The sequence below is a fragment of the Amia ocellicauda genome, chromosome 4, assembly GCF_036373705.1.
Source record: "Amia ocellicauda isolate fAmiCal2 chromosome 4, fAmiCal2.hap1, whole genome shotgun sequence".
Classification (NCBI taxonomy): Eukaryota; Metazoa; Chordata; class Actinopteri; order Amiiformes; family Amiidae; genus Amia; species Amia ocellicauda.
Window position 1 is genome coordinate 17,696,084 of NC_089853.1, and position 52,892 is coordinate 17,748,975.

The 52,892-nt window shown below is 38.6% G+C and overlaps 2 protein-coding genes across 2 annotated transcripts in view; both read left to right on the plus strand.

Moving 5' to 3' along the window:
• Positions 1-24,343: 24,343 nt before the first annotated feature.
• LOC136747874 (C-signal) lies at positions 24,344-30,931 on the plus strand. The gene is made up of 6 exons (XM_066701153.1): positions 24,344-24,568; positions 24,939-24,990; positions 25,701-25,888; positions 26,400-26,558; positions 27,974-28,084; positions 30,643-30,931. Exons 1-6 carry the CDS (start codon positions 24,425-24,427, stop codon positions 30,754-30,756), a joined length of 768 nt encoding a protein of 255 aa, XP_066557250.1. The 5' UTR covers positions 24,344-24,424; the 3' UTR covers positions 30,757-30,931.
• A 13,613-nt stretch (positions 30,932-44,544) lies between these two features.
• Positions 44,545-52,892, plus strand: part of syt19 (synaptotagmin XIX) — a 10,435-nt gene continuing 2,087 nt past the window's right edge. The window contains exons 1-7 of the mRNA XM_066701154.1: positions 44,545-44,779; positions 46,521-46,651; positions 47,590-47,783; positions 48,076-48,170; positions 49,263-49,676; positions 51,948-52,067; positions 52,531-52,642. Coding sequence (XP_066557251.1) covers positions 46,536-46,651; positions 47,590-47,783; positions 48,076-48,170; positions 49,263-49,676; positions 51,948-52,067; positions 52,531-52,642 — 1,051 coding nt within the window. The 5' untranslated portion in view covers positions 44,545-44,779; positions 46,521-46,535. The remainder of the gene's footprint in view (positions 44,780-46,520; positions 46,652-47,589; positions 47,784-48,075; positions 48,171-49,262; positions 49,677-51,947; positions 52,068-52,530; positions 52,643-52,892) is intronic.

Genomic DNA, 52,892 nt, shown 5'->3' on the forward strand with positions numbered 1-52,892 from the left:
GGTGGCATTAAATTGAATTACACAGCCCTCTGGGTTTCTGGGAAATTGGCCTCTGGAACAGCTGAGGACAATGAATTTTCATTTAGAGATTGAACCTATTTTTGGAAGCATAATATAGTAATAAAAAGGTCAATCTAATGCAATTTTATATTACAGGTGGGATTAATACTTTTATGTCTCTTGGTGAGTTTGGGCAATTTGTTTCTAAGCCTTCTGGACACAGTGATCTGAGCTCCAGGAGAATGAACTGAGTCAAACAGGCCTGCACTTTCTGTCCTTGTGTTCATTTAAGAGCTCAGAAGATGCTGATTTCTGCTAAGTTCAGGCTTGTTCACGGGTGTCTTTCACTGGCCAAAACAGGAACCAAAGGATCATTCATCTTGTGCAGGAATTAGCAACATCCGGCTTGTTAAACTCCACCCATAAAACACTGTAGGTTATACAGGCCTGTTGTTGCCAAGGCACACAAAATGTTAGTTAAGACATTTGAGCGTTTTAAATAACTTTTTGTAATTTTATGCATGATGGATTTCTTAGCATTAAACCATTTTATTTAGATCTAATGCAATATTTTACAATTAACCAGGTGATTGCTGGAAATGCCCTAAAATATAGTTATTTTGCTCCAGATTATTCTACGGTGTTACTATCAACTTATCAACGTAATTGCTACAGTTCAAAGCAATGAATTCTGGGAGCATATTTCATGGTCAAATACCCACAGAAAGTATTTACTGATTAAATAAAATGAATACAAAAGAATTCCCTTTCTTTCCTAGATGAACTTATTAAAGATAAGATAAGTTAAACCATCTCACAAGCAGCACTGTTAATCATGAATAACAAGCACACCATATGTTCAGTCCCATGAGCCTGAAGGGTGTTGTATGGCTTTCACTCCAGCTAGGCTAATTACTTGCTGAATTGGACTAATTCAATATAGTTTCCAGGTGTTGAACAGGTTTCATTTCAATTTAAACACAGGGTGCAAAACAGCACCTGTATCTGCCATCATGGAAAGTAAATGCTCCACCCCAGGCCTATGACTGAGCACAAATATAAAATAAAGTGGAAAAAATATATAATTTCAATCCAACGGGTATAATTGAAATTCACAGCAGTACCGAGTTCTTCTTACTAATTTGCACTGTCTCACCTCTGAAGAAGCCTTCAACTGCTTCAATGAATGCCATGACCAGAGGATGGAAAGTGCTAATCATTTGATTCTAACTGAAGCCCGTTATCTTCTCCTCAAATGGATGGTGCTCCACTGTGCTTCAGTTTGATGAACAGCCTTTCAGAGTAATTAGCTCTGAACATTCTCCTCTGCCAGCTGCCCACTGGGTGTCTGTCCTGGATCTTTTAATTGGCTGGTTGGTTGGTGGGCCGTTAAATCAGCTAGAGTGCCCAAATTGGCACTGCAGAGAAATGGTAGCGGGGTATGAGCTCTCTCATATAGCTCAACACTGTTTTTTCTCAACGATGATGTTATCACTTCTTTGTCATTTTGGGGTTACAGACCTTGGAACAACACAGCCCAGATGTTTTCTTTCCTACTGAAGCCTAGAGCTATAAAGTCCATTATTGACATGAGGAAATGGAAACCACTTTAACATGTATTTTTGATGTATCTTTTGTTGCACTAAGATAGGGAATAAAGGTCTCTATTCTGCCCATGACATAAGCGTTGATTTCTGTTCCTTACTGAATCTCTTTATGCTTCCCACACTTTGACATATTTTGAAACATAAATATAATATTTTCTCATCGCGTTTTATGTTTGAATTGTTGTCAGTGTTTATGTGAGTGCTCCTGAACAATGTCTTTTTAAACACAGGACTCTGTATGGCCTATTGTACTAAGAAATAATCAGTCAGGAGCTGCTAATACAGAAAGGGGTCTAAAAATAAGTGACAAGCATGTGATATTCAAATAATCCAGAGATCTAGCTTCCTTAATAGGACTAAATGTTCTCTAATACATGAATATGTGTTTGAAAACCTTTAAACAAAAAAAAAGTAAAATTGTTACACAAATCCTCCATTAATTATTTTGGTGATGCTGTATTTGTATTAGAATGGTTCTATTTACATTTTCTCAATTTCTGGCAACTAGTTATACATAGTTTTCACTCCAGAGAAATGTTCTGAAATAAGTTTTAAATGCTTAAAGTTGTAGATCCATCCAGAGAAAAGATAGAATTGATCTCATAAAATGTATGTACAGAATGTAAGTTATTTCAATATACGTTTATTTTGTTTTACGTGGAGCACATTTGATATTCATCCTGTTAATTTGTCAACATCCCTTCGCTCTCTTCAGAAACAATTAAAATTAACCATGTAATAAAATCACGCTGACATATATGCCACATTTACACTGTTTAATGCTGCATTAATTCATGAATCAGACTGGGGTTTAATGGAGGACCTAATTAATGTTGATGTTGAGTAATGCTGCATTGGGTCAATTCTGAGGGGTACGACGGGCTAAACATCCTCGTGTTGTATTTCCTGTTCTGATTCAAATTGTTTAACAAGTGCGGCACACTGACAGGGTATAATATCCCCAGTCCACGTGCATGAAAGTCTTCAGGAAACAACCTTGAAAAGTTGACTTCTCCCTTTACAGTAACTCTTGTACCTCCATTCCAGTAATACTCTTGCATCGATTTTACATTACCATGTCAGAAAAAGCCTCAACAGTTCTGCTATTCAAATTCCTTCTCTATTACCGGGACATTAGCTGTAACAAAATCCCAAGATTGTCAATGAACTAAAAAAAAGACCTTCTGGTAGTTTAATTAATGATCTGCATCAGATAATTGCCACCCACAAAAATTGAAAAGGACATTCAAAATTCAAGATGTCTCATATTATGGGACCCTTCAATGTTTTCTTCCCTGATAGCTGTTGGCGACTGTATGATAATGCAAATACATTGGCAAATACATTGTAAAAGTACAGATAAATCAAAGTATAATAGTCAGACTTGCTATTACGTAACATCCTATTCAAAAAGCACCTCACAGTAATGCTTCCTTTTAACAGTGCTTCACAGATAAGAGTACAGACCTCATAGTACAGCACACAGCAGTCATTTCAAAGCACATTTCATATCAGATAACTTAAACCAGGGGAAGTCCGTAAAAGGGGAAAGGGCAATATACTGACTTTTCTTCAAATGTTTTTTTTCCTCAACAAGCTACCTTCTATCCAAATGTTTCTGTACAGAATTAAGGGATAGTGAAACATAAACAGGACAGATATCAAATAATAAAATCCCCAATACATAAATAAGAGTAAAGAAATGTGTATCTCTTTTCCAATTCGATAAGTTCTCTGGATGGATTTACAGATTCCAGCAGTTTTTGTGGAGTGATAAATATTCATACCTAGTTGCCAGAAATAGATAAGAACTTAAAAGAGATCTATTCCAATACAAATATAAAAAATTTGTATTTGTTCCATTTAAAAAAAATTATTCTACAGATTTATGAACAGATGTATGTTAAATGTAATGTTTCTGGAAATGGTTTAGTAATACTAGTGGAAATAGTGGGCAATTGAAATTATATATACCAGACTTTCCAGTATACAGACCTTTTATTATACTGCCAACTTGCTTTTATTACCAAGGCCAATGCATGATTCTTGAGGTACTGCAATGCATCATTAGCAAAGCAAATGCCATACAGCGTGAGCTCAAGATGGGTCTTAACATATGGCAAGTCATTATGGATATCTCCAATACATTTATCATGGAAATTAATATTGTCACTTAATCTACTTTGGAGAAGGCATTAGGGGTTTAGCAGGGCAATATTGCAATAGGGTGAAGTGGGTTGCAGTCTGTTCTCTTACAGAATCATTTGAAATAGTTTAGCACAGCAAAATGAGGGTTTATTATCTAAACAGTTATCTGTGTGTATGTGTGTGTGTGAGTGAGTGAGTGAGAGAGAGAGAGAGAGAGGAGGAGGGAGTGGTCCTGTTTTGCTTCAGTGATGCAGTAATGCATCTTCCTTTATCTGTTGTAAAGCCAGAGTTCAATAAATCGATTACCTGATGGAAGAACATGGGAGAAAACGTGGGGCTCTGAATTTAAAATTGAGCTTCATTGCATTGTGTGGGCTTATGTTACTGATTAAATTAGATGAGAACATGGCACAATAGAGTGTAATAGGAGACAGGGGGGGATATTGGCAGAAAGGTAAATTATTTAACATATCTTAGGTATACACATTAAACTTGCACTTATTCCAACAAAAAACTTTTTGTTATGCTTACTGAATATATACACACCTCTTAATATGAAGGACAACTCTGTCTGTGTGTGTGTGTGTGTGTGTGTGTGTGTGTGTGTGTGTGTGTGTGTGTGTGTGTGTGTGTGTGTGTGTGTGTGTGTGTGTGTGTGTGTGTGTGTGTGTGTGTGTGTGTGTGTGTGTGTGTGTTCTAGTCCCAGGTTTCTCGAGCCTGGTTATTGGGACTGACTGTTTTTCCTTGTGCTTATCAAAACCCATTTTCTAAAACAATCCTTATCTGTTTTCAGCACTCAGTTTTTAATTAATGATAAAGAATAAATACCCTGATTTTGGTGCGTTACCATGAAATTGAGCAAAAACAATCCTGTTCAATCTATCATCAGCTTGTTCTTATGAAAAACTCCTAATAGGTTGCAAATGGTTGATGTTGTAATTATCCTGAATCAATCCAATAAGACATCTTCTTTTCTGCATGGGTCCATTTCTTTATTCCCAACAGTATTGAAATCTAGGACTAGGTACAGGGTTAATTCTAATTGTCTCATTACATTGTTTTTAAAAAGAGTACTCAAGTATTTCATATTTAAGTATTTCAGTGAAAAGGGTTTGATTAGTCTAAGTGGTTTATCTGGGACAACATCAAGGAGACCAAGACTGAGAAACGGTTTTGGACAGGGATGGGCAGTGGAAAATTGTCTTCAATTAAATAAAATTAAAATCCTGAGGTGCCATGAAAACCAGAGAGCCCTGGGATTTCTCCATCCCTGACTTACACTTGAGATTGTAACATGTGTGCCAGTGCCAGCCTCATATCAGTGAAGGTTTGAGTAGAAGAAAGAGGTCACTTCCAAGCAAAATTGTGAACAAATCCCAGCTAATGTCTCACCAATGCATCCTTTTTGTGATGTTCCACTATATCTGTGGTTTAATAAGCAAACACTGTGACACTGATGACAGTTGATATTTAACACACCATTATTAAATATAGCTGAAAATCATGGAACCCATATACAATGTAGAAATTGAATTAGGGTCCTGAAATCGAGTTCAGCCTGAGCCTCCTGCCCTGTAAAGTACTGAGGAGGAGTGATTGAACCTGCTTAGATGTACATTCCCTGCCCACAGGTGTAAGACTTTTTGGTTATGAAAATAATATGTCACACTCATTAAATGTTTACTGATAAAGACAGACTGCAAAATAGTGGGTTTGTAGCCTGACTGATACACCATTCTGGCAGGTTGCACAGGACAAATATCCAGGCATTAGTGATACAAGCCAAATGAAAAACATGATTCAGACTGTTGTTACACATCCCAGCTTGTGAAGGTCAGTTTAACATGTTGCTCTTTGAAAACTGGCAGCTCGGAGGTGCTGTTCTCAGTTAATAATTCATGAGCAGTTCTATTCTAAAACTTAAAAAAGAAGTCACAGCATCTTCCTTATTCTTCTGGGAGATTTGCCCACTGTTTAAAAGTACATCTGATCAGTCTGTAGATTTCAGACACTGACATTCAAACTCTTTGAACAGTCATAACATTAGCCCCCAGAGATCATCTGAAACTCACCCAGCAGGGAAAGCAAGAGAAACGGAGAGTAAAATGAGTATTTTCTGCAGTGTTGCCTGACTGTACATTAGTGATTCTTTTGTTTTAATTCCTTTTGAAACGGTGCAAAATCCAGGCAATTGTCTATAGTACATTGATTTAAGTCTTCAAAATCATGAAAGGCATCGACCACATCAAACCAGAGGAGCTTTTCCAGATCAGCAGGGACACACGCACCCGGGGACACAAATGGAAATTGGGCTTCAAGGCATTCAAAACGGAAAACAGGAGACACTTCTTCACACAGAGAGTCGTCACAATCTGGAACAAACTCCCCAGTGATGTGGTAGAAGCTGCAAATTTGGGAACATTTAAAAACAGACTGGATCCTTGGATCACTCAGTTATTAATGGACACCAAATGAGCACAATGGGTCGAATGGCCTCCTCTCGTTTGTAAACTTTCCTATGTTCTTATATCAATAAGTAAGGTTGTACACACTTGAGATATTGCTAGAGATATTTTAAAATAGCATGATGTTGCACCCGAATGATTTGTGTAATTTCAAAGGCATCTTACCATACATTTTCCTTTGGAAATGGAAAGTAATTGAAAGGTGGTGACAGAATGGTCTCTAAATGGGGAAAAGAAGAAAAACATCACTCTCTACTATGTAGTTGTATTGAATTGACAAATAAACAGAAAGCTGATCAAACATGCAGCCAGACAACAAGCCTCATACATAAATGTTGTATGTCATGAATAAATGTTACCAAGTTTATTAAAAAATAAGAATTTTACCTTCATCCTTTACTATTCCACTAAGCTGAATATCACTTATTCTCCATTCTCCATAATACACAGAACATCCCTGGTTTATAAGTTAATAGTTTGTGTGAAATGTGTCTCTTATTGTATAAGATACCTTTCACATTACCTATTAACTTATTATAAATCACACCTGTAAGGATTAGACACAAACATTTTAACAATGAAAAAAACTAATTTATTTTTGTTTAATTTAACGATCAATCCCCTTTCTCTCAGTCTAAATATGTTTTGGTCCAGAATGTGCAAGGACTTACCTAAAATAGCTGATCTGTTTTGTGTTTTCATCCTGCTGAAATGTAATTAAATTATTAAAAACAAATGTACATCCTGTGCCCCACTTGTATTAAGTGTCCTGAAATGTCGCTGGTAACTGAATAATCTTTAAATCCTGAAAACTCTATGAATGGGATGACATTTATAATTATTGTATTCTTCCAATAGTTTGGAAATGCTGCACTGTGATTTGCTTGTTTTCTCATATGTGATTTATAATCAAAATTAGTGGCCCTCACTAAATGTCAAATTTAAAAATATTTGTATTGTTTGGGGATGCTTGTGTTCTTTATGATCTTTGCACACCAAGGAAATCCTGACGAATGGTCAAAAGGGTTAAACCCTCCCAGCATGTTTTTGAGGTTAAGCAATGATCTTGTCAGAAAGTCAAGTGAAAATGGCAAAATGTGGCTTCAAGTTCTTCCTATGTTCCTTTTTTTCCCAGAAGTCTTTCACATTTGACATTTAACTGTCAGGGAAATATCTTAGACCTTTGTGCTTGCTGACAAACCTCAACCCAGTCTTATAAGTCACTTGTAAACTAATGGATTTATTACCTTTTGAGATGACCCAGTCTCTTGACAAAAGATCAACATCTTGGCAGGCAGGGACACAGAGAGATAACAGTGTTTCCCATTTGTATTTCAATAAAACAAGCAGAACACATGAATTCGAACGATTTCTGAATTCAAATATTTTCCCTCCATCTGCTGTCTGGTTGAACAAAGCAATTGGTCAAAGACACAATTACTTCTTCCTGTGAGATTTCCACTTAATAAAAGTTACAATCTACTTTAGCACACCATGTGTTACACCATCGTTATAATTTGTGAGTTTGTTTTTTTAAGAGAAGCAAATGCTTATTAACTTTGGTACTGCTGTAGATATTACTGAAGATTAGAAATTAATCAGAAATTAATGCTTAATGAAAGCAATCAATTGACTATAAAGGCAAGACTTTTATTTTAAATACATGCTGGGAAATTTGTTTCCTCCCCAAAATTGAACAAGCAGATATTCTGTGCTAAATAGTAAACATTCACTCATACTTTATTAGATTATTTTTTTTGTCACCACAGCATAAGCTTTTACTACACCTTGTGACTTTACCTCTTTCATGTGTCTTTTGAGACTAGATGTGTTTCAGCATTTCCTAGCTATTGTACCATTTCCATTTTCAGTTTCATTACAGATTTAACTGGGGTACCTATTTCTACATTCTTATTTTCTCATTTGATCACAGTATGCTTTTTATATCCTCCCAGTTTGGAGTTCACATGCCTAAACTATCATGATAGTTACTCCCTCGTTCCAACTGGGTTCTTTGTTTCCTATGGTATAACTGTTATACACACACCCCAGGACTGGAGCAAGCCACCATCAACTCCAGCTTTAGTAAGTACCAGTAAGCCAGCATGTAAAGGTAGGGAGTTAGTGTTACTTTAAAACAGCATGCACTCAATCCACAATGGCAAAACAGAGCCAATTGTGCTTAGCTGTCACGACAAAGATTGCATTGTCTCTCTTATTCGTAGGACTAAACAATATGTAGTGTGCATATACTGTGCCGTAATCACACTGAAATAAACAAAACCATATTCTGCACTGTACAGGTACTATGTATGTGTGTGGGGGGGACTATTTGCCAACCCCTTTTTTAATCAGACTTAATGCTAATCAGATTGCTTGTGGCTCTGGTATCTCAGCTTTGTTTTACAATGTCTTGCTACTTGATGTTATTCCTTTACTGCTGCCGTATGTAGAGCACTGATCAATCCTTCATATGCATGCCTTCTGATGCTCCTAGTAATAATCTGGCACACTAGTTAGGCATAGGAATGAGGAGCGTGGTGCAGGTTTCTGTGAGAGAAACAACAAAGCAATAACCCATTTTATTTCCATTAATGCAAGACGGGACAGATTAATGAGCTCCCACGTATAACCCTCAGCACTTTGATTGATATTAATTTGAAATGCCTGCAGCCTAGGTAGTAACACAAGAGAAAGTGTGTGCATCGCAGGTGGATCATGACAAGACATTAAATTTCCCTTCCACACAAGGCAGTATTAATCTGCACAGCTCCTGTTTGCCTTCTTCAGCTGCACCTAGTTAATTCAGGAGTTGATTCCTCACCTAACTGTGTGGCGGGCAGAGTGAAAAAAGTGCTCTTCCTTAATTGTCCTTGTGTAGTAATTGCAGCCTTCAAAGCTCACGCTGCTTTGCAATTAATTTGGGAGCTGTGCTATTTCTGATAATTGAATGTGATTAATACCTGCAGGGTGCTGACATACCCAAGCAGGAGAAGAAGAGAGAGAGAGGGGACAAGAAAGGATTTGAGGAAGAGGAATCAATAAAGACAAAACAGTTAATAGGGGCATTTAATATAAATATCGCCTATAGGCTGCGGCCTCCTGTACTGTCTAAAGTTTAGTGCTGATCTGTGTTACCATCTTACAGGTATCAACAACCAGCTGGAGGTTAGTAGAGGCATTTCTATAATGCAGTTATAGGGACCACATTTGGCTACTGCTTTCACAAGGCTATAGTCACACTGGTCTTTATCGAGCTTATAAATATGAGGAGCTTTCTGGGTCTGAGACTAGGAAATTGCCTTCTCCATTCACCACAGACCTGAAATGTGCAATAAACTGCATTGGGGGCAGCTATTTGTCAAACCCAAATCAATATATACAGTGTGTGAAGGTCCATGGATCACCTGACAATTATGTCTTTTTCACTTTGCCTTGGAGTTCAGTATAGAATAATAATGCTACAGGCCTGAAACATGGTAATAATATAAAATGTCAGCAAGGTTAACTGTTCTTGCTGCCGAGCTCCTTCACAGCATCAGAAAGATTCATTACTCCACTTCATGTGGATTACTGAACAGAATTCTAAATGCCCCTTATATGCATTTAGCTGTTATTCTCATTGAGTGTGCAATTTCTGCAAAAGCAGCCTTGATTGAAGCATGAATTTGCAACAAGCCTCATTCAGAGACTGAAATCAACTGTCTGGGCACCTTCAAGCCAAATGATCAAGGTGGGCTGAATGTCTCATTTATAACTTTTCTTGTTGTCTTATGTTCTGCACCTGGGTATTTCTGGAAGTGGTGAGCATATGAAACTGAAAATATCCATCTTCGAAAACCATATTTATTTTTTGCAATGTTCCTAAAAAGGGAGGATGTAGGCTGATCTGTGAGTCCACAGTCTGGGTCTAGGAAACCATCTGAAAAGGAACTACAGAGATTCTTGGCCCTGTACTGAATACTAGCAATAATAAAGCAATGACTATTAGATAACACATGTCATTTTTTATATTGTAGAGTGAACACACCTTTTGTTCATTGTGCAGTGTTCTGGGACCACAGACAACAATGTGACACAAAGGAAATACTTGGACATTCTTTTTGTTCATTACTGGTGGGTCAAATTCAGCAATTAGACCATAACATCTGCATGCTGTGCTACCTGCCCAGCATAGTTTTGTCATCATTCACCATTTGATGGGAACACGTTTTGACATCCACACACATCCTCAACTACCTGATGTGTGCAGTGTTGACAGAATGTGGGTAAAACTAACCAAAAGGAGATGCCATTAAAAATTCAGGGTGCTATGTGTTCAGTTTCCAAAACAAACACATGTCAAATTAAATTCAAATTGAAAAACAGCCTACAGGATTCAGGGTCAGAACTTACCTGGAAAATAAAAAATATATTCTGACAACTCTTTATGGAAGAGGAAGTCAACTAGGATGTCTAACTTGTGTCTGACTGTGACATTCCACTGACACCAGTCTTTTCACAAATGTACCCATGAGACAAGCATTCGCAAAATGCACTGGAGGCAATCTCGCTTGTTTTTAATTAGAAACACATGCAAAAAAAAAAAAAATGAACAGCCAAGTCTATAATTTGTGCAATGGAAATGACAGAAGGTAGATTCAAATTGAATAAGAAGGCAGAGTTTACAGAAGGTGGGTCAATTATATGTAAATTACAAAAACAAAGAAAGAAAGATGGAGAAAAAAGACAAATACTTTCTGTAATTAATGGGCAGATTTTAGTGATGGATTGAAAGGCAGTAGCAGGTTATGAAATCGACAAGAAACCAAAGCTTCGTCACACTCTGACAGACAGCCCCATTGTTCTGGCCTGTCAATTATGTCACCCCCTCCTTCCCCTCAGGACGCGATAAGAGGCACAAAGAATGCGGCAGGTTCTATTATTGCAGACAGACAACCAGGTACACATGAAATATTTTAAAATAAACTTATTAGCATATGAATGGGTATGAAAAAGATGATTACAGTGACCCAGCTCCTCGGAGTGCCCTGCATACAAACCGGATACCTACATCAGCCTGTTTCGTAATGCATTCACCTGGCTTTCCCACCATTCAGAGTGGCTTTTGTTGGTAATAGCAACATAGTCAATACATCGAAAGTAAACAATGGGACAGGCAAAGAGATTAGTTCAATGGATAGACACATATAAGGCTCAGCTGTAATTCGATTTAATGAGACTGAAGATACCAAAAAGAGATATAGCAGCTGTTAGGAGACAGGTAAAAAGGTCAGAATTGCTTCTCATTTTTCCATAAGAACTATAAGAAATAAGAATGCATCAACAATACAATTAAAGATTTATTTCAGGTGAATATGTTTCTACCTGCATGGAATATAAATTAGGACATCTGGTCTCAAGCTTGGAGATGAAACACTAGATTCAGAAAGCACTATTGAAGTCTGTATTTTATATATACAATATGAACCAGATTTCACAGCAACTCATCCTACCTTCACCTATTTATTGCCCCCAAGTCTGCAATACAGTGACTCCATATTAAGTAGGCTATTATGTAGGCTACCACTGCAACAATACAATTAGTTTATAATCCTCTACACACCACACTCATATATTTAAATCCTGTGGATAAACACTTACAGTAAACCTATCTGTAGGGATCTAATTGCTACATGTAGTCTAACTAGCTTTTACAGGTCGGGCTATAAACCCACACAGATTAACATAATTTCCTGTGTGAGTATATTGTCCATATTAAAATACATGTTTTCTTTCTAAGACACATGTTTATTGTAACCCTTAAAGGAAAGTGATTGCCTATACTTCACTGCATATTCTCAATTCATCCACAGCTCTCCAGGAGGCAATTTAATTCTTTCCCCCTGGATTAATATGAATCCCTGTCTGAGCAGCGTACTGATTGCTTCCACCCACCTCCCCTGAAGGCGAGAAAGAAGAGATACTAATCTAAGATCTTTCATTGTTTCTTTCAATATCTGAGAGCAGGCCTTCTGGTAGCTTCCAAACAATATATTTTTAAAGTTGGCCCTTCCATCCTTTCCCAGTGACCGTCAGTGTCACCTAGTTCACCAGACTTCAGTTCACTCTGAGATACCATCTTGGCTGGTCATTATCAGGCCTTTTGTGCAAGTGAGCAATCAGCATGAGTCGTGCGTTTGCCACCATTCCCTCTGTGACTGGCAGTATAAGCCCATCTGAGGAGTTCAAGGTGGAAGAGTCTGAGGTCTCTAATCTGGTAGCTGTAGGTGTCCAACTTTAAAATCATATCAAATAGGATAGTCGTCAGCAAAGTTAAAAAACATGATGATTTGTATACATCCCTGTCCCTGCCACCCTCCTCATGCTGAATAAAACCAGAGCTTTGTTATTCAAAGTAGGGAGAAAGGTACCCAATGTGTGTCTCAGGGCCACTTCTGCTCTGGATAACCTCATGCCCCAGTAATCATTGTACTAGTAAAGGATGTCAATTGCTTTTCAAAACTAGCCACTTGGTCTCCTTGGAAATAAAAGGAGAAAAACAGATCTTAGTAGCAGACAGTCATGAGCAAGGAAAGCATTATGTATCTTGACAAGAAGGCAATTAACAGAATATGTCTTCTTCTTACTGGAGGGCCCCCATCTCCGCAGTACTTGTGATATAAGTATATATTCATCGCCCAAATGTTCAAGTGCTACCCTTTTTTATTTTTCACATCCATTAAGGCATGTCACAACATTTCCTTTCAAGCTCCTTAACAATACTTTTCCTGGAGGTATTTTCACAAGTGTAATCTTCTTCTATGACCTGTGCATTATGATATAAAAGCAGCACATCATTGTATTACAATGCCATTACAATACAATTCTACTCAGCTGAAATGAGAATAAAAAAATCTCCGTGGTCTGCATTTATCATGGGACTGAAAGAACACACTTCCTCCATTGCCAGGACCGATTTCCCATTTATTTTGTAACTTGACAGTGAAATATAAGCGCATCGTTTTTTTCACTCCAGCTCATAATTTATTCGCGTTTAATGCAGACCACACCAAGTCGCTCTGCAAAGCATGCGATTCCACATCCACTCACTGAAATGGCACCAAGAACAAAGATGATTTTTCTTTACTTTTTTTTTGCACTAACCATATCTGATTTAATTTCCTCCTCATAAAATTGAACGCAGGTCAGACACGGCAATCTTTTTCCATGCCATCCCTGGGACACAAGATGACACGCATATCCTGATCTCGCATGAAGCAGCTGTTGTATATTTTACAGATGGAAGACAGAAAGACATATCAAAATAAATGTGTCTGTGGAATAGCTGACCTCAAATATATCACTGATATGTATTATCCTCCTACTCAACACAACTAATCCCACTTTCCTTAACAATCTGCTCATGCTAAATCTGCCTCTCATTGTAGCAGAAAACATTATACCTCCAGGCTGAAGGTTACTTGTCCCACTGCTGTCATAAATGTAAGATTCTATGTATACAAGCAGAGTGAGGGTATCAAATGAAACGGGTAAATCATAACAGCACTGCCAATATGCTGCTCCAATCACAGCAGGTAAGGATACTGAACATGGAGCACTTAGACAAGTAACCTGAGTTAAAATGTTGACCTTTCTCTTCACTCTTTGCAAAAATCATTAAAATAATCGTGCTCCTTGGGGCTGACATTTTGGCTAGAAGTGGTGCAAGAAATCAAAGCACGTTTAGCGTGGTCAGTTTTGGATGGTGTGTGGCTACTAAAAGAGCTGACAGTAATATGAAGCCAAATACTAGGACAAATGAAGCTGTTGAAATACTTGCAGATTAGTAGATGTATAGTCCTATAGTCAGATGTCTTATCAGCAGGCATTTCAATAGAAAATTGAGAGTGGGGGAAAGATGGACAGAGAGAGACAAATTAAAAATAAAAAAAACATTACAACCACCGCATTCAGTTTTTAACTTTTCATAAAACTTTGCATCAATCAGAATAATCCTGAAGCACGGAAACGTCTGAATGTGGCTAATTGGGGTTGTGCTAGGATCGGGGTTTGGCAAGCACAAGAGGATAATGATAACATCTCCCTTTGCTCTTCTATTTTTGTAAGTGTGACTCACTGAGAATTCAGCTCATCAAATGAGGGGGAGACACAGGTGCTGTCACCTCTACAGGTGAGGTTATCCCAGCTGTCTGACTGAGCAGCATCAGGGACGGGCAGCTGACCTGAGGTGAGTGTTCAGCCATCCTCACTGACTGAAAAAAAGATATCCATGAGCCAATGAGATGCCAGAGCTCCTGAAAACGGTTTAATTTAATTTTCTGCTCTAGGAAATCGGTTAGCTCTTAATCACTCACATCTTGGCCTTGCAGGGATGGATCTTCTTGTGTTACTTTGGATTTTCCACTTGACTTTTTATGAGTCATCGTCAGAGAGGCACAGTTGGTCACAGTTGCTTCATAACAGAAGGTAGTTGTTCAAATATTTGAAGTCTGGAGGGGTTTTTGTTTATTTATTTTAATGTTTTCCTTTAAACCAGTATTTACTCATTGGAATTGTACATAGGTACTCCTCTCTTTCGAAGTACTTCAATGTCAACTTTGCACAACTACAATCCTTTCACTTTTTACTACTGTTATGCACATCAAAACCTGAATGAATTGGCTATTGTTTCTTCAAAGGAACTGGTAACAGGACATGTTGGAGAAATCCCCCCCTCCCATTTTATACAAAGGTTTCCTTATGACAGTACATCTGTGTTGTGTAATTTAGGTTTTGAACTGTATTGGATGCTGGGCAAAAGAACCAGCACACAGCACTCCATTGACCTTTTGGCCTTGCTGGCATTTTCTTTTCAAGTGATGCTATATTGAACAACAAAGAATCCATTCAAAAAATAAAATATTCCATTCAAACGAGCCAGTCCGAGAGACAGAAAAAGACAGATCAGTGACGTACTGTAATGCTAGAAGCTAGAAAACACACTGGATTTTTTTTTCTAATTCATTTTAATCCTAAAATATTTAATTAAACTAGAAATTAAAAAGCTGTGGTGCCAGATGTGACCCATTTCTCAAAAAGGTTCATCAGCTGAGGTGAATGAATAACCATGGCCAGATTAACTACCTGGGGACATATCGATCGCTCATGAAAGTTTAATGCAGTCCAGTAGGAGGGAGAAGTGCAGCAGTTGTGGAGAGAAACTGCCAAAGCCAGACTGACAATGGAGAGACTGTTTAAGCTTCTTGGATTTATTTTTAACTTACTTTATCAGGGATACCAATCGTAGACATCCTAATAAAAATGTCCTACATGTTTGTAGGAGATGTTTGGACATGATGAAATATGTCACTTTTTTATTAATATTAGACACCTACTCAAAAGAAGTGTGTGTGTCAAATCCTGCAAAAACTGATGCAATGCTTAAATTTTGATATGCTCTACACACCAAATTGTAGTTTGTGTTCTAGTGGATTTTATGGTATTTACACAAATAGAAACCATATGTCAAGTGTATTGTTATCAAGACTCCTCAATAAAAAATTATTTTTCTCAATAAAAGCCATAAACTTGTACACTGCTGTTGAGTAACAACTGTCTACATTTGTTTCTCTTTTGATAGTGGAGAAGCGAGACCAAGCTTAGCAGCAAGAAATAATTAAAAATGAGAAGATTAATTTCCTAGCTTGAAAGTGTGTAATTGATCTAGTTATCAGAGATTCGGATCAAAGCTTTGGATACACAGGTTTTATTCTTTAATTGCTTAGATTGTGTTTGCCATGATTCACTGTAACATTTGAGGTGGTCTCTTGCAGCACAATAAATGTCAGTCTCTCAGGATTTCAAGGGTAATAAAAAATGATTTAAAAAAATAATTGAATTAGTTTAATCTCTTATCTTTTTATACATTTCCATATGCTACCACTGATTGTTTAATTAACCTCAATTGAAATTGTCACCGGCTGCTATGACTATAGACATTAAGACAACAGACTTTATTTTCTCGGAGAATACATATATACACTTGTTGGTCATGAAGTACAAATTAGTACTAAACTCATGTAGTGGACTTCATGACCAAAATGAAGACCTAGGGGCTTCTCAGTCATGTGATATAATAATGGAAATTGCAAGAGGAAGACCTAGACCAGCTTTGCCTGGAGGGAGGAATTGTCCAGAATTCCCCCTCAGAAATGCCATAGGACCATACAACATACAGGAGGCATCTTGTCCATGTAATCCATGCCAGATGAGAATTTACAAAGTCCTTACTACAAGGGTGTGAATAAACGTGACCTTCTGAAACTAATTGAATGATTTTGCTCTGTGCAATGCTAATAAGATTACAGTTTAACAGTTTTAGATTTACAAATGGTAAGATACAAATGGTACGATCTTGTGGTTTTCTTAACAATGAGGTAACATCTTTAGCTTTGAGAGGAGAAACGGACAAACCCATGGTCGATACATTCGGACAAACCCATTTCTCTTATCATACAAAAACAGAAGCAGTGAGAGAATTTAAGAAAGGGTGTATCATTAACTGCTTTGTGTGGCTTTTTACTAATAAATCCAATTTGCCAAGTCTGCACAAATGTCATTATTTCTAATATCAATATTATTGATATTTATTCATCATTCCAATACAGAGTCTTCATTCCCTGCTGCTGGCAATAGAGCAAAGTGAAAAGAAGCCAAAAAGTTGTTTGTCAGTTACAAGCAGATCCCCTTAGGGGTTAGGAAGGTTTGACGCTGCATGTTCAGCTCCTTCATCCCAACCCTTCCCTGTGGGGTGTATATGTGTGTTCGGCGAGTGTAAGCGTGTCCCTGCTGTCGGGGAGAGTGATAAGTGTGTGCCCCTAAATGTGAATGTGCAGAATGTCCTGAAGGCGTCTCATGGAACAGAGTGACCTTTGTAATTGTATCGTTACAATGTATCCTTCGGTTTTCCTTGAGTCCTGTGGTTTATCGCCTTTGATACTAAATCCATTTGAGCCTCCAGAACCAAGGGGATAGAATAAGATTTGTGTCAATGGGTGTGTGAGTTTTGCTCCTCCCGAGTGAGGGACGGTGTCGTTTAGTAGAAATTTAGAGAAAGTCTGCCAACGAGGGTGTTTTGATTGCAGCTGTAACCACAGTAGATACATTATGAGGTTTACATAATTGTTGAGATGCTCTTTGAACAGTGCATTTAAGACACAAATACGAAACATACAGACATAGCAAAATAGTAACTACTGATATCAATCCTTGTAACAAAATCATACCCAGATTGCCAAAGGTATCAGCAAGCCATCCCCAGAGGGTTTTTGCTCCGGAGTACTGGTGTATCTTTGTAGTTGCTTTCCTAATGTGCTCTATAAGATTATCAATGTGTTCGGAGTTATCTGGTATTTAAGTACAGCATTCCTGCCCTATAATGGCACATGTCCCTCCCTGTGCTGCTAGCAAGAAATCTAGAGCTAGCCTGTTCTGGAGGGCAACAGTTCGCATAGCCACTAATTCAGTTGTCAAATTGCTGAGAACTTGAGTTGTTAATGTTTCTAATATACCAGCTACTAATCTGATTTCTTGTATTGCTCTTCTGACTCCACACATAGGGAATAGTATGGAGGCAAGCCTGTCTCCTTCCCCTATCTCAATTGTTCTACATCTGGAAGGTATTTATCTTCAGTGTGGCGCATAGCTGGCACCACAAATCCTAAATAACAGGAACCAGTGAACTTACAAGGAAGTTCCCAATATGCCTGCATACCACATATCCAATAGGTATTATTCCAGGGGGCGTAGAATCGACAAGTCTGATACCTAAAGTCAAGACCATTGATAGCCACAGTGTGATTTACAAGTACTATTACCTATAAATTGGGATTGCATGGTTTGGTTATAGTATGAAACACACACAGATCCTATGTTACTGTGTGCCAAGTCAATATATGGCATTTTAAAATCTTTTCTATTCTGATCCATCTTTGGTCTAAAGTACCATCCTCCTGTGATGTCTAAGGCATGATCATATGCATACCATGCATTAGAGGCTAATCTGAGTTGTGAATAATCAACAAATACTGGAATTGGAATGGGGATCATTGAAACCCATTTCTTAGTGTTGTGTGGAATGTGGGAACAAACCCAACATTTGCATAGGTGCGTGTCATTTGGATGAATTTGTTATCTGTCCATGATTCAACTAAGGACAGGCAGATCAGTCCAAATACTGTAGTGTACACACGTCTTCATGCTGGATTATCTCTTAGTACCTGTAGGGGGACAAAACCTTTACCAATTAGAGGAATGTCGCTCAAAATTCAGGAAATCTGCAACTGTTGCTTTCCTAGGAATGAGAAAAGATAAAGGTTTAGTACACAGTTCTCCTGGATTATAATTTAACTTGTGACCAATGTTTTCATCTAGTACCCTCCTCCTGTCCGTCAATACAGACCGAAGTGTCTGTAGAAAGAAGGATATTATGCGGTCCTGTCCATTTGGGCCTGAGCCCTGGTCTGCTTGGGATTATTTTACACATTACTTGTGAACCAACCTCAGGGAGCGTTGTTGGCATTTACCCTTTGAGTTCCAAGTCCCTGAGGGACTGGAGATCATGTGCTTGTGTTCTAAGTTTTTGTAAGTGTGTACATAGCTGTGCCACATACTGTTTAAGATAGTCTTTGAATTAGGGCTGTACGATGTGGGGAAAATATCTAATTGCAATTTTTCTGACAGATATTGCGATTGCGATTTGATTTGCGATTTAATTTTGTAAAGTCAAGCTTCAGCTCAATATTCTCAATAGTGTGCAGCACACACTCTAAATTAGAGAACAACTGTAGACCCCTCCACTACCTTGTAGTCTAGCAGATGCAGTGTGCCTTTCTATCCAATAGATGGTTAGCTTCTTGCTGCTAAAATGCAGTCAGTGCTGCCTACAGAATGCATTCTAATTCAAGAAAAAGAACTGAAAAGACATTTACTGATTCCAACATTTATTACACTTTTTTAAAATATCCAGTAATTAAACACTCACTTCGCTCTAGTGCAAACAATTTCCAGTAAGAACAAATACAATGACCTTACCTTTCTGTAAACAAGCTCTTCTGACTTTAAAATAAGGTAGGTCTAGCTTATATTGACAAAACACAAAATAATGATCACAAATGCTACACAAAATATTCACAATCAACTAAAACTACCAGCATTTAAAATATTGCACAGCACACATTCAAGTACAAATACTTGTGAACATTTTCTTCACACAGTAAAGGCTGCCAGTAAGTGGCATTACAAAATAAAGTGCAGAACAAATCTTGACTCCAACCGAAGTCTTACACTCACTTGCTGAAACCCCCCAAACCTGCTGCGGTCTACAGGGAAGTGGCAGACAGCGGGTCAGTGAGACTCAGACACGTCGCTCGTCCTGCTGGATCACAAGCCTGCTGTTGTGGGTCATATTGCACGTGTGTCTATCGTCTCAACTGTATTCCTGCATGCAATGCACAGATCTGCGGGGTTGCAACTCGGCTAATATGTGCGACAGGGATTGTACATCTCCTGTCCAACGGTGGGATGAGGTTTTTAAACCCCTCTTTGGTCACTGCATTAAACGGCACTATTGTCCCGTTTCCTCTGGCTGAGGCTCCGGACGCGCCGTGTTTAGTGGAGGTTCAATATCTGTCCACTGAGGACACGATTCACTATCAGGAGCCGCGGTGTGTGTTTGACTTGAGACACAGGAGGACAGCAGACACATTGTGTCGGAAGATATAATCTCAAGTGCCGAGTGCGATCACGAAGAAATTACAGCTTTATTAGCAGCATGGAGTGAAATCCACGTACAGAGACAATGACTGATACAGTTCATATCAGTGCATTAAACACTGTGATTCACAGACTAGTTACAATAAACTGAAGGATAATAATCCTATAGTATTAATACTGTATGACAGCTGGCCGGTGTTCAGGCTGTGTGTGTGAATGTGTTCAGGACAATCAGTATGAAGGCGAACACGATTCAGTTAACGTGTCCATTTACAAGATACATTAATGAATAAATTAATACAGCAGAGCTGGGTTTCCCTCTAAAACATTGTCTTTAGCGAGGAAGTGGGTTATGGCGTTAGTTGTCTCCTGGTGCCTTCGTGAGGTCTTTTCAGATGGTGTAACAGCCGCAAGTGCTGTTTGTCTTCGGTATTAATGCGCCTTATGAGGGCTCTGGCTCTGCAGACGCCATAACCCCACCGCCCCGCACTTTCCTGTGTTTTTAACGGGGCGTGTACGCAGTGGGCTGGGCAGCGCTGATTGGGCAGCACGGAGGTGCGCTCACTCTATTGGTTCGTAAGATGCCACACACGGAGGGCAGTCATGCTTTTGCTCTGGGACACTCGCTGCATAGTGTTCATATCGCATCCACGTCGCAGCCTTTGCGATTAGCTAATCGCAACGTTTCAAATCGCGATTGCGATTCAATTTCGATTAATCGTTCAGCCCTACTTTGAATGGAGCACGGGTGAAATGAGTCCCTTGATCGGAGTCCATTTGACTGGGTGCACCCCAGCGGGGAATAACCTCAGTCGCTACGACTCGTGCTGCAGTCCCTGCACTGCCCATGACCCTGTCGCCGGTTCACCGCTTCTCCTTCCTTGGACCACTTTTGATAGGTACTGACCACTGCAGGCCGGGAACACCCCACAAGAGCTGCAGTTTTGGAGATGCTCTGACCCAGTCGTCTAGCCATCACAATGTGGCCCTTGTCAAAGTCGCTCAGATCCTTGCGCTTGCCCATTTTTCCTGCTTCTAACACATCAACTTTGAGGACAAAATGTTCACTTGCTGCCTAATATATCCCACCCACTGACAGGTGCCATGATAACGAGATTATCAGTGTTATTCACTTCACCTGTCAGTGGTCATAATGTTATGACTGATCGGTGTGTATATATATATATATATATATATATATATATATATATATATATATATATACACACACACACACACATATTTGTTGTACTGAACTCAGTATCTTAAGATTAAAGTAGAGCAGTGTACATTTTTGCTGTGCCTAATGTCTCATCTGTCCCTCTCAGAGACCTTCTTGTTTTGTACAGTAAAAAAGAAAGGACACAGTAATTCCCTGGGAGCCTTCATAACAGCACCACGGCTTCATACTACATAAGCGCTTAGTAATGTGCATTCGGTCTTTGACTCTCTCTCTCTCTCTCTCTCTCTCTCTCTCTCTCTCTCTCTCTCTCTCTCTCTCTCTCTCCAAATCAAAGTATTAGGCAAGGGAACACTGTTATCCTGCCATGGGGAGGTGTTACTGTACATGTGGTATTAACTTTCCAGCAGAACAGGTGGCAGGGATAAGGTTTTGTGGTTATAAAAAAAGCAGACATGACTGCGTTTCGACAACCCAGAAATTAAATACAGGTACTGAAAAAGGAAAGTGGTAAAGTGCATGATCAGCTAAGAAAAAAAAAGTGCATTAGTGTAAAAGCTACAGAACGCAGAGTGTTTCAATCATTTGGAATACAATACATGCAATTAGTTATACTGTGGAACAACATAATACAGCAAACCAGGTGACAGATTGTGAAACAATTGGCTTGAACAGCAAGCACTGAGTCGAAATACAAGTGCCTGTGATCAGATTTTCTGTTGTGGGCAGTGTGAAGTACTGCTATCCTGGACACAAAAAGGAAAAGTGCTGCAAAGTTTTAATGTTGGCATCAATAATAAAGAGAAAAGAACAAGGAAGAAAACATTTATACTCATGACAATTTAAACTTCTTGTTTGGTTTCATAACAGTAACATTTAAGCATAGATGAAAGAGTTTGATTTACTTTGATTCACAAACCTAGGGTAAAACTATGTACCATGTATAGCCGTCTTAATATAAAACAGGAGCTTACATACTATAGCCTAAAACAGGGAACAACCCGAGCAGCGGTCCCTGATCACAGATGACAGCCAAGAGGCGACATGTTAATGAGCCACAGAAGCTTCTCTGGAGGGGTGATGTTGTTCACAGAGATAGAAAATCAAAATGGCAGAAAATTCTCTGCTTGTCATCTGTCTCAGCCTGTTTCTACCCCTGCCAGGATTGAACTCTGTTCAGAACTTCCAGTTGAATCACCCAGGGCAAGACAAGAGCATCTTAAAGTTTTACAAAGTCAAACTTATTCTATCATTGCCTACGGTCCATAAGGCTGTACATATGTGTCACTCGTCTATTTTTTTTGGTTCAACATTTACTTTTAGTCCTGGAGGTTCTAGACCCAGACACAAATGTCCTTTGGAGTCTTGTGTTGTTCTCAGCATTTTATATGTTATATATTTTTAGAACTCATTAAACAGGTATTGCACCATACACTGGTGCTGAAGCTGTGTGATGAAGCTGCACAGAAACTTAGTGACCAAATGACACACAGAGACAGATGCCTTTAGTTTTGTTTAATCAGATATAAACTGCAACATTGCAAGAAAAGGAGCAAGTTTCAAAGTAAAGCAAGCATACAATTTGCATCTGAATTCATCCTGAAATCATGTGAAGCACTACAATTTAAGACAGGTGGAGGCCACTAAACTTGGTGTGTGATTTTGAAGGCAATCACGTAGACCTGAACTAAGTTAGGATTGCCTAGGGGTTGGACACTTATCCAGCAAAGCTATTTCAGTTCTTATTGATGTGTACATATATTAAAATATATACTGTATAAATAATTTAATGCATTTTAATTCCAGGCTATAAGACCAAAAAGGGTGAACATTTTGAAAGGTGGTGCAGACTTTCTTATAGGTAGCCTACTGTGTGTAGAGGGAAAAACGGTGCAAGTTTTATTTTTGTTTTTGAGAGTATGCAAAATACTAATCTCCCTCCTTTGTTTTGTCACTAATAACTTGCAAGTTACTGTGCTTGACATGAAGCGTGGTATATTAAGTGAAAAATCGATTCTTACATTGCCATGGAAATGAATGCTCAAGTACCACAGTTGGTGTCAGCCTGCCTGAAACAGGCCTACGGTGACCCGTGTAATGGAATCTGCAATTGGAACTGGAATCTCTTGGTAATTGGAAACATATAAGAGTGGGAAAAAATAAAAGTACATAAAAGCTTTGTAGCCAGGAAGTCTGAAAGTCAGGCTAAAACAAATGTGTCACTTTCAGAGGGAATAGCACAGGTCTTTGCTCAGAGAAGTAAAAGGAGAGAGGGTGCGGGGCGGAGGGAGAAAGAAACTGCCCACATGAGCCATAGACTGCTTTGGCAGGGAAAACAAAGCAGGAAGAGATTCAGTTATGAAACTTCACACGCATATATCAAAGCCAAGAATAACAAAGCACAGCAAAATAAATAGATAGTAAAAATAGAACAGTTATGACAGTGCCAAAACATTTAAAAATAAACTACACCCCAAATGTAAGAGCAACTTTAACAGCACCACAAAACAAGAGGATAATCGCATCCTCCACAACAATGGCTTCTTCCATTGATTAATTTAAAACCTCTGCTAACAAAAAGCCCAGGCATGAAATTAGACAAATTAGAGAAACAAATGCAATTAAAACGCTCTCAAAGAGTGATGGCAATAGGGTGATTTAATTAATTTTACGCACAGGCCTGCTTTCACTTTACACCCTAATAATGATCAATGTAATTTGACTCAGGATGAGGCCAGGATGCACACAAGTGTGTGTCTATCCCATGACCATGTTACAGAGATTTGTGCCACATGTGAACATGTTAACCGGGTCTTTTCAAACTCTTCCAGTGACTTTTCCCATTTATTTATTTCCCCCCTTACCTCCTCTGCTCACATTTGGACCAAGGTCTGTGTCTTCAGAGAGGGAGGAGAGAAATCTAGTCATCAACTAACAGGCTCCCTCGTCTCAGGGATTTTTTTTTTAATAAGCTGTGATTTGATATACCTGCAAGCCACAAATAATGATGTTGCACGTTTACATAACTAAGTCCTCACAATTAGTTGCATACTGTATATTATTGTATATACTGTATATGTATCATATTCAGTAGAAAAGCCACACTGTTAGCATGTTAAAGCCGACTACCTTGTGAGCAGCTTATCTGGCAGCACATCAGTGCGTCACGCTGCTCCAGGGCCGGGTAACGCTGCGTCAAAGCGCCCAGCACAGCGCGCAGCCAGGACCAGCGTTTCATTGCAAACACATAGGTCCACTTCACTATAGTTATGAGTGCTTTCGGGAACTGCCATACGATCCTGATATCCGGTGCCAGCCGTGGCCTGGGGCTGCAGATCGTGGAGAGCCTGGTGGATGGGAACCAATATGCGGGCAAAGTGATCGCGACTGCCAGAGATCCAAGCAGATCCAAGGTAAAGCTGCAGCCTGAGAGACAGCAAGTCTCCCTGGCATCCCGGAGCCAAGTGCACCCGCCCGGGTGGGTTGGCGCTGCGCTGTAGCCTGTTGCTCTTATGTCACTCAAATCGGTTACTGTATTGGAAATGATTCATGTTTGATCGATTAAAGGACACCGGAATGGCTTAGTCCCTTATGTAACCGTTTAGACTTATCTGTTATCGGTGGGTCTGTGTACCATATGGACAGTTCTTGCCAAGCATATTCAATTTAATCCTCCTACACTGGTTAAGCATATACAAATCTACAATGTGTCTCTGGAGATAGATTAAAAACGTCCCCACTATTTGAAATTCCCTACTTCATTTTGTATATTCACTTCTCTAGGATCTACAGGACTTGGCAGCAAAATACTCAAATGTCTATATTGTGGCACTTGGTAAGTCAATTGCAATGTTTAGATTCAACTCAGTTAATAATAATAATAATAATAATAATAATAATAATAATAATAATAATAATAATAATAACAGTAATAATATAAATATCAGTAGTAGTTGGTTTGTAATTGATAAAGAATAACAACATATTCTGCAGCACAAATATTAAAGCCGAACCTGAAAGCTGTTTTCTGTCTTGGAAATTATTAAGATTGTTCTCAATAAGGTTACATTTGTTAACAGATCAAACTAAAAATGCAAGCAGTTGTGTGACGATTTTGTTTTATTTTTGATGTTTAAAGTAAGCCTTGTAAATAGGTTTAAGTGTAACTGATATAAGAGCTGAATATATAAAGCCATCATGCAGTGAGATTAACAGAGAGGGCTATTTTGTTAATTGAACGTGCACTTTTGTCTATACTTGACATTTAAATAAAATTGAATATTTCTTGAATACCTTCTTTTATACTATCAACGTCACATGTATCATAATCAAGCTCATAATTTTTAGGGTGGACGTTTAAAGCAAGTTAATAGTCATCTTGAACTGTGGGATATTAATTATATGTAATCTTCATAGTCAAATCACAAGCATTTCCATACATGCAAAAACTTTTTTAAGCAGACAGTGCACTGGCAGCATTATATGTATTGCATGTTGTCTGGTATTAATACTGTGGGTTTTTAAAGAGCTGTTTCTTCTGTTTAGATGTTGTCAATCAAGATAGCATAGAAAATGCTTCCAAAAAGGTGGAGTCTCTGGTGGGTGAAGAAGGATTAAATTGTTTGATTAACAACGCTGGAATTAATGTAACTGCTAATTTGGAAACAGTGACCACAGAGCAGATGATGAAGAATTTTGAAACCAACTCCGTGTCTCCCCTGATGATCACCAAGGTAGCATACATCCATTTCTAAATGGCTGATTCAAAGACTGAGAGGTGTAATCCAATGTAAACAATGATTGTGCCACAGGATTTATTTACCCACAACATGTTTGTGTGTTTAACTTATCTACATTCTGCAGTGTACACTACTGCATGTAAAATGCCTTGTTCTTATTAATGTATACATATCTACATAAATATTGCTGTTTTTAAATCTTTCTAATTCAAAGACAATAAAAATTGAGGTTGAAGTATTAACTATAAATAATCCACTTAGGTGGAGCATAACTTCAGTATAATATCAAATAAAATAGCCAATGAGGAAATATGCATTCATTTTCAGATCGCATTATAATTTGGAAGTCATTTGAGCTGCTGGCATAGAAAATCGAACTGTAAAAAAAGAAAAACCCCACTCACTCCAATAAAACTGTATAAAGTCATCTAGCTGTACAGTTAAGCTTTTGGCAACAATCTGATCCAAAACGAGTCTGATGTAGACATTTGTTTTTTGTGAACAGGCATTTCTGCCCCTGCTGAAGAAGGCAGCTGCACGGGCAACGGGAATGGGAATCCACAGAGCTGCTGTTATCAACATGTCCTCCCTCCTGGGGTCCACTGAACTCAACTGGGGGGACGGTGCAGGTATCTTTAAATGGTACCCTTACCGAACATCAAAAGTACGTACGTGTTGTCAAGAGCACCTCAATGTATGCTGGCGAATGTGGTACATAAGAGCAAGCAAACAAAATAGGCTAATATGAAGCTATTCAGTCTGTTTGAGTATGGCACAGAAACCAAGCCTTTGCCCAAAACATGAAAGCATGACTTGCAGTTTCCACTATTCCACTTTCCACAGTGAAATACGGGCCTGTCAGTCTCAGTATGTTGCCCAGAGGTCCATATCAGTCACCCAGCTGATTACTGTCTGCAGGTAATATGTGGCACACTCACCTCACCCCAGCTGGTGAAGTGTGCAATGTGTTGCTAGACCTGTTTATTTTACTATTCCACAGAGGAGTGAGTTTTGAAAGTTATAGATGGACTACAGAGGGGTTGCTATGACAACTTGGGAGAACATGATAGAGCAATACAGAAGTGCTTTGCGTGGTGTTTAAGTTTTCAGAGTAAGGGTTGTTGTTTTATTATGTGTTGTAGTGACGCAGACAGAATTCAGGATAGCCTCGGATAGCCTCAGAATCAGGATTGTTTTCCAAAAAGGCTTCGAGCTCGCTTTTACAAGATGAAAAATTGTAGAAAACTAAACTGACTAGTATTGCATGCATCGTATTCTAACATTGGCTGCTAAATACTTGTGAAACCTAAAATACCTAAATTATAATCCCATTGTCCTGCTCCTGGGACAGCAGTGATGGTGTTCAGTGTCCATGATGTTAGGCTGACTGAACACTTGTGGGATCAATAGCTATGTTGCCCCTATTCACTGTGAACTTGCCTTCCCAATATTATTATTATTATTATTATTATTATTATTATTATTATTATTATTATTTATTTCTTAGCAGGCACCCTTATCCAGGGCGAATTACAAAACATAAGAGCATTTTAAAAGTGCAATACAGTCTAAAATTATAGATCAAAGCATAGTACAAATTTACATAAGTGCATACGAGAAATATACAGTTAATACAAGTCCTATATCCTAGATTTGTGAGCTAATAATTGCAGAAAATATGTGAAGTCATAGTTAATAGCTCAGGGGAAAGAGACCTAGGGGTAAACAATATACAATGAAAACTAGATAAAGTGCAATTTAACAGGAGAGCTGAGCCCCACAGGGGAATAACAGTTAAGTTATTACATAAGTTTTCATGAGCTGGGAGGTTACGCTGAGTCATTTTCTCTTTGCAATATGTAGAAGAATGTGATGATTGAAATACACTGCCCTGGGTCGTTCAATGTCTTACTTATATTTACCACCATCTGCACATCTACAGTCTGGACTCAAAGATCCCATTCAAAAGCATACCAAAACTTTCCATAAAACTTGCAAAAAAGCAGTGCGACATTGGAAATTCTCTAATGACGTAAGCTTGTCTCATCAGCAGCACCGTGTTTGGTCTGTTCCCTGCAGGCAGCCTTGAACATGGTGACTAGATGTCTGGCGACTGATTTGGGGTCTGAGGGGATCCTGTGCACGGCTCTGCACCCGGGCTGGGTGCGCACCGACATGGGGGGTGCACAGGTGAGTGGCGCAGTGATCAGATCCTGAATCAGATTTAGATTTAACCTGCAGGAACTCCATGTGCTGTATATGTCAGAAACATTTAACAGGCTTGACCACAAGCCATCATCCGCATTTACCAGGCCTCTGTATGTGACATATACACTCACCTAAAGGATTATTAGGAACACCATACTAATACTGTGTTTGACCCCCTTTCGCCTTCAGAACTGCCTTAATTCTACGTGGCATTGATTCAACAAGGTGCTGAAAGCATTCTTTAGAAATGTTGGGCCATATTGATAGGATAGCATCTTGCAGTTGATGGAGATTTGTGGGATGCACATCCAGGGCACGAAGCTCCCGTTCCACCACATCCCAAAGATGCTCTATTGGGTTGAGATCTGGTGACTGTGGAGGCCAGTTTAGTACAGTGAACTCATTGTCATGTTCAAGAAACCAATTTGAAATGATTCGACCTTTGTGACATGGTGCATTACCCTACTGGAAGTAGCCATCAGAGGATGGGTACATGGTGGTCATAAAGGGATGGACATGGTCAGAAACAATGCTCAGGTAGGCCGTGGCATTTAAACAATGCCCAATTGGCACTATGGGGCCTAAAGTGTGCCAAGAAAACATCCCCCACACCATTACACCACCACCACCAGCCTGCACAGTGGTAACAAGGCATGATGGATCCATGTTCTCATTCTGTTTACGCCAAATTCTGACTCTACCATCTGAATGTCTCAACAGAAATCAAGACTCATCAGACCAGGCAACATTTTTCCAGTCTTCAACTGTCCAATTTTGGTGAGCTTGTGCAAATTGTAGCCTCTTTTTCCTATTTGTAGTGGAGATGAGTGGTACCCGGTGGGGTCTTCTGCTGTTGTAGCCCATCCGCCTCAAGGTTGTACGTGTTGTGGCTTCACAAATGCTTTGCTGCATACCTCGGTTGTAACGAGTGGTTATTTCAGTCAAAGTTGCTCTTCTATCAGCTTGAATCAGTCGGCCCATTCTCCTCTGACCTCTAGCATCAACAAGGCATTTTCGCCCACAGGACTGCCGCATACTGGATGTTTTTCCCTTTTCACACCATTCTTTGTAAACCCTAGAATTGGTTGTGCGTGAAAATCCCAGTAACTGAGCAGATTGTGAAATACTCAGACCGGCCCATCTGGCACCAACAACCATGCCACGCTCAAAATTGCTTAAATCACCTTTCTTTCCCATTCAGACATTCAGTTTGGAGTTCAGGAGATTGTCTTGACCAGGACCACACCCCTAAATGCATTGAAGCAACTGCCATGTGATTGGTTGGTTAGATAATTGCATTAATGAGAAATTGAACAGGTGTTCCTAATAATCCTTTAGGTGAGTGTATACTCCAGTGGGGTTCCTAAGGGTTAAAATGGTTCGGTTTTGTTTTTGTGTGCGTTTTCATGTTCTGAAGGATGGAGCTTCATATCAGAACTACCAATAGCCTGTGGGAGTGCTGGGGGTGAGTGTTAGGGATGTAATTAAGCTTTTGTACTCTGTTTGGAAGGTGTACATGGAATCCTACATCTTCTGAGACAGTAAATGCATTAGTGATCTTGTGTAAAAGCTTACTGGAAAAGTAGACATATGGACTCTAATGCATGATATACAATTCTTAAGTGTCCTACTAGCCAGTTTAGTTGCATGTACACTGGTCATTTCAGATCATGTGCTTCTGCTAATGTATGCCAATGTAAAACTATTTTCTCAGGTTGAGTGTAACAGGCTTTATGTTCTTTATTTTATTTTCTCCTATAGTGTCTTGTATCCTTTTCTTAGGAAAGCACCTAATTGATTATTCCCTTCTCTGCATGCAATCACTGAGCACCAGAGATGAATTATTTACACTCTTATGTAAGAACTCTTCATTGAAATCCCAAAAAGATGCCTCCCTTAAATACATAGGTTTAAAACAGTCCTTTGAATTATGAAACGTGCACTTAATAGGAAAGAAAGTTTACAAACGAGAGGCCATTCGACCCATCTTGCTCTGAAAGAGACAAATAATCCAACGATGATAGAATTCAAACCCACATGTCCAGCACCTTAACCACTCGGCCAGCTCATCATAATATTTTGAGTATATGCTATTAAAAAGCCTTTTTAACCTCAGACACTTTGAGTAGTTTTCTTTTATTAGTTTAATGTATTTTTTTCTGGTATATAAATGTTTTGAATTCCCATAGTCGATGGCTGTTACTACTGGCAAGCAATGCAGTTCAAGATCAAAAGCTGCCTTCTTATTTGGAAATAGCCGGTTCACAGTTTTATTTAGAGATATCTTCAATTGCATTTCAAGATATCTTTAAATATTTAAAGATGTCTATAAATAATTTACAGATACCTCTAAATTAATTTGAGATCCCATTTGCCTCCATTTACAGGTATCTAAAATTAATGTTAAATTAATTTAAATTATTTGAAGATATCTCTAAATATTTAAAGATATCTTGAAATGCAGTTGAAGATATCTCTAAATGATAACTTGGCTTGCCAAATAGTTTTTTTTTTATCATCTGTGTCTCTTACTTTTTCAGGCTCCTCTGAGTAAAGAAGAGAGCATTTCTTCACTTCTCACAGTGATTGGCAGCCTGTCGGATAACAGCCATGGGGGCTTCTTTGACTACACTGGGGAGGCTCTGCCTTGGTGATCCAGTACATGGACTCCTATGACAGCAGTGTGGAGGAGCGGTTAGGGTGCTGGACTCTAGGGTTCAGTACCAGGTGGGGGACACTGTTGTTTTACTTTTGAGCAAGTTTCTATGAGAATTTCTAGTATTATTCAGCAACAACTTATCCAAGTTAACTTGTCTTATTATAAACTTAATTAAAATTAAATTATTTGGGTTTATACAGGGCATGTGTCTGTCTACCTTTCTTTCTGTGTCTTGAGAAGTCTGCAGCAGGCAGAGACACTTAGTTCTCAAAACATTTGATTTTGCTTGCCTTGACGATTTCAGGGGGTGACGTAAACTTGGATACACTGATAACAATGCTTACTGTTCTTTCTGAGAGTCGTCCATAAGGTCACAGAAGTGATGAGGTGAAATGGTACCAAAGGGTATAGCACAGGGATGGCGAACCTTTTTTGGCTGGAGTGCCCAAAATCTGGTTTGTATAAGTGCCAAAGGGTGTCAATGATAAATTAGGGATATAAAAGGTATATACAGTGGCTAAACAGCATTTTTTAAACAATATATATATATATATATATATATATATATATATATATATATATATATATATATATTGGTTTTAATTAAGTTATTAAGCAAACATGCTAACAAAACAAACCACAATACAGAAAAATCTAAAAACCATAGACAGATAGAACAACCCCCACCACCACCACCTTGAACCTCCCCCTTATCCCTCTGTAGTCTGGAGAGCAAGTGCAGCTCCAGTCTGCTAATGGGAGTCTGCTGCAGAGTATGAAGCTGAATGAAGCAAGCCACATATTCTTCCAAAAAAAGATTATACATATGCAGGTTCCGTTTTTGCTCACAGGTTATTGTGAATTTACAAATATAGAAAAGCAATAGTAATAGCACTTCACTAGCTCATTTTTATTTTGGACAATGAGAATCTTTAATCCTCATTCAAATGAAATCAATCAATCTTATTTTTATATAGTGGAACACCGTGCTAAAGCATGTCACAACATTGAAGAATAAAGAATAAGTGCATCATACAGTGAATACATCATTTAAATGTTGCAGTATTGCTACAATGCAGTAAAATGCATGAAGCACATTTCATCACGCTTTAAATTTGAGGATTATAATGCTAAAGTACATTTAAAACCCCATTAAAATTACAATCTACCCCCAAAACAAAGTCCCTCAGATTCCAACATTGCCCTGCCATTACATTCAAGAAGTAGAAGTGTGTTCATTTGGCTGCAGTAGTAACCCTTCATATTGTTCTGTTTTGTTTGCACTGGCACTGAATTGTTATCAATGTGCATTCGTTTTTTTCAACGTATATTTACTTAATATCTATTGCTTTTACATTTAACTGGTAGATTAATATACATTGTGTGGCACTTATGTTTTAAGAAAAAAATAATGCAGTAGTATCAATCTACTGTGTTTATCATTGTGCACAAATGTACACAAATCAAATACATAATTTATTTATTTATGAAAATGTACAGCTTTCTTTAGACAACTTTATGAAGTTTTTCAATTGTCGGAGTGTTACATTTGAATGATTGTGTCCATTTCTCCATTCGATACTGGAGATAACGGTTAACAAAATATTTCTATTGCTGACGCACTGAATCTCAACAGCACAGACTGACGTACAGTCTTCGTCCTCTTCCTCCTGCTGCCGCAGCGCCGCACAGCCGCTTAAACACTCGTCATAACACTAACATCTCGTCTGTGAAGTGCAGATGTTCGCAGTTCTGCGCGGATCTGCGCAGCTCCGCCAATGGAAGAGGAGGATTCTGCCGGTTCTGCGCATAACAGCGAAAATCTGCGCAGAAGAACCCGACCTGAAACATGAATATTCAGACAATAACGTGAGCGCTGCTCAATTACGGCGGCGGCGCCGTCACTATAATACACTGACTGCTTTTCTAAAGCGCCAATCACTTTAGACAGTTGAGGGGCGGGTTGGCAATAAACTAAAAAAAAGAAACAAAACAACGCAGATAGTCGCTCACTTGGCGTGCCACAGGTTCGCCATCCCTGGTATAACATATGTACTCCTTTGCTTTATTGTTGATTATTCAATAGCCAATATAACCTGTTAGACTTGCATATTATTCAACATTTAATTAAGTACTGGTACTGACCAATGCAGACCGGGAACACCCCACAAGAGCTGCAGTTTTGGAGATGCTCTGACCCAGTTGTCTACCCATCACAATTTGGCCCTTGTCAAAGTCGCTCAGATCCTTACGCTGCCCATTTTTCCTGCTTCTAACACATCAACTTTGAGGACAAAATGTTCACTTGCAGCCTAATATATCCCACCCACTGACAGGTGCCATGATAACCAGATTATCAGTGTTATTCACTTCACCTGTCAGTGGTCATAATGTTATGGCTGATCGGTGTACATTGTAACAATTGTAAGTCATCCTGGAGAAGCTCTGGGCTGCCTGTGTTTTAGGCACGTCTTGCAGGTTGGTCATACCTTTGTATGAAAAGTTCCCACATTTATAAATGTAATAATGTTTTGAGCCCCAGAAGTGGAACTGGCAGGTAATTTATCTGCTGTACTACTTCTCACTCAATAATCACATTTCTAAAAGTGTTTTTTCAAAAGTATTTTGAAAAAACTGTTTTCCCTTTGCTGCAGCATGGTCCCTAATGAATAAGCTTGTCACACACAACAAGTTCAAGATCTATACATCTCTAAATTTAGATAATACTCATGAATCTTAGCTGCCCAAGACAGCATGTGAATTATGTAAATTTGTTTTCAGTATGTCATCATTAAAGCATTCAAAGACATAGCACAAACCTGAAAAAAGTTTCAAAATAAAAATCTCATTATACAGTTAGGTCCATAAATATTTGGATTTAATTTTAATAAGTGTAGACTTCATCTTTAATTTGAGGGTAGTTACATCCAAATTGGGTGAATGGTGTAGGAATTACACCCATTTTTATATGTGGCCCCCCCACTTTTAGGGGCTCTAGAGTATGTGGACAAACTAACATAATCATTAATTAAATTGTGAGTTTCAATACTTGGTTGCAAATCCTTGGCAGACAATGACTGCCTGAAGTCTGGAACCCACCCTGTTTTGCAGAACAACGCCCCAAGAACAAGCAGGAACTAAAGACAGCTCAGTGAGTCAGTGATTGCCAAGTCTAAGTCAAGTCCAGGTCATTTCAGCTTTTTTCAAGTCAAGTCTCAAATCTCATAAATTCTGACTCGAGTCCCAAGTCACTTGACTCAAGTCTACACCTACACTATACAAATGACCGTGTTCAGGATTTTGGTGTTAATACACAAACACATTATAATTCCTGTTACAAAAAATAGGCCCGTTGAAGTATATGAAAATAATAAGGATCATCTAGCATATATTAAAAATATTTATTTGTACCATATACTGTAGATAGATGGTTTGGCTGGCTTGACATTTTGCTTTACAGTAACCTTATAACAGACTGACCTGTGTACAATACATACTCCATGTCAGGCATGTTACTGTAAAGTGAGGCTGCAAGTATTTCAATGTCTGTTTAGGAAAACGCCTTTCTGTTGACAGTTCTCCGAGGGCTGAGTAAACTGGTCAAAGGGTCATGATGATTTCACATGCTAAGTCAAACCCTCGTACAAATAGAATATTTCACGATTTTAGCCAAACGGTATAAAAAATCCTCCTTATGTCTCCCATTTCTATATATACAAATCAGTCTGATGTGTGGATCGCCTTGCGTGCGTGATCTTTCGTAGTACAGCATCTGTGGTATTAAACTAAATACCCACACTGTTTATTAAAAGAGGGCACTGTGTTGCATTCCACACAACTGTTTCGCATTGCTGGGAGCTGACGTGTTCATGGCTTATTCACTTCCTTCATAATTATACTCTTTGGATGAAATTCCTGTTTATTAGTGACAGATTGAGGAGTGGCTACATATTATACAGCTCAGCCTTAGACAGGGTCAAAATCTTAATTTGTCCATCAGCAATGCAATGTATTCTAATTAAAGGCTACACAAAGACAGACAGTTTGGACGCATGAGTAAAGAATCCAGGCAATGTTGCAGATACTATGTAAGCTTGTTGGTTAGGATCCATACACTATTGTATCCAGACCTAACCTATTATGTCAAGAATTCTATTTTTAGTTTGGGAATGGCATACATTTTTTTATTCCCCCCCCCCCCCCCATTTACTGTAATATACAGCAGCTCAATAGAAAAAAAAACTTATTGAGTATCTATTTTTAAACCACGTCCATTTTGTTTTAGAAAAGTGGACAAAAACATGTTAGAAAAAAAAAACACTTAAGATCCAAAACTGTGTGTCCTTTGTGATTCAGAACATTTAATTGATAATTGATGTTTGTTTTAAAATAATTATTCCTTAAATAAAATCGTTGTCACAAGGGGGGAAAACAGTCCAGAGTATTTATGACTTGAAGGAATAAATTCAATTAATCATATGAACAACAATGAAGAAGATTAGACACAGAAAACAGTTTAGCTACGTACACCAGCTAAAATCTGAAGCTCCCTCAGCGCGAATCTCACCCACCCTGTAATTACCCTGCAGCTCACTGTAAGCTGGAACCCCACGTGTAAATCTTCAAAGCCTGAAATGAAGCAGAGGCTTACCTTCTGATATAGTAAACCAAAAATATTTTCTGTGACCCTGATAATTAGGATTTATGCATAAAAATAATTATTTTGAAATGTAATAAAAGCCAACAGATTTCAAAGAGGTGTTAATGTGAGCTAAAGTCTCAGGGAAGAGTTCACCTTCTGCTGGAAAGTGGGCCTTCTGCAAAATGTTGGGCTGGAGCATATTACTGTAAATGTGCAATTTGTGACCAAAGTAATAATAAGTAGTGAAAATTAAGTACATTTTTGGCATTCTTTAACAGGAGAGGATGCAATATGTGCAGTGCAGGACAAATAGTGTCTGAGTGTGGAAGCTTAAATTAGTTTTCTGGAGGCCTTCCCATGGGTGTGTGTCCCAGAGGGAAGCAGTCAATGGAGAAGTGAAGCTTTAATTTATTGGGCAGTTTGATGGTGGGAAGGTGATTAATCAGGACCCATATTTCCGCAGTGGAACATTACCATTTATAATACCAAACCTAAACAACAAACACCACCATTACACTGGGGAAATAATTAAGTTGGAGGAGCCCAGAGTAAATAGATCCTAAGTTACTTACCAACAATTAGCAATTGATTTACTGGACTTCTTTTCCAAGTTAGCTTGATCAGATACTGGGAGCACCAGTCATGTTCCAGTAATTAAAGCAAAAGAATGTTACATGTACCTAAAGTGCTTTGGCTAATTAGAGACAGGGAACTGTATAATGAAGTCAAAGAGGGACTAATACAAAATTACATTTAACATTGTAAACAGCAAAAAGTGGGTTTCCAAGAGAAAATATAAGTAAAATAAAATAAACTTGTTTTGCTTTTGACTGCAGTTTTTTTTTTATGTCTGATGTCAAATGCACATCCACATCCACATTAATCATGTAATGCTAATGTCAAAAAATATAAAAATGTATTTTTGACTGATCTAAATTTTAAATCATGAAATCATTGCCTACCCAGATAGATATCCTTGATACTGCATCAGCTTTCTCATGCAAGTACTGAACCATTACCGATGTAGTTCCTAGTACTGTAATGGCATAATGACATTCAAAATCCATTCCACAATAAAAGCCTGGTGTTTGCTTGGGGGGGGTGGAGAGTAAAACTGAACATGCTCCATTAAATTCAAGGGATGTTTCATTTTATTATATCATGTGGAGATCATGTTGTCTACAAATGTCAAGCTGTCTTGCATACTTTAATTCTTTGATATGTGTAGGTGAACATAAACAATACCAAGAATAGAGAGATTGAACAGACATTCTGTTTTTCTTGTGTGAGTATGCTAAGGAAATGGCTTCTCTTTTTCCAGTTTGTCAACTATAAAAATGACTGTTCATGCAACACAATTAGACCGGCATTTACATACACTTGTAGCTGTGTCACTTTGGTCTGGTAACCCTTTGTCATGCAGACAAAGCACATCGGACCACTTCTCATGGATGATCGATTGAGTCAGACATGTCACTCCTCTCACAATGGAAAACCTTGACCCAATAGCCTTTGTTTCCAAGATCTGAGCTGAAACTCAATTACATCTATCTGGAATACCCAATCACTGCAAGGCCTGCCCAAGTCAAGATTATTAAGTGAAGACCATCTGACAAAATCAAGTGTTCATAATATGATGCTTAAATCAAGTGACAACCTATAGCTTCTCTTATAATCATCTTCTCCAATTCAATGTTCATGGACCAATGCTGACATGAAGCAATCACTTTAAATTGGGCCTTGGATAATTACCTCTCTGACAGCAGTAGAAAAGGGTGCTCTTGGTTCCTTATCTCATCCCAAGTCTACAATTCAGTGTTAGGACTTCGAATATTAATAGGTCTTTAAAGTAACATAGTGGAGAATGCTTTGCAGCTATGCAGCTATTGTTTTATTTGTGTAAACCATCAGAAACCTTAAAGTAAATCAAAATACCTATTATCAATTGTAGAATGTTGTAAAATGTTAATCAGATGGTTTCCACTCATAATGGCATAATGAATCCAATGAAGCAGCTTAATACGGCCCAGCAGGGCCATTTGGGACTATGGCTTTGGTGATATGAATTTTGATGCCTGCTATGGACTAATAAACCTAACAAAATATAACCATTTAGCTCCTAGGGAAAGATTTCTCAGTGCTTCCTGAACTGAATCCAGAGAGCAAAGAGCAGTCGGATATTTCACACTAAGGAAAGGTGATTTCATTGTTTCATAATAGGTGCATACCATCATTCAAAGTTAGAGACACACTGTAGACCCGGGTGAACTTTTTGTTGTGTGATTCATTCAGTCTGCACTTTATTATACATTATTATATATTATATATTATACTTTTCAAAATGCTGTTTAATCAACCCATCTATGGTTACAGTGCTTATTTAACTGCCACACAAAATTTACACTTTTATTTCCATCTTTGATGAAGCTATAAAGTTTTTTATTAATCTTTATGGGTGCAAACACAAGAATCATTATATAAAGTCTTAGATTGGGTTGCATTGAGTGTATATTTTTCCTTTCTTCAAAGACACACAATTAACCTCTTTATGATTCGCCCCAGGCTCTCAAAATACATATTTTAAAGACTGGACGTATACACAAAATAATGTATTTTCCATGCTCTACAGTGGGTCCAATAAGCATTAGTGTCACAAGGTGGCGATGCACAGAAACTCATTATTAGCAATCAAGAGTACACAAATACCTTATTAATAAGGATAAGGGGGAGAGGTCACAGTTGTGTTTAACATACATGCAAGTATTAGGAATTATTATTTTTTCTTTATTATAGTTGAAATAATTGTTAATGAGAATAAACTAAGAATTTTGCTTACTGGGAAAACTAACACCTAAGGAACTGGAAGAGACCATTTGCTCTTGACTTCTGTGCAAGTCACAGTCAGCTTGTCTTGGTGGGGCATCTATACCTCATGTGAACCATCCCCTAATGGAGCCACTGTGTTTCAGTTGGACTCTTGGTGGATTGTCATGAAGGCACTAGGTGCTACATGAAGGTGTTAGACCTCATCAATAAAATTCCTTGGTGTGCTTTGAGTGCCGACAATAACCCGTGATGGTGTATAAGATCAGAGTTCATTTCAATTGCTACTCGTTTCATTAACAAGTCCATACTGTTATGAGCATAATGCCTATAGCATAATGAGAGTGTAAATAGAAGCATAGGGAATTCTGCACCTCTACAGGATTTAGAGGAATATAAGAAAAAAAACACATCTCAAACCAATATAAAAAGCCTATAATTTCCTCTCTTGATATGTGTTGTAAATGGGGAGAGTGGTTATGACAAAAGCTGCCGTGCTGCTAATGTTTGTTCACTTGAGATATGGCTGGTTGTTACAGATTGGTACCTCAGGACTGAAGTAAAGTGGGACACACAGCAAGAAGAATGGATCATTATTAGATAGAGGAAACACCTCATTTGGTCCCAAGAGACAATAAATGACCACAAGTGACTGTGTGCAGCATTGCTATAGTACACAGTATCCCAGCTTCTGGGGAAGGATAAGCAATGTATTCTAGTGTACTTTGCATATTCATTTACTCGGTGCACTAGACCTCACATGTTACACACCTGTAAAGATTTTCAGTCTTTTGACAAATAAACACAAGCTTTTCTGCAAGCGTGAAGAAATGAACTTTGGAGAGGCAGAGGAGAAATGGGCTCTTGTCCTCCCAGGCCCCATTAATGTCGGCAATGATTAAAGCACACACTTCAAGCCAGATGGACTTGCTCACTTAACCGCTAAGGAACAACTGCAATTAAAAACAAATGAATGAAGAGAGTGCTACTATGGCAGCATCCTGCTTTAATATTTCATATGCGTGCAAAAGGAAGGTAGGAAGTAGCAGCAAACACACAGCTGTATTACACACCCCTGTCTAGGGGAAGGCACAAAGGCACAAATAAAATGAATGCCATGTCAGGAAAGCATTTATCCTCTCCAGCCTCTTGTCAGTCAAGACAGGCTCTGAGATTCTGCACAAGTCATAATGAGACATTTGGAAAGCCCATTTAGGAGAATACATTATTTAAGTTGCAAATTCAACCTTTTTTAATGTCGTGTCAGATGTCAGGAGACTGAGAAAATAAAGCAGACATAAACTTTTTTACTGTTTTTACCAGGTGCCCATCAAAATACGGGGTTTTGTTTAGTGTGGCTGACTTCGAATCAATCACACCCAATTGGCTAATACTAATGCTAGTGGTTGAGACATTCTGCAGCAGACATTTATTGCAGAAATAGAGCAGATGGGGTCATTAAATTAATAGCCCACCCATAAAATCCCCAAGTTATAACCTTGCACACAAGAGTAGGAGAGATGTTTCTTTGAATGAACAACACAAGTATCAAAATAAACCTTAAAAAATGGTTATTTATGCCCACAGGAACAGCCTTTGGCAGTGAGAATGAAAATAATCAATGCCATTGGAATAAGCATAGTGTATAGGTAGGATCTGTCTAATTGTGTCTTATTCATAAAAAAAACATAGAAGAAAGGGGGATCTGTCAGATGAACTACCCATTGGCAACACAGGTGAACTCAAAACCTAAATCTTAAGCACCACTTGGTTGAAAAGCCCAGCAGTCTGGTTATTCAGGCACTAAGACCCTCGAGAGTGTGCAAGACTACAGCTGTGAAATTGACAGGAGTGCCCATTCTGCAGAGAGCTGTTACAATGCTATAGTGTGGAAAGCCTTTTTCACTTTGGTTCAATGCCGAAACCTTATACTTGTAAGGGAAGGGTGGGAGGGGTGGTTAGAGGGAGAGGGAGATGCTCTTTAGTTCTCAGATTATCAGGTTGGAACAGATGGACCACTGTAAGGTTGTGTTGCAGATTCTGTTGCACAATTCTGGAGAGGCTGCCAAGGAAGGATGAGCTACAGCAGTCAGTGATCGAATCCCTCGGCCCTCGGTCATGACTGAGGGCTTCTGCGAGTTATCTAGCACCAGAGGATCAGAGAGGGGAGGGTGGGAGCTGCCGCTGTTCGAAGCAGACATCTTGTGTGTGACTTAAAAGACCCATTTTTTTGTTCGATTGTTTTTCACTAAGGTTTCTTAAAAAGACAGTTAACCACCCCACCCCCACGGAAGTAGATTACACCACACACAAGTTTGATTTATAGTCTACTATTAGAGAGAGGAAGATCCTAAACTACAAGTGTGGTGTCAAACTACTTGGCACATTGCTTTCTGCAGTCCATTAACCCATATCCACCTGTTTTTAAGATTAGTGAGGAACTGTCACCATATAGAAACCCACCTTCATTAAACTGTGTAATAAACTGCAAATATTTGTAATCCCTGAGAAATCATGTTCTGTGTGACGCTGGCAGAATGTCATTTCTCCACATGGTTTATTGGAGTGTTTTCTTGACCTTGACAGGAAATGGAACCTGAGAGATGTTCTGCAGCCGATAAGAAGCAAGCGAACACAGCCACACCTCTCACTTTGTGCTCTCTAATCCCAACCCACCTTTCTGTTTCTTCATGAAATTAAACTGCAGTAACATGTCCTTCACCACAGAACCCAAAAGCCGCCTGAGTCACAGAGAAAAGATAGAGAAGCATTATTCCAGATCTCCGCATTGCAGCATGTTACTGCTGTGGCCTGCTTCTCGAAAAGCATATTCAACCTAAACTCTCTTCTGTGACACAAGAATAGCTGTACACTGAATAAACCCTCTCGAAAGTCAACCAGTGAAACTACGAACCACTTACCACAAATCCAATACATGAAAATTTTTCTTAAAACATCCTACAGTTAAACAATGTATCAATGCACGTATGCTTGATTAGATTACTTTATTAATATGCATTCTATTCTGCTGGGAGCAGTCGAGAAGTAAGATGACTTACATTTATCTGAGGGAAGCATTTAATCAAAGGTTTAAGATAGAATACTGTAATAGATTTATTATGGGCATGTTTAAAAGTTTTGCAATTTACATGTCCTGATTAGAAATCACACAACAATCAAATCACCAAATGTTAATATGCTTGGGTATTGGACTCAATTATGACTTGTGTTATGTCCTCCTTTTCTGTAAGTGAAAGTGAGTGCAGCCTTCGGAGAGATTAACAAAGCACCCAGAGATATCTAAACAGTCCCTGGGCACAAATTAAATGTGGATTGGGGCAGATTCCCCCAATCAGTAATTCGCAATGAAAAGTAACAGTAACCTGCAAAACATCCTAACTGAGCATTATTGAATTCATTTATGACAGCAGAGAAAGGCACATGCTTTTTACAAGTGACTGTCTCCATCTAGAGGCAAAACCTCACATCATCACAACCACAAACAGAACTCTCCTTGAACTGCTCCCTTGGTTCATGTTTATTTGCCTCTAGACCCAAAGTATACAATCCAAATCATGAATTATAATCATCATTATATTTGTTGATGGTGTAGACCTGGAAGGATTTAAGATTGTTTCGTAGGTCTCATAATGCTCATATGTCTACTCTGAATAATGTTGATCATTTCAGTCATCAGCTGCTTCAGCTCTGGGGACAATATTTAATAAGTCTATGATTATATCAATTATATAACTGAGTGAAAGAATGAGTCAGAAGGCCATAAGAATTTATATCAACCACACTAATATGTCTCTCTCTCTGCTGAGCTGTCATTGCAACCCATGGATTTGGAGTTTTGAGCAAAGTTTGATTGAATGTGAGATGTGGCCAAAATACTGGAGCCATGGTCTTTCAAACATTATTCTGGAGATCCTTGTGCTTTCACATTTCTTAGGTGTATTCAATCAGGGGTTATTCTTTATTAATTTAGCCAATAATAGCACAATTTCTGTAACTTGAGATGGAATGGAAGTTGGAAAGAAAACAAGGGGACTCTGTGACTGTATGCTGGTGTGTGGCACACCCTGATAATGAATGTCCAAAAAGATGATGCAATGATACAGGATTTCTGTACGCAATTCCCAACTATTTGATTTATTTTTGTTGAAAAACACATATTCACGCCAAATCAACTTTTAGTTACACTTCTTCAAGAGTCTGAAGACATCCATACTGTATGTCTTAGTTTTGAAGATAAACAGAAGTCTGGTTGTTTAGTCCTCTGCAGGCCTGGATTTGACCTCTGGTGCTTACTATGGTATGAACTGGAATCTCACCCTAAATCTCTAAAACTACACAAGCTGAAGAAAGTGATGAAAGATGAATCAAGAACCCCACCCCATGAAGAACTAGCTGTGCTGCTTCACACTGTTGAGGAAACAGAGCAGAACTTTCATTGCAACAGCAGAGATTGTGAAAGTCAGCTTGGTGCCATGTTCAGGGTTGCCAGAAATCAAAATGAACTTGTAGACCAAAATCAATAGAACTTATAAGCGGCTTATATCATCTCTGTCAGACGTTCAGAGCAAAAAAGGTCATTCTTGTGATTTGATCTTTGGAGATATCCAGGCTTGACAAACAGAAAATTCAACACTGCATTCTGTACTATTTCAAAAAGGCTAAGCTGGTTTGCATTAAGATGTATAACACTATTTAGTGTTTTTATTACAGTTGACAACCTATTATATTTCCACCTTCTGTAGCCAGCCTCAATTAATTTCAGTGCACTCTATGTTTCTCAGAGCCCCAATCTATGTAGGTGTGCAAAGTACTTAACAATGTTTTATCTCTTTTTTTTAAAGGCAGCCAGTTAAAGCACTAGTCTAATAATAATTGTTATGTTAATAATAGAAAAGCATTCGATTTTTCCTCATGCTAAAATAATGGATCAAACCCATGCGGTTTTATTTGTCATTAGTGATACCTTAAGATAGCCTCTTTGTCAATATTGTATCCCTGTCAGGTTGATGTACCTTTTCCTTGTTCCTTGTTTGCTTTTCTTTTCTTTTCTTTTACTTAACAAAGGACTGTTTTCTTCTCTCACATGGAGTACGATTTTGCCAGACAGTCCTTAGAAGCACATATTGTTTTTTGAAGATTAAATGGATTACTAAAGAGTTTCTTAGACAAAGCAAGATAGCCTTAGAGTTCTGTGTTAGAAGCAACTTATATAGCAGTTTGTTGGAAACGTTTCATATTTTATATTTTCCTCTTCTGTAGTATGTGCTAGCTGATGAATGAAGTTAAAATACTAGGCGTAGTTTCAAATCCCGCTTAATCTCTTGGGTAAATATATGATGGACATTCACAAAGGAAAAATGTGTCGATTTGCAGAAAAATAAATAAATAAATACATAAATAAAAATAAAACCAGCTTAGAATTAAAAAATAAGAAAGCATTTTGGTTTGTGCCCTCATTTTCTGCAGTGCAGACTGATGAGAGGTGTTCTGTATTCAAAGGAGAGACAGACAGCTTTTTCACACCTTCCATAACAGAAGCCACAACTCAGTTCAGCCAGGTTTGCAGCGCCTGTGTGTGCACAGATAACATTTCTCTTCAACCTCATCCAATCCTTCAAAAACACTAACCACCTTTACACAGTGTGTAGATACCATAGGCGTGGAACCCTACTGAAAACATTAGAATTAGACAGGGAAATAACAAAATAATAATAATAATCAACTAAGGTGACCCTTTTATCCATCTGTGATTCTACTGCATAATCAGATAGAAACTCGAGACATTGTTTTCAAATCCAGACATTGCATGTGTGCTCATGGTGCTCGGTGTGAAGAAATTATGGTGCTTTTGACATTTAAAGTGGTAAGCTTTGTGTAATTGTCCAGAGGTGTTGATATACAGCTCCCTGTCTTCAGATACACTTCGTACAATTACAAGGCATGAAAATTGGGTTGGGAAATTATTTTTGGCTGCCACATAATTTTCTTTTTGAAAACTGTAAAAGAAAAAAAACAGTGACTAACTGCCCTCATGGCAAGAAAACTGAACGAGGAAACAAGTTCTTATTCTGTTGTCTAGGCCAATTCTTTAGCTCCATAATGGTATTTGAATTTTTCAGCTGCACTTCAGGCTCAAATAATAGCTTAATAGTTTCACTTGGGTATTATTGAATCCTTCACACAGAGCTTTATTTGCATAGTGCTCTGAGATAAACTTCAGCCAAGTATAGCTCTGCCAATAAGGTTTGCCTGTTAACTGGTTTGTAACTCAGCCCTTCACAGGAAGAGCCTACAGAAATGGCTGAGACAGAGCTCAGTTCCATATGCACGTCCAGGAACCAGTCCTGATGTCAGCGTCATGACACGGCACACTGCCTCAGCCCAGAATCAGGAACTTGTTTTTCAGGTACTGACTGTACGGAGAGTCCAAGCAAGAAACCAGACTGAATACATGGGAGAAATGAGAACGTTAGGCTACAAGCCATTGCAGGAGAAATAGAGAGAGAGTGAAAACAAAACATCAGGAAAAGAGGTATTGTTCAATTTTCTAGTGCTAAACATAATGAAGGGGGTTAGAAGTCTTGTCATTTATCATAGCTTGCATGACTCAGCCTTAAGACTCTAGTAATATGACTTTTACCAGGTTTTCTCTGCATGATGGACAGGGAAATAGGCAGGAAAAAATGCTGTTAACTCCTTTGATTGTATTTAGCAATACAGTTAATTGCATGTATAGAAATGTACAATTGTGAAGAAACTAAATCTTTCCTCACTCATTGTTATGGTGGAACTGAGCATGAAGAATGTACAGAACATAACAACTATTGCATTTAAAGACAAAACATTGCACTGATAAAGTAGTCTCCACGCAGCTATAAAATTAAAACTGCTGAAGAGGTTTATGAGAAGTGCACCAGGACTCTACAAAATGTATAAAATTATGAAAAAGAAAGTCTCTGAGGTGTATTTCTAGCTGTAATATGTGATGTTAAGCTTTGAATTCCTCAACAATCTACCAACAAAGGGGTCCAGAATTTACTGTGAGGAATTACACATTCTGGGTCAATATTGGGGCCTTCAGCTAAGAAAGGTTTAATTGTAGTCATATATCAGGTACAATGTGTCCTCCTCTTGGACCTATAGATGATAAATGAATCATAAAGGTGCAGTTTAGATAACAAGCTCTGACAATGTTGTGGACAGAAAACTATAAAGTGCACTGAAATACATTTCTTAATCTTTCTTTGTTGGAGTTGTGTACATGAAAACCATCTACTGTTTTTTCATACTAAATTAACTTTTTCTACATGTTCAGGAGCACTTGCACAATACTGGTGAAAAACAGCTCAGTGAGGTTCATGTAGAAAATAAACATCATTCCTTATTAAATTAATGCTAGAGACAGCTGAATAGAATTTGTACAGAATATAAATATAATTTGAGATACTTTAGAAAATAGTTGTTGTAATTCTTCTTCTTCTTCTTCTTCTTCTTCTTCTTCTTCTTATTATTATTATTATTATTATTATTATTATTATTATTATTACAAATGTAATTTGCCAGAGGCAAGACAGCATTTTAATGATTTAGGATTGTGTATTTGCACTTTGTGCGCTGTATGGTACAATGGTATTTTGTAGCAAACTAAAATTGTAACTATATTTAAGGTCTGCTAAATGACTTGAAATAATAATGAGAATGGAGGGAACAAGAAACAATAACCTGTATGACGTATCTGGCAGCAAAAACAGTTCAGTCAATGATTTATCACAGGCAGCTAGACAGAGCCTTTGAAACAACCAGGATACTGGGAGAATAAATCTGAAATGAAGGGAGGGGAAATGATAGATTGAGAGCCTGCAATCAGATATGTAGAGCTGCATTCAGACATGATTAGGTAATACAACTAATTTGTATGACAGTTTCAACTACACTAACTGTGGGCAACTCCGTGCTTCACCAGACAACTACACATTTCAGAGCCACACTTCACCTTTTTCAGACTGCGTTTCGATTCGTTTCCAAGGTTGGGTTGGTGTGAAAGCCCTCCCAGTACAGCAGGACACACTGTCAAAAGCCTTGGTCTGCACTGGGCCAACGCTCTGATGGCGGATGGCATCGCTGTGGTGTTCTTCCCACATGCTACATGAATACAGTAACAATGAATAAAACAGATGTGTTCCAATCTGAATTGCAAGGGCCTAGAAAGCGAAGGTAACACATCTAGTTCTGGTTTTATGAAAGGCACTGAATTACAACTTATGCTTTTCCAGTGAAAAAAATGCTGAATGCATTGTGTAGAATATCCTACCTGCACACAACTGAGGCACTTAAACAAGGAAGAGGAGGTAAAGCATCTGGAGACCGTAAATGGACTGAACTCAGAAGTGCAACACGTTGAGAGGTACTGGGACAAATTCATGTCGCTTCATCCTTATTCCGAGTGACCACTATTTCAATGTACACGCAATGCTATACAGTTAAGCAGTACACAGCACTGTTTTCACATTGGAGGTCTATTGCATGTGGCACACTTTTGTGAAGGAGGTACAGGTTGCTTAATTGACGGTGTTTAGTCTCTTAATGCTGAAAAAGCATGATAGATATGAAGCCAATGAAAGTGTTTACATTCATAAATATAGGATGTTCTGTCTATTTGATTTTAAATGAAATATGAAATCATCTGTTCATTCTTTTCATATTAAATAGTTATAACTCACACATATATGGATATACAGTTAGGTCCATAAATATTTGGACAGTGACACAATTGTCATAATTGTGGCTCTGTACGCCACCAAAATGGATTTGAAAGGAAACAATCAAGATTTGCTTTAAGTGTAGACTTTCATCTTTAATGTGATGGTAGTTACATCCAAATTAGATGAACGTTGTAGGAATTACACTGGGGAAGAATCCCAGCATCTGGTGATGTCTATGGGTTCCAGACTTCAGGCAGTCATTGACTGCAAAGGATTTGCAACCAAGTATTGAAACTCACAATTTAATTCATGATTATGTTAGTTTGTCCAAATACGTTTCAGCCCCTAAAATTGGGGGGGCCACATGTAAAAATTGGTGTAATTCCTACACCATTCACCCGATGTAACTACCCTCAAATTAAAGATGAAAGTCTACACTTAAAGCACATCTTGATTTTCCTTTCAAATCCATTGTGGTGGTGTACAGACCCAAAATGATGACAATTGTGTCACTGTCCAAATATTTATGGACCTAATTGTATAAAACTATGCTTTTTAAAAAGAGACAGCCAGGTGCAGTATGATAGAAAAAATAATAAACCTTAATGAATTAAGTCCCTTTTTTTTGTTCTGCTGACAGGTCTGTGTGGCAAGAAGAAATGAAGGTCCCAGCATTTTTACAGCTCTCCATAGGAGATCTTCGAATGCCTTTTTCTGATGAGATCACATACATCATTGTGGGCCTCGCAGTGCTTCTGTTTCTCGTGGCAGCTGCCATACTAGCATGGCAGATTTACCAATTCTGCAAGCACAAATCACGCACTGATGGAAATGGTATGACGCCAGAGTTAGTCAGTAAAATAGAAATATGATAATGATATAATAATATCATATGTAACATAGAGCACAGTAACAATGCAATGATACTTATAACGCATCCTTGAGGGGATACCTGGTTTAAAAAAAATATAGCTCCCACACTGCACACACAAACAGTGAGGCAGGTAAGAAATAAAGTTGAACCTCTGTCTTAATTACCGACCGTTAGAGAAATGTATATTGAATATTGAATGATTAAGAGAACATCCTGGTTTTCAAGCTAATGAAAATGCATTGATAATTTCAGGAAAAGGCACCCAAAGCACGGAAGAAAAGAGCATGCAGAACGGCACTGCCGGCACGGACGACGGAGATTCGCAAATCCAGAGACATAACTACAAGGTGAATTTACAATCTCATGTTCTTGTCTTGGTCATCCGTCTCCCTTCTCGAAACCTGACCTAGCCTTATTTTTACCCCTATTTCCTTCTCCTGCTTACTCCAGAGATGGGAATGATCAATCATGTAAGGAAAAAAATCCTTTAAAAAATGTTCATTTGTTGGAAGAGTCAACATCGCCATGTCCCTGTGTTCCACCACAGGTCTGAATCGCTACTGGATGTTTAACTGAACAGTTTAAGGATTAGGTTGAAAATAAAGTGGGTTATAACAGTGTGAACTACACTCCCAAAAAAGTCAATATTTTGAGCTGCTTGCTAAGACATTGCTGCTTGCTATTATAATCAAAGCACTCTACATACATTCCTGAGCAACTGCAGAAAAAAGCGAATTAGTTACTAATGATTATGGTGGCTGTTAGAATTGAAAAGGTACATGACATTTTGGCCTGGTTTGTCTAAGAACAGGAATGCAAAACAAACTGCAGGGTATTTGATTAGTTTAAAGGCGTTTCCTTGGCCTGGTAAATACTGTGGTTTATGTAGCGCTTTTTACAATATTTACTGAGTAAAATGGATATCGCCTGCCATGTTCTTTACAAAACAGGTTTCAGATCCATACCTTGCTTTATGTGTTATCTTATGTCATTTATTTGATTGTGATACTCAATTAAGTGCAGTACTATTTTAATTAATAAGAAAGGTCGGCCTACATTCTTGAAGCGTAGCTCACTTTTATTTTTTTTCAAATAAACAGAAAAACCCATTTTTAAAATCGATAATATTAAGATTCCCAACTGTTTGAATAATGTGAATTCTGTAACTACTGACTTATTCCAGTGTTTTCAAAGTGACTGCTATGTTTTTTGATACAATGGGAAGTCTATGCAAAAGCTCAAGGCCTCAAAGATCCCTCTGACTCACTGCATATCTCCCTCCGTGAGACACAATTCACTCATCTAGGGTCTTCAGTGTGTGTGGTTTGTTTGGTTTTTGTCCCGTATCCACTGTATGATCTGACAACCCTGAAGGTATTTGTATTTTGTAACATTTGATCTGCCAGTAGCCAAAATAATCAAACACGCTGACCCCACAGGTGGCAAAACTCCAGGACAAGATTGAAAAGCTGAGCAGGTGTCTCTCTCCCACCTCCTCCCTGTCAGAGTTGGACAGCATGGATCTAGACAGCCCCCTGGAGGACGAGGACGGCGATGAGATGCCCCGGGGGTGCCTGCGCTTCTCCCTCTTCTATGACTCCGAGCTGAGCCGGCTGGTGGTGACGGTGCTGGACGCCGGCGGGCTGCCTGTGCGAGACTTCAGCCACAGTGTGGACCCCTTTGTCAGGGTGCGGCTGTTGTCTGGGCCCCCATCAGAGCAGTCCTCACTGTGCTGCGTGCTCCAGGAGTGGGACACCCGCCTGGTGAAGAACAGTAGGAGCCCCTCATTCGGGGACCAGTTCTCCTACTCACTGCCTGAGGACGAGCTGCCGGCCATCACAGTCAAGCTGGAGGTCTGTATCTGCAAAAAGAGCCATCTCTTAAACCACTGCGAGGAGCCCAGTGTGACAGATACCTCCCAGATATTTAACTCATATATAACTGATATACTGGATTTCTAAGGATTAAAGTATTTATTTAATTATATTTATTTTTAATAAAGGAAGGCTCCTAAGTGTACTACATGGTAAGGTGAATATTTTGACTAATCAAAGCTAACTACAATAGCTAGATGTTTTCCAGTTCACATCCAAAAATGCTAGCCAAAAAACCTTTGAAAGTCAGCTTCAGTTGATATAATAGGAGGCATTACCTACTTAGTACTCACCTTTCTGAGGACTGACGTTAACCTTTACCTGTGGATGTGTATTGCAAAATTGTTTATGTTAGCTGTTTTCTTAAACCAAATACATGTTTTCCTGAGATATAATACTAACAACTTTTCAAGTATTATGCTTCTCGTTTGGCTATGCTTAAAAAAAAAAACCAGTGTTATGTGCTTGTGTCAGAGTCTTACCAAAAAATGGTTCAAAAAGATCAAAGTCACTCCTGAATAAAAACTGCATCAAAATAGGCCAAGACTTTTCTGTTTTGCATAGCAGACAGCATAAATACATGATAGGTAGCACAATATACAAGCATAGATACTTCTTTGTATAAAATTTGACACTGTGTACTGCTCCTATATATGTTATAAAAAAAACATAAAATACCCTTGCTTGGGGGTGGGTAATTACAGGGAAAATGGTGGGTACATTTTCTAATGCTCCTTGTCTGCTGGTAACTCTCTCATACAATCCTACTACATATTATATCCTAAAATTATCTTCTGCTAACTCCCATAGTGATATTCTCTAATATATATATATATATATATATATATACAGACGGGCATATTAAAAGGAAAAAACAACATAAAGTGTCTCAGTAAGGTGTTGGGCACCACGAGCCGCCAGAACAGCTTCAATGCTCTTGGCACAGATTCTACGAGTCTCTGGACTCTACTGGAGGGATGAACACCATTCTTCCAAAAGATATTCCCTCATTCGGGGTTTTGATGATGGTGCTGGAGAGCGCTGTCTAACACGTCTAAAATCTCCCATAGGTGTTCAATTGGGTTGAGAACTGGTGACTGTGAAGGCCATAGCATATGATTCACATCATTTTCATACTCATCAAACCATTCAGTGAGCCCTCGTGCCCTGTGGATGGGGCCATTGTCATCCTGGAAGAGACCCCTCCCATCAGGATAGAAATGTGTCACCATAGGATAAAGGTGATCACTCAGAACAACTTTGTAATGATTTGCAGTGACCCTTCCCTCTAAGAGGACAAGTGGACCCAAACCATACCAGGAAAATGCCCCCCACAGCATAACAAGGGCTCCGGACCCCCTCACTGTAGGGGTCAAGCAGTCAGGCCTGCACCGTTCTCTTGGTGTCGCTACACATGCACTCACCCACTTGCCGAGAACACTGTCCAGTTCAGCATCTGTGTGACTGAAGCTCCTGCCATTCATGTACCAATAATGACCCCTCTTTCAAAGTCACTTAGATCCTTTCCACTTGCCATCTTGATGCAAAATCGCACTCAACTAGGCCTGCTCAGCATTTGTATACATGCCACAGAGCATGATAGGATGTTAATTGCTTAATTGTATCATGCAGTACAACTCTTTGGAGGCATCTGCATTCGTAATGTTCCTCCAGGTTCAGGTTTTTCCTTTAATTTGTCACCTGTCTGTATATATTACAATAGTTGGCACTGCTATACAATCAGCACATATGGACACTGTGAAATGTCTGCTATCCTGATCGTATTTGTTTTCAAACCATCATTATTGAGAGGAAATATAAATTGGGAGGGACGCTTAATTAAAACAGGTCAATACATTTGTTCCCTTATTATATCAGTGATGTTTGCCACACCACTAAAGCTTTCATACGAAATTACTAAATTGATGGTGATTGCCTCGGCCTTAGTGTCACTAACACTTAGAGAGTCCCATTCTGTCTACACGCTAACACTAATGGGATTCTACAGTTAAACATGGTCTCCCTCTGGTGGAGATTTTGTTAAACAACAATCACAAAACTTTACATTTAGATTCCTGACATCATAAATGAACCATTAAAGCCATTTCATCCATGCTATTCATCCATTTGGTGATTTGTAATGACACTGCTATGTGTGTGTGTTCAGTGTTAGTTTCTTAAGACAATATTTAATCTTTTTATTTATTTATTTGAGACTAATTGAAAACCATTTGTTTTCCCCCAACACAGGTCAAAGACTTTGATAAATACTCCAGACATAATGCTCTGGGAGAAGTCAGGAGGCCATTGAAAAATGTAAATCTTCACTACCCAATGGAGGTCTTGGAGGAGCTACAGGCCTTAGAGAAGGTAGAGTACAACGACTGGTTGTACAACTTGCTGGATGATTTCTTTAATGGTGTTCAGAGTTGCAGTGAGCTGGAGCCTAAACCAGCCCACAGGGCACAAGGCAGGGCACAGCCTAGACAGGGCATCGCAGGGCGCATACAGATTTAGTACAGTAAAATGTCAAGGCATATATAATAGACAGATAACTTGGAGTATATTTTATGCCCACGAACCACTTTGGTTCTATAACAAATGCACAGGTAATATTCATAAGTATTCATAATGTAATGTGTGTAGGAGGACAGGCGTGGATTTCAGAAAAAGTTTTTGTTTTATCATTAAGGTTATTATTAGATACAGTGATTCTAAAATAAGACTTTTTTTTTTTTTTAATGCTACTGGCCGATACATACTTTAAGGAGTAATAATTATTTTGTAATCATTCACAAATCTCATGTCCTGCTGTGCTCTATTTTACCTGCAGGACCTGGTTGGAGAGGTGCTTCTATCCCTCAAGTACCTTCCTACATCCCAAAGAATAGAAGTGGGGCTCCTTAAGATCAAAACAGTTTCACATTCGAGCCACGAAGACAAGGGTAAACTATTGTTTCTTCATAAAGAAACACAAAGTCCTTTAAAGCTCAGCTCCTACATATAATTAAAGGGCAAGCGTTTCTACAGCTGTGCTTTCTTGTGTGTGGGTTTCACTGCTCAGGGCTCAGACACAAATCACGAAGCTGACCAATATTACCTTCAGCAAGGAAACACCGGTTTCCAATTGCATTTCTTCATAATTTATGTGTCTATTATAGCCAAGCCCCCAAAGATCAACAAATAGCAGCAGCG

Excerpts from the sequence above, each read along its gene's own strand:
- LOC136747874 (XM_066701153.1), top strand. The coding sequence starts at position 24,425 with ATGAGTGCTTTCGGGAACTGCCATACGATCCTGATATCCGGTGCCAGC. Across the intron at positions 24,991-25,700 it reads TGTCTATATTGTGGCACTTG|ATGTTGTCAATCAAGATAGC; the intron begins GTAAGTCAATTG and ends TCTTCTGTTTAG. Across the intron at positions 26,559-27,973 it reads ACCCTTACCGAACATCAAAA|GCAGCCTTGAACATGGTGAC; the intron begins GTACGTACGTGT and ends TGTTCCCTGCAG.